This window comes from Rattus norvegicus, chromosome 6 (genome assembly GCF_036323735.1).
Source record: "Rattus norvegicus strain BN/NHsdMcwi chromosome 6, GRCr8, whole genome shotgun sequence".
Classification (NCBI taxonomy): domain Eukaryota; kingdom Metazoa; phylum Chordata; class Mammalia; order Rodentia; family Muridae; genus Rattus; species Rattus norvegicus.
Genome location: NC_086024.1, coordinates 37,072,325 through 37,143,196, shown reverse-complemented (window position 1 = coordinate 37,143,196; position 70,872 = coordinate 37,072,325). Strand labels below are relative to the sequence as shown.

The window sequence follows — 70,872 nt, the reverse complement described above, 5'->3', positions numbered from 1 at the left end:
GATTTTTAATAGACTCAAATATTCCAGGCTTGGCTTCAAACTCACTGTGACCTTGAATTTCTGATCCTTCTGTGTCTACCTCCCAAGTGTTGGCACTATGAGTGCTGGCCATTGGCAGTTTATACTATGCTAGAGATGTAACCTTGTGCATACTGGGCAGACACTGTACCAACTTCGCAACAGCCCCACTTGGTGTCCAGGACATTCCTGAAAGGGGTTCACTGTTATGCAGAGTCTCAAAAGCCCAACTCCTTACCATGAGCTGCTCCACGCCATTTCACCGGGGCACGTGCGGGCCAGGTAATTTCTGAAAAGGCACCTTGTGACCAGAGGTCACAGTAGAGGTGTCTGGGTCCTGGGGATCATTTCTGAAGGCACACTCGGGGCTGGAGGAGCTGAATTTTCCCACTCGAGTGGAACAGAAGTAGAAGACTCTGGTTGGGAGGTAGTGTGCGGGGAAACTCCTAGAACAATGCTCCCGAATGCTCGGGGTCTAAATGGATGACATGACCATGTATGGATAAATGGAAAGGTTTTTACTGTAACTATGAGAAAGAACAAGTGAGGCATCTGGGAGAGTCCAGACAGAGAAAGAAGCGGACTTATCATGGCCAGCAGACTGGACCTAGCCTTGAGAGAAGCAGGAGTTAGGCAGACAGACAGAGGCAGACAGAGAGACAGAGAACCGTCCAGTAGAGAGAAGGAGGGGCACAGAGAGAGGGAGGGAGACTGAGAGGAAAAGAGAGAAAATCATGTCGGGATTATAAGGCGAATGAGCAGCTGGGAGGAAGGGAGCCCTTGAGCTGGATGGTTTAGGGTGGAGCGAAGGGGAAAGGGGAGTGGGCCGGGAGGAGGGAGAGCTGGGAGGCCAGCATGGACTCTGAAATGTGTATCAGGTACTTGAGATACTGAAGGAGCCTGGAGACCAGCCTATTGCTAACAAGCACTAAAGAGAGCCGTTAGCTCTTCTGCCTTTTGGAATCTGAGGAAATGGGGTTTCCTTTGGACCTGACACCTAGTTGTAGGCCTCAGCAGCAGCCTCTCCCTGTCCCCACTATAGCTACCCAAAACAGCCTCACTCACAGCTGTGGTCCACTCAGGGGCAGATTGTCCTGTTCGGGCTAAGGGGGCTGAGGAGGGGTCCAAGGGCTTCAACAGCATCCTGGAGATTTTTTCCCCCAGAGCCCCTGATTGGGATGACGTTAATCGTGCCTTACAGAATGTGCATGGTGGCTGCCCAGAATGTCAGTGTGCTGCCAGAGGGAGGGCAGTGCTGTGTCCGTGGGATAGTTAGCTCAGGCTAGGTGGATGTGGCTGAAGTCTGTGTGTCTGGCCTAAGGAACAGTGAAGGCAAGCATTGCTTCACAGAAGGAAAACTACTAAGGCCCACCTGAGCAGGTCCAGGCTGAAAACCTGCCAGTCATTGTGTGGCAAGTAAAGGGGGCTATGTGATCTCCAGAGTCCAGCTGGACAAGGGTCACCGTTGAGTTGAGAGAACAGTATCCTCCGTCCTCTCCCTGAGGCTTGTCATCCCCGAACTACTACACAGTCATCCAAGGCCCAGTTATCTGGATATAGTTTTGGGAAGGATCTTGGAGGAACATTTCAGGGCCCTCACTTAGCTGTGTAGGGCGGCTGCTGACTATAACACCCCTCAGAGAGGCTGGTGTTATGGTCAAGTCTCTGACACACTTCCCCCTGCTGTGCTTTGAGCTTCAGATCACTGCAGTTAAAGCAGATGTCGCGTCAGGTCATCTTTGGGGCTCTGCCAGCACTGTGCGTGCCCAGCCTGGGATACATTCGTGATTCCTCTGTTTGGGTTAATGTTTAGCTGTTGTACTGTAGATAAAAAGAATGCATTTTAAAATAGTGTCTCGTGTATCCCCTGCATTGCAATTTGGGGCACTGGGTGTCTATCACTTCCTGGTAGAAGTCAAGGTCAGTTGCTAGGGTTCTCTAGAAAAGTCATTGCTGGGCTTGGCTCTGCCCTTGCACTGGTTGAACTGGGTGGCCGCTGGCTGAAACTAGGAGCAGAGCAGGAAGACTTGCTTACCGCAAGAGCACCGTAGAGCATCCCTGGGGCTTTGGGCTAATAGGGAGAGCCAGGAAAAGAACGAACTTCCTGCTGCTCTACTTAGGGAAAGTGAGGCAGAGCTTGCTTTGAGGCAAACACAATGCGGCAAACGTCGCATTTGGACAGGAGGCTTTGCTGAGCTTTGTTTTGGGGAGGTAGAATCTCATGTATACCAGGTTGGCCTTGAACCGCTGGGTAGCTGAGGATGACCTTGAACTTTTAACCCTCCTGCTTACTTCCACCTTCTTGTGCTACTTCCCCTGGGTTTTAAGTGATGTTGATGCTGGTGGGGTCAAGTCCAAGGCTTTGTGCAAAGATAGGCAAGCATCCTAGTAACATCCCCAGCTTGCACATAGCCTTGCAAAATCCCATTGCTCATCCTTAAAACATTTCAAGAGTTATTTTATCTTTATAAATATTTTATGTGCACTGGTGTTTTCCCTGCATGTATGACTGCGTGAGGGTGTCAGATACCCCTGGAACTGGAGTTACAGTCAATTATGAGCTGCCAGGTGGGTACTGGGAATTGAACTCAGGTCCTCTGGAAGAGCAGCCAGTGCTCTTAACTGCAGAGCCATCTCTCCAACCCCTCAAAAATTACTTTCAATTCTTTATTCATGTATGGAGGGGGGAGGGGCTTGCTTGTACCACAGTGTTAATGTGGAAATCACTTTATTTGTGTATGTGGGGTGCGGGGGAGGGGGAAGCTTGCTTGTACCACAGTGTTAATGTGGAAGTCAGAGGATACCATGGGAGAGCCATGTGTGTCCTGGAGATTGGACTCAGGTCTTCAACCTTAAAATGCAGGTATCTTAACTGTCAAGCTATTTTAACGGCCTGGTATGTTTTCTTTTTTTTTTTTTTTTTGATGGTCCATCCTTTTTATTTTTATTTTTATTTTTTTTTTATTTTTATTTTTTTTTTATTAACTTGAGTATTTCTTATATACATTTCAAGTGTTATTCCCTTTCCCGGTTTCCGGGCAAAATCCCCCTCCCCCCTCCCCTTCCTTATGGGTGTTCCCCTCCCAACCCTCCCCCCATTGCCGCCCTCCCCCCATAGTCTAGTTCACTGGGGGTTCAGTCTTAGCAGGACCCAGGGCTTCCCCTTCCACTGGTGCTCTTACTAGGATATTCATTGCTACCTATGGGGTCAGAGTCCAGGGTCAGTCCATATATAGTCTTTAGGTAGTGGCTTAGTCCCTGGAAGCTCTGGTTGCTTGACATTGTTGTACTTTTGGGGTCTCGAGCCCCTTCAAGCTCTTCCAGTTCTTTCTCTGATTCCTTCAACGGGGGACCTATTCTCAGCTCAGTGGTTTGCTGCTGGCATTCGCCTCTGTAATGTTTTCTTTTTTACTGTTTGTTTAGATTTATGGATTTCATGTGTATGAATGTCTGCTTACATTCATGTGTGTGTGCCACATGGGTGCTTGGTGCCCTTGAAGGTTAGAAGAGGGTGTTGGACTGGAACTGAAGCTACAGAGAGCTTGTGAGCCATCATGTGGGTGCTAAGAATTGTCTCTGGGTCCTTTAATAATGAGGGCTCTTAACCTCTAAGTCATCTATTTAGACCACCATCCATCTTTTTAATTAAAAATTTGAAGTAATATATATATATATATATATATATATATATATAACATAATAACTGTTTTAATGTAAGTTCAGGGGTTTTGCTTGTTTGTTTATTTTTTGTTTGTTTGTTTGTTTTTAGTTTGAGTAACATTTCCAGGAACTGAACCCAGATTCACACATTCTGGGCAAAGACTTTACCCTAATTTACTATTGAGCCGCAGCCCCAGATCGACTCCAGTGTACTTTTAGAAATTACATCCGTAATGTTGTACAGTCATAGCAGTAGCCAACGCTAGAAGATTCTGATCACTCTCTCCCAAAGGAAATTCATTAATCCATGTTGTTTTACTGGGCTCATCTGTCCCAGACACCTATGCTTTATAAACATAGCCATAACACGATGAAACCATTTGAGTCTTACTTTCTGCTTGTTCGAAGTTTGGTTGGTTGGTTTGTTTGTTTTTTAAACAGAATCTCATGCAGTCCAGGCTGGCTTCAAACTGTGTGGCTAAGTGTCATGGTTTGTATACGCTTGGCCCAGGGGGTAGCAGTATTTGGAGGTGTGGCCTTGTTGGAGTAGGTGTGTCCCTGTGGCGTGGGTTTAAGAACCTCACCCTAGCTGCCTGGAAGACAGTATTCTGCTAGCAGCCTTCAGATGAAGCTGTAGAACTCTCAGCAACTCCTGCACCGTGCTGGCCTCCTAAGCACTGGTATTAATGGTGTGGTTCACTAAGCCTAGATTTAAGTTTTTTCTTCACCTAGAACTTGCTCGGTTCTAGGCTGGTCTTGAACTCAGAGATCTGCTTGTCTTTACCTCCTGGGATTAAAGGTTTGTACTAAGTTGCCTGGAGCTGACTTACCTGGGTGGGATCTTGCCCCAAGGTCATTACTTTTTTTTTTCTTTTTTTCAGAGCTGGGGACTGAACCCAGGGCCTTGCGCTTGCTAGGCAAGCGCTCTACCACTGAGCCAAATCTCCAACCCTAAGGTCATTACTCTTAAGTCAATTAATCTCCTTCAACACAGGATGCAGCTCCATTTCACTTCCTGGTGTCCCTTTAATATGTGAACCATATAGGCTGTGTTTTTCCTTTCTGAGCTTGCTCCTTTTCATTAAAATGCTCTTCATAAGAGTGAACTTTAGTAAACACATGACAGAATTTACACCAGGCTGTTTTGAGTCTTCCTTTTTCAAAGCAATTAATGTAAATCTTTTCACCTTACCCTCAGGCACACTCTTTGGAAAATGGCAAAAAGCAGCCACCACCCCCCACCCCCAATACCACAAAAACAGTCTCTAGGCTACATACTGAAATTCCTCCTCACTGAACCATCTTGGTCCAGGTCTACACAGTTCAGATCACTCACAACAAACTCTTCCACATTCCTGCTAGGATAGCCCATTAAGCCCCACTTAGAGCATTCCACTGCTTTCCAAATCCCAAGTCCAAAATTGACATTCTTCCAAACAAAAGCATGATCAGGTCTATAGCAGCAACACCCCAGTCCCTGGTACCAACTTCTGTCTTAGTTAGGGCTTTACTGCTGTGAACAGACACCAGGACCAAGGCAAGTCTTATAAAGAACAACATGTAATTGGGGCTGGCTTACAGGTTCAGAGGTTCAGTCCAGTATCATCAAGGTGGGAACATGGCAGCATCCAGGCAGGCATGGCACAAGCAGAACTGAGAGTTCTGCATCTTCACCTGAAGGTTTCTAGCAGGAGACTGACTTCCAAAAAGCTAGAGTATAGGGTGTAGCCCACGCCCACAGTGACAAACCTATTCCAACAAGGCCACACCTCCAAATAGTGCCACTCCCTGGGCCAACCGTATTCAAACCATAACACCAAGGATGCCCTTAAACTCCCAACTTCACAAGTGCTGGGATTACAGGTATGTACCATCCTGCCTGGCTTTATATGGTACTGGGGGAAAAACTCCAAGATTTACACTTGCTAGACAATGACTGTCAACTGGGTGGTATCCTCAGCCCATGTGTCTGACTTCTTTTTTTTTTTTTTAAGATTTATTTATTTTATGTATGTGAGTACACTGTAGCTGTCTTCAGACACACCAGAAGAGGGCATCAGATCTCACTTCAGATGGTTGTGAGCTACCATGTGGTTGCTGGGAATTGAACTCAGGACCTCAGGAAGAGCAGTCAGTGCTCTTAACCGCTGAGCCATCTCTCCAGCCCATCTGGCCTCTTTCGTTTAGGATAATGTCTTCAAAGTTTGTTCATGGAGTTGCCTGTATCCTTAAGTCTTTCTTTATATGCATTAGTTACATCCCGCTTTACAGATATACTATAGTTCATTCATCCATTTATTACTTTATATAAATATGAGCTGCTTCCACAGAATAGTGCTGTTATGCCAGGCCTAATAGTACAGACCTGCCATCAGATAGTCAAGGCAGGGGGAGTGTGAATCTGAGGCTAGCCTGGGCTACATATAATGAGAGCTTATCTCAAACAAAACTAATTGTGTGACGTTTGGAATTCTGGGGACTTGTCAGAGGGTATACAAGTGCTAGGGCCTGAGATGAAGAGTGGGCTGTGGGTTGGTTGAAGTTTGTTAAGTAGCCATGTGCAAAAGAAGAAACAACAATAAGAAGAGATTAGATATCCTGACAGCAAAGATCAAACTTGCCCCCGTAAGCCAGCCACAAATTAAATGTTGTTCTTACAAGATTTGCCTTGGTCATGGTACAACTCGACGCCCCTACTCATCAGGAAGCAGTCTGACAATAAGGTCACCCCTTTCTGACCCCTGACTTTGTACTGTCATTGCTCACAGCTTGGGGCTTACAATGGCTAAAGTCTTGATGATGTCAACTTGAATACATTTGGAATTAACCAAAACCCAGGTGACTGGACCCACCCTAAATCTGGATTCTTTGAGGTGGGAGGAACCACCTTAAATCTGGCCACACCTTCTGCTGGCCGCCTATATAAAGGACATAGAAGGATGCTCTTGTTCTTCGTCTGCTTGCTTTTGCTCTCCATGGGAAATCCATCACTTCACTGGCATTAGAGCTTAGGTCTTCAAGATGTTGGTACATACCAAAGACCAACTGAGACATCCAGTCTCATGAACCGAACAACTACTGACTGTTAGACTTTCCACTGGTAGATAGCCATTATTGGATTAACTACTCTAAAAAAAGTACTATATCTAGGAGGTTATCCTTGCAACAGACATGAAAGGTAGGAGGAACACTAAAGAGCCATGATAGTAAAGGTCCTTGAGATGGTTTGTATATGCTTGACCCAGGGAGTGGCACTATTAGGAGGTGTGGCCTTGTTGGAGTAGGTGTGGCCTTGTGGGCGTGGGCTTTAATACCCTTGTCCAAGCTGCCTGGAAATCAGTCTTCTAGCAGCCTTCAGATGAAGATATAAAACTCTCGGCTCCTCCTGCACCATGCCTGCCTGGATGCTGCCATGCTCCCACCTTGATGATAATGGACTGAACCTCTGAACCTATAAGCCAGCCCCAGTTAAATGTTGTCCTTATAAAATTTACCTTGGTTATGGTGTCTGTTCACAGCAGTAAAACCCTAACTAAGATAATCCTGGTATTGACACATTCCGGAGATCCAAGTTGTCCGTGGGACTAGCTTGAGCTAAAAGAGCCTGATAGAAAACTATAAGTACCTTTATGTCTACTTTAAGAGTCAACATCTTTACCTAAAATCCCAGTAAGTTCTTATTACCTTTCTGTAACAATATTAGCAAAGGTCCTCTTACTGTATTTTGCAAAATGGTGTGCAAAAGAGTGATCAACTAAAAAGCCACACGCAATATCCTGAGATAAGTATTTTTTATAGATCAAAGACATTTAGACATGATAAATATAATTTAATATTAATTACATATACATATATATAAACATATACAATACACATAATTTAATATTAATTACATATACTATATATACAAACACAAAAATACACACACATATATATGTATATATACACACACACATATATATATGTATATATATATATATATATATATACACACACATATCCTTTGAATCTTTTATGTTCCTGATATTAATACCAATCCCTCTTTCCACCAGTGGAACTGATGAAAGTTGTCCAGAGAGTAAGGGATGTGGCCAGATTGCTGAAATGCTTCATACCTATCCAAACTAGTTCAGAGTATTTGTTAATTCTTCAAGTATCTCTACAAGATAGACATCATTGATTGATGGGTGAGTAAGATGAAGTTCAATCTCACATACAACTTTGAGGTTGAAGATCTGGGGTTTGAAATTAGTGATCTCATCCTAAAAATAAGTGTTCTGTCGACTTATGCTACGGTTAGCTTACATGGAGACAGGGTACTTACCACTTGGGGGGAGTCTGAAACGTCTTTAGGAAGTCTACCAGGAAGCAAGGATTCCAACACTGTCTTAGGGTCAATTGTATAAACCCTCGCCCAAAGAAGAACCAGGAGGATTGGTGATGAAGATACAGGACGGAGCTTGCTCCTTGGCAAGAAGGAAGGAAGTGGCTAAGAGCACAGGCTAGATCTATCTGTGATGTGAAGGGAGAAGGGAGATGCAGAAGTGGGGAGAAGATATTCGAAGAAAGAGGGATGCTTGGCTGTCCTCATGCAGATAGAGAGCTTTCATCCAGTTGTCATTCCACAATGTTTCTGTGGAACCGGGGGACAGAAATTCCTTCTTTCCCTCTTTTCCTGTCTTGCCCTTTCCCCCTTCCTTTCTCCCCTCCGTCTGATCTGCAGTGCTGGGGATGGAACCGTGCTCAAGCAGCCCACATGAGCCACGCCCCACACGTCAGTAGAGATTCCGACCCCTTCTCTCCCGGACCTTTCCTGAGTTCTACTGTCCCGTGGCTCCGATAGACTGTCTGTACTGAGGCTTGAGATGGACTGCTGCTCGCTTGTTCAGCTCCATATAGACCACACCCTGGGTCTTTGCCCTTTGTCTTGGACTCCCTCCAGCCCTTTAATGATTAACGCCTTCAGAAAACCCACGGACAGTAGGTACCACAGCCTGTACCTGTCACCAGCCAGAGGCAGTATCTGCTGAAGTCTCGGGATGGAGAGAAAGGAGGAGAAAGATGGCAGCGACAAGCCCGAGGGGCAAGAACAGGGCAGTGGGGCAGCGGGGCTGACGATGAAGAGGGAGATTGGTCTGTGGAGCGCAGTGTCCATGACGGCTGGCTGTATGATTGGTTCTGGCATCTTCATGTCACCACAGGGGGTCTTGGTTTACATAGGCAGTCCTGGAGCCAGTCTCATCATCTGGGCAACCTGTGGCCTCCTGGCCCTGTTGGGTGCCCTGTGCTATGCTGAACTGGGCAGCCTGGTTCCTGAGTCTGGGGGAGAGTATGCCTACATTTTGCGAGCCTTCGGCTCTCTGCCTGCCTTCCTGGTCATCTACATAATTGTTCTGGTAGGCAGACCAGCTGCCATCACTGCTGTCTCTCTGAGTTTCGCTGAGTATGCCCTGGCTCCCTTTTATCCGGGCTGCTCCTCAGTCCCTCAGGTCATAGTCAAGATTGTGGCTTGTTCTTGCATCCTTGTGCTGCTTCTGATCAACTTCTGGAGCTCACGGATGTCCACTGTGCTGATGAACGTGTGCACGGCTGCCAAACTGTTCTCGCTACTAGTCATTGTAGTGGGTGGGGCTGTGGGGCTGGCGCAGGGCCGGATTCCCACAGAATCCCTGCTGTTTGCCTTCCACAACACAACGCAACAGGCAGGGCGCATTGGCATGGCTTTCTACCAGGGGCTGTGGTCCTTTGACGGCTGGAGTAATATCAACACGGTGATAGAGGAGATCAAGAACCCAAAGGTGAGTTGAGTGTGCTTTTCTGTGGGTGAACCTCTGAGCATCTGAGCTCCAGGAGTTGGCATTCCAGCTACTCGAACGATTGGGATCGTGAGCTATCTGACTAGAATCAAGGCTCTCTTGCTGTGCTCATAGGACTTGCCTGGTAGCCCATCTGCCTTGAGTTTATGGAATTTTAACTACTGCTTCTTAATAAAGCAGAGTACTTCATAGCGTCATACTCCACGGTCTCTCATCTAGCCCCTTAGGTTAACTATCAACACCCCACTTTTTTTTTTTTTTTTGGGCAGGGGAATATTGAAGTCTGCAAGAGGGGAATTATTTTGAATTCTAACTGCCACCATTCTCATTGATTCTGTTGGCCACCTCTTGGATTGTCCCCTCCAGGACATTGCAGTAGATACTTCATAGTTTTTGAAGCCCGTGAACCACTTTGCCATGGGGAACAAACCAGTCACTCCTCCTCACCCTACCTGTGAGCCTGGCTTGGATAACCAGTGTGCTAGCCGGTCTTCGGGGCTACCTGGGACTCAGATGTGGCATTTGAATCTTCAGTGTTTAATGTGCTGACTCTTTGGCACACATATATTTTCTTCTTCCCTTGCAGGAATGCCAAATTCTTACAGAATGGGAACTGCAGATCTTCTGCTGTCCCCGCTGGGCTGGCTTAGGGGTACTCTGGCTTCCAGAGGCTTGGCAAAGGCTCACTGGAGTGGTCACTTGAGAAGAGAATGATAGCTTGGAGAGAGAAGAAGCACAAGAGCAGGGGGTGGGGGTTGAGACAGAGAAAGAGACACAGGAAAGACAGAGACAGAGGAGAGAGAAACAGAAAAATGAGAGATAGAAGTAAACAAGAGATAGAAACAGGGGAGAGACAGAGGCAGAGGGGAGACACAGATGGGGAAAAAGAAACAGAGACAGAGGAAATAAACACAGAGAGAGAGAGAAAGAGAGAGAGAGGAGAGAGAGAGAGAGAGAGAGAGAGAGAGAGAGAGAGAGAGAGAGAGAGAGAGAATATGAATGCATGGTGCTAGGAGTCCTAGGGGATCCATCCTTAGTTTTTTTATTATTATTCTTTCTTTGAGACAGGAGTCTCATTGTAGGGCTGGTGGGCCTTGAATGTGTTCTGTGGCTAAGAATGCCCTTGAACTCCTGATTCTCCTGTCTTTACCTTCTGAATGGTGAGATTACAGGAATATCACCATGCCTGGCAATTTTAATTTCTCGCACATAATCTTCTTCTTCTAATCCTTTGTGTGTGAAAAGGGACTATTTTAATAACTGCCCCGGCTTATTCCTAGGTTTCTGAGATCTCAGTGGTTCACTCTTGGCAGACAGCTTGGGAAATTCTCAAGTCCATGGGTAGCATGTGCATACAGTTGTCTCACAGCAGTAAAGCACTGTTTTCTCCAGCTAGACCATGGACTTTCTCACTAGGTCAAGGAAAGAGGAGGGTCCTTCAAGTTGAAGATAATCTCCCATGGTTGCAGAGGTCATCAGCAAAGTTTTTCTAGAAAGGATCCAAGAGTTAGGACTCCAAGCCCTGTCTTCATTAGTCCCTGTCACATCTACTCAGTTCTGTTGTGGAAAACTGCTGTAGGTAATAAAGGTTATTATTAATATTGGGCCACATGCTCCATGGTTTGATGATCTCTGCTAGGGCTGGGACTTTCTTGATATGGATTTCCAAGCAAAACCTAAGCCAGTTGTCAAAAATGCCAGTATTTAAAATTCTGCCTTAACTTGCTCTGAAGGGGTATATTTATTTCTCATTCTCCTCACCTGCACCAAAGAAAGTACAGAAAGTTTCCCAAGCCAGGGTCACCCTCATAGGCAGACTCCTTAGGGTTTGAATGAAGAGTTCAGGGCCCTCGGAATGAAAACAGAAAATCTCACTCTTCTTGTGCTATAGTGGCCAGAAACATGGAAAGAGGTTAAATTTAAAAGTGTTTTTGCTCTGACCACCCGTGAGGTTGGGTCATGCATGCTAGGTGCTCACTGTACCGAGGATCTCCCAATGAAGCCCATGAGAATGAGAACACCTTGGCTACAGGTAGACTTGTGTGAGCCTGGGCAGAGCCACATTCCACCCCCTGGGTAGTAAAGCAGCCGCTGCTTTACCCATTCTGTGATCAGGGCCACTTTCCTTTGAACTCGGAGTCCCAGATTTAAGGTTGGAGGGGGCCTGGGAGGACTCCCATACAAGAGTCTGCTGCTGTCTTGTTTGCTTGTCCCTAGTTCGCAGTATAGTCCTCTTGGGAGGGCAGACCAATAAAGCATAACAGTTAAACTAGGCCTCCTGGGAGAGGAGACCAGAGTCTAGGCACAGCTCTGCAGAAGCAATTTGAACTTGAACTTGGAGGCCAGAAAGGACAGAGCCTGCCCGTGTACCAGGGTACACAGGGAGTGGGGACAACATCCATGCTGAGGCTGGTTGCCAAGAGCTGAGCTAGGTCGAGATGGCCACCTTCTTCTCAGTGTCCCTCTCCTTCCCTTCCCTCTCCACTTCCAAGAATTTCCATGAGCAGAGCTCAGTCCTGGCAGAAAGCCCTGGAAACTGTCCTTTCTTTAAGGCTGATGTTCCCAGGAGGGGCAAATCCCTTCCATGGCAAAGCGCACCAGTGAGATCTTTAGCGTTCTTTCTCTTCTGTTCTCCTCTGTAAGAAATTCTCCTTCACATCTTCCTGAGTCATTTCCACGCATCAGAGAGACCCCAGTGATGGTGCTCTTCATCCTGGAAGCTTTGGTGGCGCCTCCACCTCTCCCTCTGTATCGCTCCTGCTGTCTGCCTAGCACCTCTTGTCGGTTCCCACACACCTGTCTGTGTGCCCATGACACTGGGATCATGACCTCGTGGAAGAGGAACCCAGTGCTTCCAACCCTCATAGGGCCTGGAGAGATGGCTCAGTGGTTAAGAGCACTGTCTGCTCTTCCAGAGGTTCTGAGTTCAATTCCCAGCAACCACATGGTGGCTCACAACCATCTGTAATGGGATCCGATGCCCTCTTCTAGTGTGTCTGAAGACAGTGACGGTGTACTCACACATATATAAAATAAACAAATCTTTTTAAAAAATTCTTTTTAAAAAGAAAGAGAGATCTCATTGACTAACCTTTACCATCTTCTCCCTGACCTTACAGCAGAACCTGGTGTGGGCAGTGGTGATTGCCATTCCCCTGGTCACCATCCTGTATGTCCTGGTCAATATCAGTTACCTGCTGGTTATGTCACCCTCAGAGATCCTCACTTCTGATGCCATAGCCGTGACCTGGGGGTGAGTCACGTGGTGTGTCTCCTGGGCCCCAGACAGATATTAGGGATAGGAGGGCCCTCTATGTGGATTTGAACTTGCCCTTAAATGCATTGTTCTCTCTGTTTCCGAGGAGGCCTCCTGGTCCCTCTCCAAGTTACTTCGAGAGTTCTTGACATTGATGTCTCTGTTGTCCTAGGAACCAAGTTCTGGGGTCCTGGGCCTGGCTGGTGCCCTTGGCTGTTGCACTTTCAACATTTGGCGCTGTCAATGGGGGGTTCTTCAGCGGCAGTCGCGTGTGCTATGCAGCAGCCAGAGAAGGCCACATGGTAAGAAGTGGGAACTGGGGTCACAGAAGGTGGCGAGGGCTGCAAGAGGGCCTGAGACACCTTTCACCTATACCTTCTCCTACCTGAGCTTTTAGCCCAAACCTGGACTTTCCCAATCAGATGTGACCCTCTTTTCTTCCGAGAATGGGGGACACGGCATTTCCGATGTATTGGCAATCTCTTCCAGGTTTTAGGCAGGCATGCTCCTAGATTGTGTGGGTTGGAAGATATGAGTGGTAAAGACTCTGTGTACAGCAAGAGTACAGAGGCCACGGGAAGGAGGCCCAAAGCACACATAGTGGCCTTTTCCCTCAGAGACTCTTTTGCCTCTGCGTTCACTTTTACTGTAATAATATTGAATAACAAACAACCCCCAATCGCAGTGGCTTGAGGCACTATTCAATTGTTGATCCTTGCGTTATCTGTAGCTCTGTTCATTTTGGTCATTCTTAGTTTGGAATGACTCTGTTCCTATTTCAAGGACCCAGGCCAAGTCAAATGGCTCCTGGAGAGCAGTTCTTGATTAATTCAGGAATCGGGTGTTCAGGTTATCAGATAAAACACATGAACACATTTAAAGCCCCTGCCTGTCACTTTGTACACGTGTTTTATTGGATGAATCAAGCGACACAATCTAGTGCACTTCAGTGGTTGAGAACTATGTTCCCAACACAAGGCGCAAAGAAAGGGAGACATTCCTTTGGGGGATAGTAATTCATTTACCATAGTAACCCAAGGAAGCCTATCCTCCTGGACGCCATGATACTAATGACCATCAGATTGGGCACACTGGTGTTCAGAGCATGACAGGGGACGGACTACTTGCTATGGCTTTTTTACAGCTTCTCTCACATTGCCTGTGTTTTCCAGCCCCAGCTTATGTCCATGATTCATGTGCATCGACTTACCCCAGCGCCAGCCCTGATCTTCACCACGGCTGTGGCTTTGCTGCTGGTCATCCCAGGAAACTTCAGCACCTTTGTGAACCTCTTGAGGTAAGTGAGAGTCCACAGGCTGCTATCTATGTCCTAGACATGTATCTATATACCCTTATATGTACAAACTTGCACATATTAATGAGTATGTTGTCTTCTGGAGTGCCTATGTGCAAGTGTACACACACACACACACACACACACACACACACACACTCACACACACACAAGTTTTCTCATCATAGCAATCAAATACCAGACAAGAAACCACTTAAAAGAGAAAGGAATCGTTTCGGCACATGTAAAGTACAGGCCAATGTGGCGGAGAGGCATGGGAATGGGAATGCCTGGAGGCTGCGATGAGAGGTCTGTGTAGCTCCTTGCTCATATCTCAGTGGACCAGGAACCAGAGAGAGGACAGGAAGCTGGGTGTTATAAATCTCAAGGCCTGCCCCTCACCAGAGAACCATATTTTCATTGAGCCTCCATCCTTCTACCTCTCACTAATCCCCTAAAACAGCAACTCCAGACGTCTCAAACACATGAGCTTGTGGGGCAATATTTTACAGTCAAATAATGTAAAATATTATCCGCCTGCCTGCCTATCTATCTATCTATCTATCTACCTACCATCTATCTACACACACACACACACGCGCGCACACACACACACACACACACACACACACACACACACACACACGGATGCTAAGGCTGGACTGCTGCTCTCATTTTTCCCTTAGTCCTTCTTTCTGCTCCTAAGACGAGGTTAAAGGGCACGCAGGCATTGTGCTGCTGGAGAGCCCTGGGATATGGTATGATTTTTTTTTTCCCTTGAGGACCCGGGCTAGTGCTCTGGACTCTGTCCCATTTAATTCTTCAGAACTCATTGTAGGTTCGCAGCAACTTGCTCAGGCACAGTGACTGCTCTGGCCTCGGGAAGGGAATGCTCTGACATCCCCTTTTAATGCTTTCCTCCAGAAGGAATCACAGGCTGTCGTGATGCCCATTTGTAATTTTCTAAGCTCCTCTGAAGCAGGGCTGATCCTTCAACGACCAGATGAGCAAAGTACCTGGGTGCGGAGGGTGTTTCAGTCATTTCTCAGGCATCACACGTTCCATTGCTCTGCTATTTCATCCAGAACAGGATGTTCAGTGCTTGGTGTGACTGTTGGGAACAGCAAGTCGCAAATGATGTTTTGTTTTCATTTTTCCCCCCATGAGAAAGATGGAAATCATTATATGGATAACAAAATCTAATCTGCTGTAGATTTGGGGGTTGGGACTGTTGGGTAGAGACTGGAAAATGTGACCAAAATGTCTCAGTACAGAGCAAGAATCCTGAGGTGATCTATTCAGCTAGGACCGAACACTTTACAGCCTTGATCCCTTCAAGGGATAGCTTGTTCTGGACCAAGATAGATAGAATTTGTGTATGTATCCATGTATATGTGTGTGCACATGTCTGTGTGTGTGTGCGTGTGCGTGTGTGTGTGCATGTGTGTGTGCGTGTGTGTGTATATGTGTGTGTATGTGTGTGTGCATGTGTGTATATGTGTGTGTGTGCATGTGTGTATATGTGTGTATGTGTGTGTGCGTGTGTGTGCATGTGTGTATGTGTGTGTGTATATGTGTGTGTATGTGTGTGTGTGCATGTGTGTATATGTGTGTGTATGTGTGTGTGTGCATGTGTGTATATGTGTGTGTGTGCGTGTGTGCTCATGCATATGTGCATGTGGAGGGCAGGGGACCAAATCTGGATGTCATTTCTTACAGGCCACTTACATCTTTAAAACAGTCAATGTCCGAGAGTGAGGGCTTCTATTGCTGAAATGAAACGCCATAACCAAAAGCAAGGTTGGAGAAGAAAGAATATTATTTGGGTCACATGTCCACATTGTAGTCCATTACTGAAGAAAGTCAGGACAGGAACTCAAACAGGGCAGGAACCTGGAGGGATGCAGAGGCTGTGGAGGGTGCTGCCTACTGGCTTGCTCATCGTGCTCAGCCTGCTTTTTTTTTTTTTTTTTTTCTGGAGCTGAGGACTGAACCCAGGGCCTTGTGCTTGCTAGGCAAGTGCTCTACCACTGAGCTAAATCCCCAACCCCTCAGCCTGCTTTCTTTTTTTTTTTTGGTTCTTTTTTTTCCGGAGCTGGGGACCGAACCCAGGGCCTTGCGCTTCCTAGGTAAGCGCTCTACCACTGAGCTAAATCCCCAGCCCCCAGCCTGCTTTCTTATAGAACCACGTAGAGGAATTTTAATCCAATGACATGGCTTCTCTGGCAAAGGATCTCATCCAAAGACCTTCAAGGTCCATAAGATCCGGCCAGAATGTAGACACAGCCTGGATTACAGATGATCTGGCTGGAATACAGATATGCCTTTAGTACACACTTTTAATCCCTAACAGTGAAGGTAAAGTTATTTTGTAGAAGGAAGCAGCCTAATTGAGGGTCAAAGTGACAAATCAAAGAAAGATTTGACGGAATGAGTCAGAGATAGGATACGTCCAACTCATAGGAGAAGAGCACAGGAAAGAGAGACTACTGAACAGCAGCAAGAGGGACAGAGCGGTTTGGTGTGTGGTGTGGTGTGACAGTTACAGAGACCAGTTGCAGAGAACAAGCTAGACACAGGTGAAGACAGAGCAAGCCAGAGAATGAGAAGGAGCCAGAAGATTAGAACCTATTTCCAAAGTTAGCATGAGGCCAAGCAGAGTGATTCAGGCAGAAGCAAAAAGAAGCCAGATTGAACCAGTCAGCTTGGAAGATTAGATTGTACGAAGCTTCCAGGCCTAGGTCCAGGAATAGTTAGAACAGAGAAAGAAATGCTCTGGGCTTAGCCCAGGCTGTGTATTTGCACAGCCTAGGTATAGCTCTCATTTCATTCCATCATCTAAGGAAATAAAAGCAATATTTACAGACCCTGGACCACCTGCCCAGGGACGGTACCACCCACAATGGCCCTCTCCATCAATCACTAATTAAGAAAATGCCCTACAGCCAGCTTTTATGGAGACATATTCTCAGTTGAGATTCCCTCCTTTCAGCTAACTCTAGCTTGCGTCAAATTGACATAAAACTAGCTAGCACATACAGCATCTTACTGTATGTGCTATGTAGCTCTGGCTGGTCTAGAACATGCTACACAGACCAAATTGGTCTAGAACTCATGGCGATATTTCTACCTTTGCCTCCCAGGTGTGAAACTAGCCCAGTGGGCTGGGCTGTCTAGCCATTGCGACCCCCCAGGTGTCCACTTATCTCTGCCTTACAGGGCTGGGATTCCAAACCCATAACATCACACCTGGCTCTCCCCACGTGGGTCCTGGGGAATGAACTCAGGTCTTTGTGCTTGTGCAGCAAGCTCCTTACTGACTGAGCCATTTCACCAGACCCTCAGATGGAATTTTATTGGAACGGTGGCAGCCACTCAAACTATAGACCTTGGAAAGGACAGAGCCAAGAGCTTATTGGGTGTTTAAGCAGCCTACATGTAATATCACCAACCATAAAGGAAGGGTGGGTTGGGAGAAGAGCTCTATTTCCAGTGAGATGTCCCTCCAATGAACACAGGCCTCCTTGAGATTCCACCATGCTCTCTTTTTCAAAATATTGTTTTTAAAAACTAGTATACTGTTTGACAGTTTCACACTTGATTTTAGCTGAAAGGTCAGGAAGCAGTTATTCTTTGACAAATTCATATATAATATATAATACATAATATACAATACATATTAGATATTATATGATGTATAGTATATGATATATATGCCACACACATATACTACATATGTGCATAATATGTATAGTAATGGTATATGGTATATGTGGTATATTGTACATAGTATATGGTATATATTCTGGCCACACTCATCCCTCTACCCTCTCTTATCCTTCCCCTTCCAGAAGCTACACTCCTTCCTTGACCAAGTTCCTATCCCAATTTCATGTCTTTTTGTTTTGTGACTCACTGGGTCATCTTTAGGCTCTTTTCAAAATTAAGATTTATTGATTTTATTTTAAGTGTGTTCTGTTTGCATGCATGTTTGTGTACCACATTCATGCCTGGTTCACCCTGAGATCAGCAGAAGGCATCAGATCTCATGAAACTGGAGTTAAGGATGCTTGTGAGCCACCATGTGGGTGTTGGGAATCAAACCCAAGTCCTCTGTGAGAGCAGCAAAGGCTCTTAAGCACTGAACCACCTTTATGGCAGCCCTCAGCTCTCTAGAGACAAGCAAATGCTCCTCCTTGTCTTTGAGTATTTGTCCTGATCCAGGCAAGTCCCGTGAAAGAGGCCTCATCTACACTTTCTACTTCTCGATGCAGCTTCCTGTCCTGGCTCACCTATGGAACCACCTTCGCCTGTCTCCTGTACTTGCGAATAAAGACAAGGAATCTTCACCACACTTACAAGGTAACTGGCAGGGTAGTCATCTTCTTCAAGGCCTAGACCAGTGATTCTCGGCCTTCTTGATGAGGCAACCCTTTCATACAGTTCCTTGTGTTGCAGCGACACCTCAACCATAAAATTGATTTCATTGCTACTTCATAACTGCAGTTTTATAGTTATGAATCATAATGTAAATACCTGATATGCAGCATATCTGATATGTGAGCCTCCCCAGGGGTCAAGACCCACAGGTTGAGAACCACCGGCCTCGACAAGACATAGCAATGGCTGTTATTGTCATTACATTTTGTAGAACAATGCACGTTTTTGGGGGTGGTGCTAAGGTGACCATTTCTCTTCTGGAGGTTCATGAAGGAGAAAGTGGAACGCAAACATGAGGCCATGTAGCCAGATAGACCAATGCTGGGCTCCAGACTCTGCTTCTAAAAGAACCCCCTCTAGCCCAGGGGGTGGCTCTCCTGGCCCAGCCTGGCATTCTAGCAGATGCTAGAGCAGGGGCACTCATGGTGGTTGGAAATAAGTGGGAGGTAGATAGGAAGGACAGAACTCAGTGACACCCTCGTCATTCCAGGTCCAGGGATCGAATACCTTCTCTGTGCCCTCTGCAGGTTCCCACCTTCATCCCTGTCATCATGCTCCTGGTGTCCCTCTACCTGGTGCTGGCACCCATCATTGACCACCCCCAGATGGAATTCCTGTACATCTTCCTGTTCGTGCTCACTGGCTTTCCGGTGTACTTCCTGCTTTTCCACTTCCAGTGTCAGTCCAAGTGTGTACAGACGGCCACTATGCATCTCCAGCTGCTCCTGGAAGTGGCTCCAACCATTAAAGATCACTGACTGGGTGGTCCTCCGATAGGTACTGCCCTCTTCACTGCAGACCCCACTCTTCCCACTGGTTGTCTGTAGACTGACTATACATAATTCTAGTGAGCACTTAGTCCTATAGGGCAGCTGCTTCAAAGTCTGGGAATACCTGCCAGGACACTAGCCCATTTCTCTAAAGCCTGTTCCTTTGGCACACGTACCACCTGGTTTCATAAAGGAGCCCGCTAATTACAGGTAGACGTTTAGTTGCTATTGTAGCCTAAGTGGATAGCACGGGGTGAGTTTCTTCTTTGGGTTTCTGTCATTGGGATCCTGTGGTCTTATTTGGCCTCCGAGCTTGCTTGAGCTGAAGATCTGCACACCTATGGGGGCCGCTTGTATCAAGTGGACAGGGAAGTAGAGAAAGCCAGCATGGCATGGAGAATGAAGGTGGTACAGGATGAGCCATGCTTTAACAAAACTGATGTGGTGCTGAAGAGTAGGGAGGCAGGATCTGAAAGAGTAGTTTTGATCTTTGTCCTATAGTCTGCTACTTGATAGTGTCCCTTGGGTTTTATATTCTTCTTCTCCTTCTCCTTCTTCTCCTTCTCCTTCTTCTCTTCCTCCTCCTGTTTCTTCCTCTTCCTCCTCCTCCTCCCCCTCCTCCTCCTCCTCTTCCTCCTCTTCTTCCTCCTCCTCCTCCTCCTTCTATTTTGCAAAGCTGAAGACTAATCCAAGGGCATCATGAATACTTAGGCAAACACCATGCTGTCGATTTTCTGGGACAACTGATTCCATAAAATAAATTTCTCATTTTGCCTCTGGTGAATCTGAATGGGCACCTACCTATGTCTGGCAATTAAATGAGATTCGTCTATGATGACTATTCTCGTTTGGTAAGACTTCCGTTATGGTTTGACGCTGCCCATTTGCTTGAACAGTGCCATGAACAGTAGATGTATTGCTAAGAAGGTGGGGTTATTGGCTTTGAGAAAGGGGAAAGACAGATACATTCCCAGGAGAAAGGACAGGGAGCTGGAATAGCTCCCGTGAAAGCTAATAATGATTATAAAACTAAAGTGAGATGAGAGGATAGAGAAACCTCAGTGTCCTGGGAAGAATTGGGGAGATGAAGACTGACAGGTGCCTAGAATGATGGTGAGCGTCTAGCTCCTGAGGGCATCTAGGGCATGGGTGATTCAAAAGAAATGGGGCAGAGAACATATTTTAGCTTCTCCTGAAAACTGGAGTTAGGCAGCTCATGTGTAGCTTTAGTGCACCTTGCATACAAGCCATTTATTACTTTTCTGATGGTGTGATGATACACCATGACCAAGGCAACTTATACAAACTGTTTATTTAGGCTCATGGCTTCATAGGGCTACGAGTCTGTCACAACCATGGCATGGAAGTGTGGCAGCAGGCAGACATGACAACTGCCACAGTGAGGAATTCATATTGTGAACTTCAAGCATGTGGGGGAGAGCATAGCTAGAATGGCATGATGCTTTTGATATATCTTGGGACATACCAGAAGAGGGCATCGGATCCCATTACGGATGGTTGTGAGCCACCATGTGGTTGCTGGCAATTAAACTCAGGATCTCTGCAAGAGCAGCCAGTGCTCTTAACCTCAAGCCATCTCTCCAGCCCTGGCATTTGATATCCCAAATCCTGTCCCCAGTGACATACTTCCTCCAGCAAGGCCACACCTCTCAAACCTACATGGATAGCTAGCTCCACCAAGGGCACCAAATGTTCAACAATCTGAGCCCATCATGGAATTCTCATTAAAAGCACTGCTTACCTCAGAAGTTTCATGGTAGAGATCAGTCAGAAAAGTTCAACAGTTCGATTCAGTTCTGACACAGCGTCTGAGTTTGGTCTAAGCTCCTTTTGTTTAAGGGTTCAGTTCCTCGTAACCACTATCACTTCAGACACCAGTGATTTAAGTACAGGATCCCCGCATTACCTATATATCTACCAGCATGTCGTAGAAATTGGACATCCCTGTAACTACCACCCTCAAGTACAGTAATTTACTAGGATGACTCACAGGACTCAGAAAACCACTTTATGATTACCAGCTGAATATAAAAGATTTAACTCAGAAACACTTAAAAAGAAGGGATGCACAGTGCAAGGCTTGGGGATGGGAGTGCAGTTTCTGTCCAATTCTGCTTCACTTTTGTTGCATAGCAGCTTCCTCTGATTAGAAATATTCCATCCTGGATGGAGGTTTGTTAATGCTCAGGAAGTTAACAAAACTTACAATGCTCAGGAATGTAAACAACTAACAATTCTCAGGAAGCTCCTGAAATTCATGAGATTCACAAGGCCCCTCCCTAAGGTGGTCAGGCCTGTACACAAGCTCCTCTGTTCAATGAGCCTGGGTAACTAGGTATTTGTATCTCCTCAGGAAAAGTCACCCAACTCCATCTCCAGCACCTATGTTTACCCAGAAGCTTTCTAAATCCTGCCATTCAGGACTTTTTATAGAGGTGTCATATGCATAATTGATTAAGTCATTGCACAGTTTCAATCTCCAATCTCTGTTCCTCCCCAGGGGAATGGATTGAATGCTCTAAACTTTTTTTTTCTTTTTTTTCAGAGCTGGGGACCGAACCCAGGGCCCTGTGCTTGCTAGGCAAGCGCTCTACCACTGAGCTAAATCCCCAACCCTGCTCTAAACTTCTAACCATGCCCCATTCCTTAAGCTACCAAGGTAGCATATAAAAAAATATTCAGCATTCAAGTCATTTCAAAGATTTTAGGGACTATAATCTCTTTCATGTACTAACAGTTGGGAACAAAACTTTATTTCTGATCTATCCCAGTCCTGAATCATGAACAGTTCATTAGTCCAGTTACTAGCATCCTATCTTTCCAAGGGGGATATGTTATTGCAGAGAATGAAACGTTTCAAAAGAGTTCATCCTCAGTTCATCCTCTAAGTAGATAGTGAGTTGCTGGAGAAACCAACCATGTGATTGGAGGATTGGAGTGTTTAGCATAACCTCTGGAGAGGAGGGGAGGACTAGAGATTAACTTCAGTCATCAAAGGCCAATACTTTAATCAAGCATGTGTGTATAATAGGGATTCTATACAAAATCTAAGTGAGGGAAGTGCAAGGCCCTGGGTTCGGTCCCCAGCTCCGAAAAAAAGAACCAAAAAAAAAAAAAATCTAAGTGAGGGGTTGAAGAGTATCCAGGCATGCTGGGACTCCATGCCCCTCCCACCTTACCTTATGTACCTCTGCACTACCCATTCATGTTTTGTTCGAGACAGGGTTTCATCTAATCCAGGCTGGCCTCGAACTTACTACACGGCCGAAGATGGGTTCGAACTCCTGATTCTTGTACACACATTCCCGAGTGTTGGAATTACAGAAGTATACTGCAACACCAATTCATACAGTGCTGGGGATCGAACCTTGGGGACGCTAGGCAAGCACAATACCAACTAAGCCACATTCTAGTCCCATTTGCATTCTTTACAGTAAACTGGTGCAATCAACTGTTTTCCTGGGCTCTGTAAACCATTATAACAATGGTTAATGGTACAATTATCAAACAGTAAGATAGGGATTGTGAGACTCTTTTTTTTTTTTTTTTTTGGTTCTTTTTTTTTTCCGGAGATGGGGACTGAACCCAGGGCCTTGCGCTTCCTAGGTAAGCGCTCTACCACTGAGCTAAATCCCCAGCCCCGGATTGTGAGACTCTTGATTGGTAGCCCATTTGGCGAAGTACCAGAGGGTCCTGTGGGTTGCCAATGACATGTGAAATGGGTACAGCTCTCATCCGTGACTGAGTCTCACAGGTACCTAGGGCTGTTGAGCAGCAAGTGGCTATCACCTGCAGAGTTGGTCACGAAGCCACACTGGCAGCTTCATCCTCTCTGTTCTCCTTCCTCACAATGTTGGGTAAAAGCAAAAGAAGATGATTCTAAGTATTATCATTTGGTTTTTGGACTTCGTTTAATCATCAGGTAAAACTAAATTCAAGGTCCCAGCTCCTGGGGACTTCCCAATAGCTTAGCAGCTATTTATTGTAAGGAAATAGTTGAGTCCAGACATCTCAAGGACAAATTCTCCATTTTGCTGGCAGGGTCAAACTAAGTTCATGCTCCCAGGCCCAGGAACCAACTCCTAACCTGATTGGTGGAAACTCCCTTGTTCAACCCCTTATGTCAAAATATGATTGGACAATGCTACAGCCCACCCTGTTCCCCCTTGCTTCATTTTTAAAATATGCTGAACAGCATTTCTTCAGGGTCATAGTTCAGCTCTCAAGTCTGTTCTGCAGCCCTGATCGATCAGTAGTGGCTTGGTTACAATAAACTTTTGTCTCTGCACTGACCTGGCCTTTGTTGGATTTAAGTGAACCCCACACTAGGATAGCTTTGATGCGTCAACCATCTCCTCCTGGGGGGGGGGCGGTGCCAGTGTGCAAGAGGGAGTGAGCCAGACACGCAGGTGACACAAGCAGGTTATGATTCTGGGGTGTAACGCTAAGCTCACACTAAATTGTACAGGCAGTGCCCACTTTGAAATATAGATATCCTATGGGCTTTCCTAAAAACTCCTTAAGGGGACTCGACTCGGGGTTGGGGATTTAGCTCAGTGGTAGAGCGCTTGCCTAGGAAGCGCAAGGCCCTGGGTTCGGTCCCCAGCTCCAAAAATAAGAACCAAAAAAAAAAAAGGGGACTCGACTCGAAGTGGACAGAGTACTTGTCTAACGTGTTTGAAGCCCTTGGTTTGATCTCCAGCTCCTCGTAGGCAAGACTTGGAACTTGGCGCTCAGAAGCTTGAAGCCATCCTTAGTTATACAGCGTATTGAAGGACAGCCTACGCTACATGAGACCCTGTCTCAAAAAACCCAAACCCAAACCAAACTGAAAGGAAGGACAAGGTTAGAAATTCTTCTCCCCTGGCAATGGGCAAAGAATCATTGTCAGTGGTGGTATTCTCCTATCACTCAGGGGTTCATCCTAGCTTGATGCCTGGCTTGGTGGCCAAAGCTGTTTTAAGCTCAGGATGCAAAGTCACTTCAGGGAGCACAGCAAGGGAGGAGGAAGATGGAGACCTGCATTCTGCCATGCCATGTGGTGTGGGTGGGGAAAGACACTCACAGACTCTGCCCTTCACTCCCCATGGCAAGGGTGGGCCTTAGACAAACAGAGCCCAATCTACCACCACACAGCACAGTACAGAGGAAGGAGGCAGAGACCTGTGGACCACCATGCCACCCACAAGCTCCGGCACTTGGCACAGATGGGCCATAGACATCTGCTTGTTGGAGGATGTCACCCATGGACCCACCAGCCACATGGCCAGCCTACGGTGGGAGTCACCACAGTGTGTGAGTCTGTGGTGGTCAGATGAGAGAGAGAGAGAGAGAGAGAGAGAGAGAGAGAGGTGGAGTAGCTTGAACATTATGATGAGAGATGGAACTGGAGACGGAGGGTGGAGAGGAGAAGCCTGCTGTGAGTGGACAGCCTTGCCACCTGAGGCCATGGTGAGATCTCAGCCTGAAATGCCACCGAAGGCCGTCTGGGTCCATGGCTACACAGTGGCAGGGGTCAGTGTTGATGTCCACGACTTATTTTACCACTAGAACATGTCACTGGCTGGGACAGCTGCCAGGAAGGTGTTCAGAGACTGTACAGAACTGGCCCTGCCCCTCACCGGCTTCTGGAGAGCTGGCCCCAGCTCTCACCAGCAGCAGCTCAAGAGAGCAGGTCCTGTGCCTTGCCCAAGCAGCATAGTAGAGCTGGCCCTGGTGGTTGGGATGTGGGTGAGCCAACCCCGAGAGCATGGATGTAGGAGAGCTGAACCCACCACTCATCTGCTGTAGGGTGGCATACTCAGGGGTGATGCCCACCCTGCCCCCTTGCCCATCACCACCTGTAGCAGTTAGAAGAGCTGACCCCTAGGGTCATGAGAGTGGGAGAGCTGGTCCTGCCCCCTCACCAGCTGTATCACTAGAAAGAATGGCCAGAACCTTGACTGGGTAGCACAGCAAAGCTGGCTCTGAAGGTGTGGGTGCAGATAAGCCAGTCTGAAGGGCAGGAGAGCAGAAGAGCTGACCCTGCCTCCAGCCAATGGGTGGTCTAGCTGTAGCAGTGCTGAAGAGCTTGCCATGGTGATGAGGATAAGGAACAGCTGGTTTGTTGGCCAGAGCTCAGTTTCCACCCAGGCCCAGATCTGGGGCTCTGAGTTGGCCCACTCCAACATCTATATCACGTTAGGAATGGTTGGGACACATGGACGGGCCAGTCCTGCTGATCCAAAGTTGCAGGATCTCCATGACACGGGGCCACAATAAGATAACCGAGAGGAGTCCCAATGAGGATCCAATATTAATGGCGTAACAGAAGCCAGAGGTCTCAAAGCCAACCAATGACTCATTGCAACGAACGTTCACAAGTGAAGATGTGTGGACAGCAGGCTGTACTGTGGGACACACTGTGACACTCTACAGCTTCCATGATGAGATGTTACCTGTGCTTTGTTCTTATTGTTTGGTTTTGTTCATTTGATCATGCGCTTTATTTTGAGAGGAGGTTGCAAGGGCAAAGGGGTAGATATGAGGGGATGGGGAGATGATCACATGGGATGCATGATGTGAAACGCACAAAGAATCATTTAAAAAGGCTAAAAAAATGTTCTTAGTGATTTATGATTCTAGGAGGTCTTTTTGTTTACTTTTGTACCAGCATGATTTCAGTAAGGGTTTTTTAGTGTGATCTGAGTGAGAATGGTCCTCATAGGATCATATATTTGAATGCTTGGTTATTACTTGGGGAAACTGTTTGGGAAGGAGTAGGAGGGTGGCCTTGTTGGAGGAGGTGTGTCACTGGGGGGTGGGTTTTGAGGTTTCAAAAGCCTACACCAGGCCCAGTCTCCTTCTCTCTGCCTTCAACTTTTAGATCAGGATGTAAAAGTTCTTAGTTATTGCTACAGCACCATGCCTGCCTGCCTGTCTGCCGCCACATTTCTTGCCACGAGGGTCATAGTCTCATCCTCTGAAACTAAACAAGCTCCAAATTAAATGCTTTATTTTATAAGTTGCCTTGATCATGGTATCTCTCCAAAGCAGTAGAGATGCTAACTAAGATAGTTCTCCAAAGAATCAGACCAGAGGGTCCACCTGTGATGGATGACAGAGGGTTTAACTGGACCAGTCCATACAATTATAACATCTTGGAAATCTCAGGACAGCTGGGGACTGTGGGACACTCACAGCACACATCAGTTCCAGTCTCAAGACCTCAGTGCAAGGGAAGCTGAGGGCATACTCTCCATTTTGAGGTCAAAGGCTAGAGACCCAAGGAGGAAGCCATTGGTAAGAGTCCTGGAGTCCAATGTCTACTGCAAGAGCTGGCTGTGCCCTGGCCTTTGAAGGGAGACATCAATCTCCTTGTGGTTATGCTTTGGTTGGATGGTGCCCGCCCACACTGAGGGCAAGTCCAGCCTGGTGCACATGCTGTAATTCTCTAGAAACAACCTCACAGACACACCCACAAAGCTATCAAAAAAAAAAATCTCTATTTCTTAATCCAGACAATCTGGACACTTACAATTAACCGTCACATGCACTTAAGTAATTTTTACGGACTGCTTAATACTATTGATCTGCTCTTCATGCCTATTTGAGCACTTCCATTTTATAATTTGAATTATAAAAATTCAAATTATAAAAGCAGCACTTGAGAGACTATCTTGATGTGTAGACCAGGGTGGTCCGACCATAGACTTGATCTCTTGATCCAGATCTGCTACTTGTTCTAAGCACTGGTCTTCCCTAAGATTAGTACTTGCCATCTATATAAATAAAATACACAAGCAGCTCTAATCCTCATGGAGGCTGAGACAGGAGGATTACCATGAGTTTGCCGGCAGCTTATAATATGTAGTATGTTTTAGACTGGGCTACAGAGTAAGACAGTGCCTGTGTGTGTGTGTGTGTGTGTGTGTGTGTGTGTGTGTATGTGTGTGTATGTTGTGTGTAGTGTGTGTATGTGTGTGTGTAGGGTGTGTGTATAATATGTGTATGTGTAGGTGTGTATCTGTGCATGTGTTGGGGGTGGGGGTGGATCTGTGTGTGGTGTATGGGGTGTGTATATATATGTGTAGGTGTGAGTGAGTATGTGTGTGGGAGAGTGGGGGGTGTGTGTTTATTCCATAGTGTTGGAGATTGAATCCAGGGCCTTGTGCATGTGAAGCAAGCATTTTATGCCGAGCCTCAGCCCCTCCATACACATTTTGAACATAATAAAAGGCACCTAAGACATGAAATTATTGTGACATGGATCATGGGCTTTGTTAACTTTTGACTAGCTTTTAATTTGCAACTTTGTTCTTTCTTTATATAAAAACTCTGGATGGAGGCAGGGGGATCTCTGTGAGTTTGAGGCCAACCTGGTCTACAACCAGAATTTCAGGACAATCAGGGCTGTTACACAGAAAGTCCTGTCTCCAAAAAGTAAAATAAATAAATAAATAAATAAAAATAAAAATAAAAGCCTTTCATTGACCTCAACATCTAATAAACAATTCAGGCTCTTAAGGAATAGGCCTCAAGTGGAGAGGGGTGTGTCTCAGACCAGTACTGTGCCATGCCCACCACTCTTGTTTGGTGAATACCTGCCCATCTTGCAGGCTTCATTTCTTCCAGTCAGCTTTCTGTGGACCAAGCAGATCTGCTCAGGCATGTGCCTTTGCTTCCGTAATGGTTCGTCTCAGCTGTCAACTTGATTGGATCTGGAATCAATGAATAGACACACCTCTGGGCAGGTCTTTGAGAGTAGCTCCTGGAACGACTAACTGATGACAGACAACCCTCCTTTAGAGTGAGCAGTACCTCCTGGCAGTGGCCTGGATTTGAAGAGGTTGGAGGAAAAAGCAGTGCTATTCTTTGCCTGCTCACCTTTGCTCCCTGCTGGTGAGTGTGTCTACTCTGCAGCTGCTGCTGTCTTTGCTGACACCAGAACCCAGCTTCCTCAGCCTTCAAATGTGGGCTATCCAGGCATCCTGCAGGCTTTCAGTGCCAGATTGGGACTGCTGGGACATGCAGCTTCACGGAGAAGCTGCTGGGTTTTCAGACTTTCCAGAATGCAGACAGCCATTGCTGGACCTCCTAGCCTGTGCTATGCAAACCAATCTAGCGACTCTCTCTTTAATATGTACTCATTCTTTTGATTCTATTCCTCTAAAGATCATTAATGGATACAGCTTTTGTACAGTGCAATCCAAATACTGGTAAGATGATGTCTTTGGTTAACTGCGTCCTTGCCTGGCAGTGAGCTTCTCAGGAAGAGAACTGTCCACTTCTGTAATGCTACAGGCTTCCACAGAACTCAGCCTATTGTTGCTACTAAATCCCCGAAGGCACAACTTCTCAGAGGAAATTGGAGTGAGGGTAAATGGAGAACAGTGTTCTGTTTTGTTTTGTGTTCTAGGCATTTCTTTCTATCTTTTTTTTTTCTTTTCTATTTTTTGGAGCTGGGGACCGAACCCAGGGCATTGTGCTTGCTAGGCAAGCGCTCTACCACTGAGCTAAATCCCCAACCCCTAGGCATTTCTTAATACTAGGGTTCCCAGGCAATATTCCCCAGGTCGTGCTGACGGGTATGCCCAGGTATTAAAAGTAAGTAAGACCACACCAGGCATGATTCTTTGTGCCTTTCATGTATTGAATCATTTAATTGTCACAGACTTAGGTCCTGAGAGGTTAAAGCAACCCACACAATGTCACACAGTAGAGAGTGCTAGAAGCACAATTTGAATCAGACCATCTGGGTCCAAAAACCTGTGTCCCCAGATACCGGAACATTTATCCCAAGGGCAACCAGAATTGGGAAAAGGTGTCAGATGTCTTCTGATGCTAATTACATCGACGGCAATGCTTTTGACAAAAACTACCAGGCCACAGTGGCACCTTACCAGCACACTTATTCTCCTAGGAAAGATACCTGTTTATTTGGGGACAGACCTGTTTCCCAGCTCCCTAGTTATGTACCTCTAGAACGAGCTTCTCAACAGACTGCCCCCCCAGTCCCTACATGGACATATGGCCCAAGCAGACCCTCCTGGGACTGTGCAGGTCAGTTCTACGAGTCAAGAGAAGGTCTCGTGGGAGGCGAAGCTGGCTCCAGGTTCAAGCAAGAAGCAGACTGTCAGAGTAAGACACTTACTCACATAGAAACACCAGAATGAGAGATGAACAAGTATGTCTCTCCCTTTGCAGGGAGCAAGTAAGGCCTTTTACCCATCCCATCCTAAGCAATGTCTGATTCCTCACCTCTTAACCAGAATAGCCTTAACTAAGCCTCAACTTACAGTCCTAAAATCCTTTCATCGGCCACTGTGTTGTGGACTAGCTAGGGTAGCGGGCAGGGTGAGGCTCCATCATGAAGAAGTGAAAACAGCTTTCCAAGCAGCAAGTAGCGTGTCTTAGTCAGGTTTCTATTCCTGCACAAACATCATGACCAAGAAGCAAGTTGGGGAAGAGTTTATTTCGCTTACACGTCCATATTGCTGTTCATCACCAAAGGAAGTCAGGACTGAAACTCACACAGGTCAGGAAGCAGGAGCTGATGCAGAGGCCATGGAGGAATGTTACTTACTGGCTTGCTTCCCCTGGCTTGCTCAGCTTGCTTTCTTATAGAACCCAGGATTACCAGCCCTGGGATGACACCACCCACAAGGGGCCCTCCCCACTTGATCACTAATTGAGAAAATGCCTTATAGCTGGGTCTCCTGGAGGCATTTCCTCAACGGAGGCTCCTTTCTCTGTGATAATCCAGCTTGTGTCAAGTTGACAGGAAACCAGCCAGTATATAGTGACAGAAAGTGACATCAGAGCCCAAAGAAACAAATGGCTACCAGAGGTGCCTATCAACACATCAAAGGCTGACACAGTCCACCAGGCTCTCTCAGTCTCACAAGAACCTGTGACAAAGTCCTTGCTCCTCTGGCACTTTTCACCCTTGCCCCCTACCCTAAAACCCCTCCTGCCTGAGCTTCTGCTTCCTTTCTCCCAGTTTCTCTTTCTTATGTAACCCAGCTAAGTTCTCTTGTCCTCTTGGTTGCCCCTCCCTCTTCTCTTCCTCTGTTGCTCTGCTCCTCTCTCTTCCCAGCCCTGGCCTACTCTCTTCTGCTGGCCATGTTTAGTCAGGACTTTCCCAGACTCCTCTGATAAACAATTAAAAAAAAAAAAAAAAAAAAAAAAAAACTTCTCCCCAGCTGTCCCTAAGAGCATCCTACTCTCATTTTCCTTCAAGTAGTTTCTCCTTTAGGCGAAGGCTGTAGCTTTCCTTCTATAGTGCGACCTTGTGAGGGTCTACAGGAGGGGATCCAACACCCCTCCCCCACTTCCCTTGAGGCTCTAATCTGGCCTTGACTTGGAGCATGCATGAAGGGAGGTGGGGGCGGAGTCAGAGGGCGGAGAAGACAGTCCCGTGTACCCCAGTCTTCCCATTGCCAGAGTGCTTAGGGCCATGGGAAACAGAGAGGTCCCTGAAGACAGCGAGGTGACAGTCACTGCAAGAGTGGAAGAAGCAACCAAGAGAAGATGAGAGACCGGGATTGAAGGAACTAGTGTTCTCGCTGAAGGCCCCACCCGTCTGCACCCCTCCCACTCCTGCTAAAAAGCACCTCTTCCCGCCAATCAGATTTGAGATTCTCTCTCTGGCCTGGCCTGGGCCCTAGCTGGGGGACAGAAGTGGTTGTAACCGAAACTTCTTGCCTAGGGCTGCAAAACCTGAGACCGGACAAGGTAGGGAGCGGGTGATCTATCTTGAGGTTGCCGAACACCGAGTGTTCTTTCGAATCCTCCTCGAAGATCTTCAAATTCTGGCTAGAAGAGCAGGAAGTAGCGGCTGGAGGGAATTTCCTGTTTACTGATGGTGTCAGCGCAGGTCTGAGAGAGCCGCTCTGCGGTAGCTAATGTGAGCTGTGCCATCTTCCACCCTCCCCTGAGGCTGATTCATGAGTCTGCCCAGGATTAGAAGAAAGCGATCCAGTTCCCTCTGGTCCAGCCAGGTGCTTATCTCAGCGGCTCTCCTTTGCTGGCCTGGGCTGCAGGTAGCATTTCTGAAACCACTCAGAAAGCAGCAGCCTGCCCTGTTGGCACAGGCTGCCTGGTCCTGTGACTTTGATGTCACAGAGAAGGAAGAGAGGAGTGCTAAGGCTAGCAAAAACTATAATAAGTAGATAAAAATGAGGATGCTCAACTAAAGTCACATTTTAGAAAATGACAGGGCGGGTTGGGGATTTAGCTCAGTGGTAGAGCGCTTCCCTAACAAGCGCAAAGCCCTGGGTTCAGTCCCCAGCTCAGAAAAAAAAAGAGATATCTATCAGATATCTTAGGGCACTGCGGTGTTGGATCTACTGGAGGAAAAAAAAAAACAGCCTTTTGGGGCTGGGGATTTAGCTCAGTGGTAGAGCGTTTGCCTAGCAAGCACAAGGCCCTGGGTTTGGTCCCCAGCTCAGAAAAAAAGAAAAGAAAAGAAAAGAAAATGACAGAAAAAATATATATATATGGAGAAATGTCTTATTTTAGCTTACGGTTTGGCTGTACAGCTTAGGGGTATGGTCCATCATGGACAGAGAAGTTAAGGTGTCAGGAACTTAGATGCTGGTCACATTGCATCCACGGTGAGGAAGCAGAAAGAGATGAGTGCATTTAGCCCACTTTCTCATCTTAAAAAGCAATGCAGACAAGTCCCTCTGGGCCCAATTAGTGCCATAGGAATGTCCAGGGTGTGGGACCCCTCACTGGACTATCAGTAACTTACCAGTGGCCATGCTTGCAAAGAAAAATGGCTTCCTTCCCCAGCAGCCTTCCAACTGCCAATAGCTTTTGAGCCAAGGGAAAGAGGGCCTTGTGAGCTGTTGATCAGGTTTTTAGTGCTAGAGTATCCTGGGTTTTATCTTGTGAGTCCTAAAGGTATAGAAGGCCAGAGGATGTGGAGAGGCCCACATTGTGGCCCTATGATAGTCAGCCCAAGATTGTAGCTATGAAGATTGCGGACTCAGCGTGCCAGCCTGGTCACATGACCACTGTGCTCTTATCTAGGTTAGTGAGGGTGTGGTGACAGAGGGGATAAGAGTTCAACTCAACACAGAAGGAAGCAGAGTCTCCAAAGCCGTGATTGACAAGCCTGGTAACACTCAGCGGCAGCGGCACCTACGGTGGCTAATTTTGTGTCAATTTGATTAAGTCATGGAATACCTAGGTCAGGATATATCCATGAGGGTGTTTAGAATCTGTAGGCAGTGTGTGTGTGTGTGTGTGTGTGTGTGTGTGTGTGTGTGTGTGTGTGTAAGAGAGAGGGAGGCAGAAACAAACAGTGACACATACAGAGACAGAGACACAGACAGAAACAGACAGAGAGACACAAACAGAGTGACCCAGAGAGAGATAGACACACATGTAAAGACACAGACACAGAGACAGACAGAGAAGTCAGGCTAGACTTGAGTGTAAGCTACTTGATCAGCTGTCTGTCTGAAGCAAGTTGCTCTAGACTCACATGTCGACCATGTCACCTCTAGCTGGTAGCATTGTTCTGGGGTGTTATGGAGCCTTTTTTTTTTTTTTTTTTTTTTGTTTTTTTTTTTTTGTTTTTTTTTTTTTTTATTAACTTGAGTATTTCTTATATACATTTCGAGTGTTATTCCCTTTCCCGGTTTCCGGGCAAACATCCCCCTCCCCCCTCCCCTTCCTTATGGGTGTTCCCCTCCCAACCCTCCCACCATTGCCGCCCTCCCCCCATAGACTAGTTCACTGGGGGTTCAGTCTTAGCAGGACCCAGGGCTTCCCCTTCCACTGGTGCTCTTACTAGGATATTCATTGCTACCTATGGGGTCAGAGTCCAGGGTCAGTCCATGTATAGTCTTTAGGTAGTGGCTTAGTCCCTGGAAGCTCTGGTTGCTTGGCATTGTTGTACTTTTGGGGTCTCGAGCCCCTTCAAGCTCTTCCAGTTCTTTCTCTGATTCCTTCAATAGGGGACCTATTCTCAGTTCAGTGGTTTGCTGCTGGCATTCGCCTCTGTGTTTGCTGTATTCTGGCTGTGTCTCTCAGGAGTGATCTACATCCGGCTCCTGTCGGTCTGCACTTCTTTGCTTCATCCATCTAGTCCAATTGGGTGGCTGTATATGTATGGGCCAAATGTAGGACAGGCTCTGAATGGGTGTTCCTTCAGTCTCTGTTTTAATCTTTGCCTCTCCCTTCCCTGCCAAGGGTATTCTTTTTCCTCATTTAAAGAAGGAGTGAAGCATTCACATTTTGATCATCCGTCTTGAGTTTCGTTTGTTCTAGGGATCTAGGGTAATTCAAGCATTTGGGCTAATAGCCACTTATCAATGAGTGCATACCATGTATGTCTTTCTGTGATTGGGTTAGTTCACTCAGGATGATATTTTCCAGTTCCAACCATTTGCCTACGAATTTCATAAACTCGTTGCTTTTGATAGCTGAGTAGTATTCCATTGTGTAGATGTACCACATTTTCTGTATCCATTCCTCTGTTGAAGGGCATCTGGGTTCTTTCCATTTTCTGGCTATTATAAATAAGGCTGCGATGAACATAGTGGAGCACGTGTCTCTTTTATATGTTGAGGCATCTTTTGGGTATATGCCCAAGAGAGGTATAGCTGGATCCTCAGGCAGTTCAATGTCCAATTTTCTGAGGAACCTCCAGACTGATTTCCAGAATGGTTTTACCAGTCTGCAATCCCACCAACAATGGAGGAGTGTTCCTCTTTCTCCACAACCTCGCCAGCATCTGCTGTCACCTGAGTTTTTGATCTTAGCCAATCGCACTGGTGTGAGGTGAAATCTCAGGGTTGTTTTGATTTGCATTTCCCTTATGACTAAAGATGTTGAACATTTCTTTAGGTGTTTCTCAGCCATTCGGCATTCCTCAGCTGTGAATTCTTTGTTTAGCTCTGAACCCCATTTTTTAATAGGGTTATTTGTTTCCCTGCGGTCTAACTTCTTGAGTTCTTTGTATATTTTGGATATAAGGCCTCTATCTGTTGTAGGGTTGGTAAAGATCTTTTCCCAATCTGTTGGTTGCCGTTTTGTCCTAACCACAGTGTCCTTTGCCTTACAGAAGCTTTGCAGTTTTATGAGATCCCATTTGTCAATTCTTGATCTTAGAGCATAAGCCATTGGTGTTTTGTTCAGGAAATTTTTTCCAGTGCCCATGTGTTCCAGATGCTTCCCTAGTTTTTCTTCTATTAGTTTGAGTGTGTCTGGTTTGATGTGGAGGTCCTTGATCCACTTCGACTTAAGCTTTGTACAGGGTGATAAGCATGGATCGATCTGCATTCTTCTACATGTTGCCCTCCAGTTGAACCAGCACCATTTGCTGAAAATGCTATCTTTTTTCCATTGGATGGTTTTGGCTCCTTTGTCAAAAATCAAGTGACCATAGGTGTGTGGGTTCATTTCTGGGTCTTCAATTCTATTCCATTGGTCTATCTGTCTGTCTCTGTACCAATACCATGCAGTTTTTGTCACTATTGCTCTGTAATACTGCTTGAGTTCAGGGATAGTGATTCCCCCTGAAGTCCTTTTATTGTTGAGGATAGCTTTAGCTATCCTGGGTTTTTTGTTATTCCAGATGAATTTGCAAATTGTTCTGTCTAACTCTTTGAAGAATTGGATTGGTATTTTGATGGGGATTGCATTGAATCTGTAGATTGCTTTTGGTAAAATGGCCATTTTTACTATATTAATCCTGCCAATCCATGAGCATGGGAGATCTTTCCATCTTCTGAGGTCTTCTTCAATTTCTTTCTTCAGTGTCTTGAAGTTCTTATTGTACAGATCTTTTACTTGCTTGGTTAAAGTCACACCGAGGTACTTTATATTATTTGGGTCTATTATGAAGGGTGTCGTTTCCCTAATTTCTTTCTCGGCTTGTTTCTCTTTTGTATAGAGGAAGGCAACTGATTTATTTGAGTTAATTTTATACCCAGCCACTTTGCTGAAGTTGTTTATCAGCTTTAGTAGTTCTCTGGTGGAACTTTTGGGATCACTTAAATATACTATCATATCATCTGCAAATAGTGATATTTTGACCTCTTCTTTTCCGATCTGTATCCCTTTGATCTCCTTTTGTTGTCTGATTGCTCTGGCTAGAACTTCAAGAACTATATTGAATAAGTAGGGAGAGAGTGGGCAGCCTTGTCTAGTCCCTGATTTTAGTGGGATTGCTTCAAGTTTCTCTCCATTTAGTTTAATGTTAGCAACTGGTTTGCTGTATATGGCTTTTACTATGTTTAGGTATGGGCCTTGAATTCCTATTCTTTCCAGGACTTTTATCATGAAGGGGTGTTGAATTTTGTCAAATGCTTTCTCAGCATCTAATGAAATGATCATGTGGTTCTGTTCTTTCAGTTTGTTTATATAATGGATCACGTTGATGGTTTTCCGTATATTAAACCATCCCTGCATGCCTGGGATGAAGCCTACTTGATCATGGTGGATGATTGTTTTGATGTGCTCTTGAATTCGGTTTGCCAGAATTTTATTGAGTATTTTTGCGTCGATATTCATAAGGGAAATTGGTCTGAAGTTCTCTTTCTTTGTTGTGTCTTTGTGTGGTTTAGGTATAAGAGTAATTGTAGATTCGTAGAAGGAATTCGGTAGGGCTCCATCTGTTTCAATTTTGTGGAATAGTTTGGATAATATTGGTATGAGGTCTTCTATGAAGGTTTGATAGAATTCTGCACTAAACCCATCTGGACCTGGGCTCTTTTTGGTTGGGAGACCTTTAATGACTGCTTCTATTTCCTTAGGAGTTATGGGGTTGTTTAACTGGTTTATCTGTTCCTGATTTAACTTTGATACCTGGTATCTGTCTAGGAGATAGTCCATTTCCTGAAGATTTTCAAATTTTGTTGAATATAGGTTTTTATAGTAAGATCTGATGATTTTTTGAATTTCCTCTGAATCTGTAGTTATGTCTCCCTTTTCATTTCTGATTTTGTTAATTTGGACGCACTCTCTGTGTCCTCTCGTTAGTCTGGCTAAGGGTTTATCTATCTTGTTGATTTTCTCAAAGAACCAACTTTTGGTCCTGTTGATTCTTTCTATGGTCCTTTTTGTTTCTACTTGGTTGATTTCAGCTCTGAGTTTGATTATTTCCTGCCTTCTACTCCTCCTGGGTGTATTTGCTTCTTTTTGTTCTAGAGCTTTTAGGTGTGCTGTCAAGCTGCTGACATATGCTCTTTCCTGTTTCTTTCTGCAGGCACTCAGCGCTATGAGTTTTCCTCTTAGCACAGCTTTCATTGTGTCCCATAAGTTTGAGTATGTTGTATCTTCATTTTCATTAAATTCTAAAAAGTTTTTAATTTCTTTCTTTATTTCTTCCTTGACCAGGTTATCATTGAGTAGAGCATTGTTCAATTTCCACGTATATGTGGGCATTCTTCCCTTATTGTTATTGAAGACCAGTTTTAGGCCGTGGTGGTCCGATAGCACGCATGGGATTATTTCTATCTTTCTGTACCTGTTGAGGCCCGTTTTTTGACCAATTATATGGTCAATTTTGGAGAAAGTACCATGAGGAGCTGAGAAGAAGGTATATCCTTTTGCTTTAGGATAGAATGTTCTATAAATATCCGTTAAGTCCATTTGGCTCATGACTTCTCTTAGTCTGTCGACATCACTGTTTAATTTCTGTTTCCATGATCTGTCCATTGATGAGAGTGGGGTGTTGAAATCTCCCACTATTATTGTGTGAGGTGCAATGTGTGTTTTGAGCTTTAGTAAGGTTTTTTTTACGTATGTAGGTGCCCTTGTATTTGGGGCATAGATATTTAGGATTGAGAGTTCATCTTGGTGGATTTTTCCTTTGATGAATATGAAGTGTCCTTCCTTATCTTTTTTGATGACTTTTAGTTGGAAATTGATTTTATTTGATATTAGAATGGCTACTCCAGCTTGCTTCTTCTGACCATTTGCTTGGAAAGTTGTTTTCCAGCCTTTCACTCTGAGGTAGTGTCTGTCTTTGTCTCTGAGGTGTGTTTCCTGTAGGCAGCAGAATGCAGGGTCCTCGTTGCATATCCAGTTTGTTAATCTATGTCTTTTTATTGGGGAGTTGAGGCCATTGATATTGAGAGATATTAAGGAATAGTGATTATTGTTACCCTTTATATTCATATTTGGATGTGAGGTTATGTTTGTGTGCTTTCATTCTCTTTGTTTTGTTGCCAAGACGATTAGTTTCTTGCTTCTTCTAGGGTATAGCTTGCCTCCTTATGTTGGGCTTTACCATTTATTATCCTTTGTAGTGCTGGATTTGTAGAAAGATATTGTGTAAATTTGGTTTTGTCATGGAATATCTTGGTTTCTCCATCAATGTTAATTGAGAGTTTTGCTGGATACAGTAACCTGGGCTGGCATTTGTGTTCTCTTAGGGTCTGTATGACATCAGTCCAGGATCTTCTGGCCTTCATAGTTTCTGGCGAGAAGTCTGGTGTGATTCTGATAGGTCTCCCTTTATATGTTACTTGACCTTTTTCCCTTACTGCTTTTAATATTCTTTCTTTATTTTGTGCGTTTGGTGTTTTGACAATTATGTGACGGGAGGTGTTTCTTTTCTGGTCCAATCTATTTGGAGTTCTGTAGGCTTCTTGTATGCCTATGGGTATCTCTTTTTTTAGGTTAGGGAAGTTTTCTTCTATGATTTTGTTGAAGATATTTACTGGTCCTTTGAGCTGGGAGTCTTCACTCTCTTCTATACCTATTATCCTTAGGTTTGATCTTCTCATTGAGTCCTGGATTTCCTGTATGTTTTGGACCAGTAGCTTTTTCCGCTTTACATTATCTTTGACAGTTGAGTCAATGATTTCTATGGAATCTTCTGCTCCTGAGATTCTCTCTTCCATCTCTTGTATTCTGTTGGTGAAGCTTGTATCTACAGCTCCTTGTCTCTTCTTTTGGTTTTCTATATCCAGGGTTGTTTCCATGTGTTCTTTCTTGATTGCTTCTATTTCCATTTTTAATTCCTTCATCTGTTTGATTGTGTTTTCCTGGAATTCTTTCAGGGATTTTTGCCATTCCTCTCTGTAGGCCTCTACTTGTTTATTAATGATTTCCTGTGTTTCCCTAAGTGTGTTCACGTCTTTCTTGAAGTCCTCCAGCATCATGATCAAATATGATTTTGAAACTAGATCTTGCTTTTCTGGTGTGTTTGGATATTCCATGTTTGTTTTGGCGGGAGAATTGGGCTCCGATGATGGCATGCAGTCTTGGTTTCTGTTGCTTGGGTTCCTGCGCTTGCCTCTCGCCATCAGATTATCTCTAGTGTTACTTTGTTCTGCTATTTCTGACAGTGGCTAGACTGACCTATAAGCCTGTGTGTCAGGAGTGCTGTAGACCTGTTTTCCTCTCTTTCAGTCAGTTATGGGGACAGTGTGTTCTGCTTTCCGGCGTGTAGTTTTTCCTCTCTACAGGTCTTCAGCTGTTCTTGTGGGCCTGTGTCTTGAGTTCACCAGGCAGCTTTCTTGCAGCAGAAAATTTGGTCTTACCTGTGGTCCTGAGGCTCAGGTTCGCTCGTGGGGTGCTGCCCAGGGGCTCTCTGCAGCGGCAGCAACCAGGAAGACCTGTGCCGCCCCTTCCGGGAGCTTCAGTGCACCAGGGTTCCAGATGGTCTTTGGCTTTTTCCTCTGGCGTCCGAGATGTGTGTGCAGGGAGCATTCTCTTCTGGTTTCCCAGGCTTGTCTGCCTCTCTGAAGGTTTAGCTCTCCCTCCCACGGGATTTGGGTGCAGAGAACTGTTTATCTGGTCTGTTTCTTTCAGGTTCCGGCGGTGTCTCAGGCGCAGAAGTCCTGCCGCTCCTGGGCCCTCCCCCACGGGAGCCCAGAGGCCTTATACAGTTTCCTCTTGGGCCAGGGATGTGGGCAGGGGTGAGCAGTGTTGGTGGTCTCTTCCGCTCTGCAGCCTCAGGAGTGCCCACCTGACCAGGCGGTTGGGTCTCTCCATGGAGCCTTTTTAGAGATGGAACCAAGCTGGCTGACACAGGGCTGTTGGGGGAGAAGCTGGAAGGGTCTCTCCCAGTCTCATTCCAGCCTCGTCTTTTCTGTTTCCTGATCAGCCATCTAGTAAGCTGCTTCACCCTCTTTGAACAGCAACTACTCCTACCACAGTGAAGATTGCCATGCTCCCCAACCCTGGGGTCAACACCCCCCCACTGCAGTGTTGGTTCTGTTTGGGGGGGGGCGTACTCCCCCGTGGCCAACCCCTCCCCCATCTGGTTCTGCTTGCCAGTGCTCACCCTGCCTTGCTAACCCCACTGTGAAACTGACCTAAAGGGACTTCTTCCTCACCTTAGTGGTCCCTGTAAGGTAGTCCATCCAGCAATGAGAAAAGAAATGAATAGGAGACATGTCTGGCCTTACAGAGAAATCGTAAGGATGGAATTAGACCATGTCGATTACGCCTCTCACGCCTCAGCACATGGGGCGGGGAATTAAAAGTGCATGCTCTCCTTCTGGTGGCTGCTGACATCAGGAGTCACGTGGTAGCAGAAGGGCAAGACCAGATGACAGGGCTATGCTGGGCCCATGTGCTAGGCACGCAAAGGCTCCACAGCAGGACGTGGCTGCAGCCTGAGGTGTTTCTGCCACTTGAATCCCATGACCTAGGAGATCCTACTGTGGTGGGAAAGGATAGAAAGTGGAATTTGACCAGTCAACTGGGGTTAATTCTTCTATAAACCCTAGGCCATGCATGGCCTCTGTTGTAGAGACTGGAAATCCTTTGGCACATATCTGGGCCCTACAATAAGCAGAGCATTTGAGCTGGGAGACAAAGCCGAAACTGCCTGTTGCAGACGGAGCCCCACCAGTACCATCAAAGGCTGAAGCCACACAGCCCCAGCAGCCAGGTCTGATAGGAGAGAAGAGGTATATCTGGGACTGAGTCAGAGCAGCACAGAGGGGCCAAGGTAGCCCAGAAAGCCCACTGTCCCTTTCTCTCAAGTCATGCCCACGGCTGTATGGAGGATCTGAAGCACAAATGAAGGAGGCCAAGCCCTGGCTACTTTCCACGTATGTTCACTTGGCACGAGTGTGAGACCAAGATGGATAACGGCTGAAGGACAGCCTCTAACGGGATTGTAGAGGACACGGCTTTTCACCCACTTGGTTTTCATCCACTTCCTCCTTCCTTCAGGAGGCACCCGTGGCTTGTCTCTGACACCCCCTCTCCTACCCCCTGTCTTCTCTAATAGAACCTGACATTTGTACTCGGGTCTGTTCCCTGACTCTTTCATCGGCCCGTGAAACACTCAGATGCCATTCATCTTCTATGAAAACTAAACTCTACTGTCTTTTTTTTTTTCCCTAGCCAAGTCTTAAGTGCATCAAGGGGAACTATCCATTTCTCCCTCCCCTGGTCCTTCTCATCTGTCAGGCCTCTGTGCCTGCCTTTTTCTCCATGGCTCTGCCTCTTAAGAGATGCTTGCCCCACCTCTCAGCATCCCTCATGGCTGTCAGCTAACTGCAAACCATACTTGCTGTCTGTAAAATCAATCAATCTCTTCCCCCCCCTCTCTCCCTGTCTTTTTTAAAGAATTATTTACTCATTTTACATATGTGAGTACACTATCACTGTCTTCAGATGCACCAGAAGAGGGCATTGGCTCCCATTACAGATGGTAGTGAGCCACCATGTGGTTGCTGGGAATTGAACTCAAGACCTCTGGAAGAGCAGTTCTCTTAAACCACTGAGCCAGGGTTGGGGATTTAGCTCAGTGGTAGAGCGCTTGCCTAGCAACCGCAAGGCCCTGGGTTTGGTCCCCAGCTCCGAAAAAAAGAAAAAGAAAAAAAAAGAAAAAAAAAAACAAAAAACAAAAAACAAAAAACAAAAAACAAAAAACCACTGAGCCATCTCTCCAGCCCATAAAATCTCTTACAGCCTTTTCACTTGTGTCACAGTATTCCTTGGGCCTACTCCGCATGAGGCAAAGAATAGCTTATTAGGAGCATACATCTCAGCATGTCACATGCTGTATTAGTCTCCCAATGCAACTGGGCCTAAGCACACAAACCAAACAGCTTAAACAACAGAAATTAATTGTTGGAGGCTGACGGTTCAAAAGCAAGGTGCTGTTGGGATTGGTTTCTGTCTTGTAGTCCTTGTCTCTGCACCCACTCATGGCCTTTCCTCTGGACCTTCATGTAGCCTTCCTCTCGATATAACCTTTTCAGTTCTCTCTCTCTCTCTCTCTCTCTCTCTCTCTCTCTCTCTCTCTCTCTCTCTGATTTATTCATTTTTATTTTTTTGGCATTGGTGTTTTGCCTGCATATACATCTCTACGAGGGTCCCAGATCCCTGGAATTGGAGTTACAAACACTTGTGAGCTGCCATGTGGGTGCTGGAATTTAAACCTGAGTCCTCTGGAAGATTAGCTAATACTTTTAACCCTTGCATCATCTTTCCAGTCTCCCTGTTATCTCTTCTTAATAGCGCCAGTCCTTTGGGTCCAGGAATAGGACCTCACTTGAGTTCCCTTGTAAGGGCCCTGTCTTGTGTCAACTTGACACAAGCTAGAATTCTTTGAAAGGAGGGTACTTCAATTGAGAAGATGTCTCCATAAGACCAGTTTCTTAGTTAGTGATTGATGGGGGACAGTTCAGCCCATTGTAGGTGGTGCCATCCCTGTGCTGGTGGCTCTGGGTTCTAAGCAGACTTAGTAAACCATGAGGAGCAAGCCAGTAAGCAGCATCCCTCCATAGCCTCTGCATCTGCTCCTGCCTTCAGGAACTCTCCTGCCCTGCTTAAGTTCCTTCCCTTGCTGCTTCTGATGATGAACTGATACATGGAATTGTGAGTGAAATAATCCCTTTCCTCCCCAAGTTGCCTTTGGTCATGGTGTTTCATCACAGCAATAATAACCATAAGATAGGCCCCCTCTCATTTAGTTACTTTGGGGATTATGGCTACAATGTAAACATTTTGCAGAGACATTGTTAAGCTATAGTGCATGCCTGCACATTTGTGTTGCTCTCAGAGAAGGACAGACTCCTTTGCAGGACTCTGCCGAACTGTTTTTTTAATTTGCCAATTCTCTAAGCTCATCTAGTAGTCATTTTTCCCTTTCTGTCCCTTATGTCTCAACCCCAAAACATGCAGGCTTCTTAATTTTCTCAGCATACAGTGTTTCTTCTCCCTTAAGTTTTCTTCTTTCCCATCTCCTCCTATTCCTTCATAATGTGTACTTGTTACTCAAAATTCAGCCCACATCTCTCCTTAGTAAGTTTTGCATACCTCATCTCCAAGTCAGAGCCCTGTCTTGGGTTTTTCTTTTCTTTTCTTTTTTCTTTTTTTCGGAGCTGGGGACCGAACCCAGGGCCTTGCGCTTGCTAGGCAAGCGCTCTACCTCTGAGCTAAATCCCCAACCCCCTGTCTTGGGTTTTTCTACTCGTGTCTCCCTTCTCCCGCAGTACTTAACACCTTGCAATGGAATCTTGTTTTGTTTAATGCTTCTTTTTTTCTACTAGTTGGTACTATGGAATAAAAGTACCAACAGAGTAGACATCATATCTGTTTGTCCACTTGCTGCTGCCTCCCTGACACCCAACACAAAGCATCAAATACACACAGTGCTTAAATATAATCATTGAAATAATGTTTATAGGTTGAAGGTAGATTTAAAAAAAAACTATAACATTTTCAGATTAAAGGAAGAAATAGTAGTCATGGTCAATAATTTAAAAGTCCAACCCATGGTAAAAGTGGGTAAGATAATAATTTTATAACCTGATCAATTTTGGAAATTGTGGTGGTTTGATAGGTATGGCCCCCATGTGCTGGAATGCTTGGCCCATAGGTATGGCACTATTAGGAGGTGTGGCCTTGTTGGAGGAAGTGCGTCACTGTGTAGGTGGGCTTTGAGGACTTGTATATCCTCAAGCTACATCCAGTATGGTACATAATCTCCTTCTGCTGCCTTTGGATCAAGATGTAGAAAGCTCTTGGCTCCTCCAGCACCATTACAAGATGTCTTTCTGCATGGTGCCATGCTTCCTGCCATGATGATAATAGACTAAACCTCAAAACTTGTAAGCCAGCCCCAAATTAAATGTTTTCTTTTATAAGAGTTGCCATGGCCATGGTAACTTCACAGCAATGAAACTCTAACTAAGACAGTTATGGCACAAAAAATCCTAGCTAGAGTCTATAATGGTGATTGGTAAAGTTCTATCTCTGCTCACACCATTCAAAAGTAAAAACTTTTTTTCTTTTTTTCTTTTTTTGGGAGCTGGGGACCGAACCCAGGACCTTGTGTTTGCTAGGCAAGCGCTCTACCACTGAGCTAATTCCCCAACCCCAAAACTTTTTTTTAAAGATGGCTGAATGCACTGTGAAAATCAATATGGAGGTTTCTCAAAAACTGAAAATGGGGCTGGAGAGATGGCTCAGTGTTTAAGAGCACCGACTGCTCTTCCAGATGTCCTGAGTTCAAATCCCACCAACCATCTATACTGTGATCTGCCTCCAGAATGCTAGGATTTGAGGGTGAGCCACTGTCACCAGGCCTCGGGAATCCTTCTATGTCTTCATGCTTACTGCTGTGATACTCATAATAGCCAGGAAATGGAGCCAACTAGTTGTTCACCAACAACAGACACATGGATAAAACAAGCATGGTACATTCATTCATACAATGGAAGGTTTGCAGCCATCAAGAAAAATGAAATCATGACATTTGCAGGTAGATGAATACGACTGGAAATCTGTTTGCTTATGTAAAGCAAAGCAAGTCACAAACGTTTTCTCCCACATGGGGAAACTGGATTCATAATTATCTATATTTGTGTGTATATATACACATAGACATATATGTATACACACAATGTAGATTGTGTGTGTGTGTGTGTGTGTGTGTGTGTGTGTGTGTGGGGAGAGAGAGAGAGACAGAGAGAGAGAGACAGAGAGAGAGAGAGAACTGGGGCTTGTGTGAGCTTTTGAAACCACAAAGCCCACTCCCAGTGACACACCTCCAACAAGCCACACCTCCTAATCCTTCCTAAACAGTTCACCAACCTGGAACCAAGCATTCAATACCTGAGCCCATGTGGACCATTCTCATTCAAACCATGACAGGGTTCATGTTAAGGGAAAAGATCCTAAGGTGGGGGGAACTAGAGTAATAATTGAGTATGAGTAGTTGGGAAGCATAAGCTGGGAGGATTGGGAGAAGAAAGTGAGCCAACTAGAGCACAGCGGCATTGAGGAGGGGAGTAGGGAGGGGAATGAATGAGAACAAAGTACAGTGATGCCAGGGCAAAATCTTACTTTTCATGATAACCTAAATTTAAAAGGGCTGAAAAGTTTCAATCCATGCTTCTTTGCAATCAATTCTTTGCTGTTCCTTCTACACAATAAGGAGGAGTGCCCGATTATCTTGTTCCAGATGGCTCTTGTGCCCATTCTTAGCCAACAGAATCCACAGAAGTAATGTTATAGGAAACCTGTGTCCCACAGCCTCTTGTGTTCTTATGGCGTCTCTTCATCCCCTTGGACTCTTGCCTTAAGACCACCGAGTAGAGACGCTGGGTTAGCAGCCCAGAGAGTGAAAGGCCACACTAAGCACGATCAAGATGACTCAAAACAATCGCCTCCAACTTACAGACATGAGAATGAGACTCCTCGAGGCCTCTGTCTCTGTCAGCATTCCAGCCAAAACCAGTCATTAAGGGAGCCAAGAGATACCATCAAGGAAGCTGGCAGAGTTTGGGAGAATAAAGGTCTGCTAGACAGATTGTTACCAGAAGACTCGATGGGTTGCTAGTCCTAATTAACCTGAGACAAATTGACTTCCCTCTTCTCTGCCACCTCACTGTCTCCCTGTCACACGAGTATCAGTCACCAAACTTCCAAACAATCGCTGTTCCCAGTCATAGAGCCAAAGAAGAAGGTGGACAGACAGAACAGAGGATCTTCAACTATGTCTCTGTGTAACTCTGACTGAGTCAGGATGTAAGGACAGCCTCAGAGGCCACTTTCTTGTAGAAGCTGGCAGCACTGCGCCCCTGCGACATGAAAGCCCCCAAGTGAGAAGCCAGAGGCATCTCATACTCCCCGGGGTTGCCTGCAGCTTCTATACCTGCAATGCAACCCCGGGTTTCTGTTCAGAGGAAAAGCTCCTTCCAATGATGGAACACATCTGCAAATGTTAGAAGTCCTCCTACATGTCCTTACACAGACCCGTCCAAAGGCAGAATCAGCCATGGCAGCACAGTTTGTGGTCCAATAAAATAAAATAAAATAAAACAACAACAACAACAAAACCCAAAAAACAAAACAAAACCCAAACACCAAAAACCCCGGGCTGGAGAGATGGCTTAGTAGTTAAGAGCTCCGACTGCTCTTCTAGAGGTCCTCAGTTCAATTCCCAGCAACCACATGGTGGCTCACAAACATCTGTAATGAGGTCTGGTGTGTCTGAAGACAGCTACAGTGTACTCGTACATATTAAATACATAAATAAATAAACAAACAAACAAATAAATATTTAAAAAAACCAAAAAAACCCAAATGTTTCAACACAAGACAGATAAGTATTTACCAAATGGGACACTTGAATACATAAATGTGGTTAAACTTCAAAATGATTATCACTGAGTAGAATCAGGATGTTGAAGCCACAAAAAGTATACTATGAAAGTTCAAACCAGGTGTGGTGACAAACACCTTTAATCCCAGGACTCGGGAGGCAGAGATCTTTGTGAATTCCGGGCCAGCCTGGTCTACAGAATGAGTTTCAGGACATCCAGGGGGGATTACACAGAGAAATCCTGTCTCAAGATAAACAAACGAAAACAAGAAAAGGAAGGAAGGAAGGAGAGAGAGAAAGAAAGAAGGAAAGAAAGAAAGAAAGAAAGAAGGAAAGAAAGAAAAGAACAGAAAAGAAATGGGGAGTTCAAAATCAAGTATTTAGGACGCACTTGAGTTTTTAGCTGTTTATACACAGAGGTATAAAATAACACCTCTGAGGGAGAGGGCTTCCGGGGGACAGGACTGAGTAGGGGTACACCAGAGCTTTGAATACGTGTCCATGATTTAAGAAAACTGCAGAAAAGTCAGCAACTGCAAAACTAGATAGATGGCAGATATTACTGTCTACATTTTATGTTTTAGAATCATAAGATAAAAAAGTATATTAAGTCCCCTTCTCGGGTTGGGGATTTAGCTCAGTGGTAGAGCGCTTGCCTAGGAAGCGCAAGGCCCTGGGTTCAGTCCCCAGCTCCGGAAAAAAAAAAAAAAAAGAACCAAAATAAAAAAAAAAAGTCCCCTTCTCTCCTGACCAAATATCTTTTCTTTAGTTCAGTGTCTCCCGTGTAATGACATAGAGTGTCTTTATGTATAGAGTATCTGGCTGATTTGGAACTTGCTATGTAGATCAGGCTGGACTTGATTTTGTGGTAACCTTGACTTTGCCTTCCAAATACTGGGATTATAGCTGTGTGCTACCACACAACCAACAGACAATGAAGGTTTAAACTAGGGAGCAAGACAGTGCTTCTACAACTCTGACATTCGGATTTCTTGGAGATCTTGTTAAAATCTGTATTGCAAATTTGTAGATCCAGGGATAAGTTAGAACCTGAGAGTCTGCATTCCCAAAGCTTCTAGAACATGCAAAATAAGCTTGCCCTCAGACCACACTTTGCCTAGGGTCCTGCTGAGTCCCTTCCAGTTATATGAATCTAGGTGTGTTCTAGAGTCCCACTGACATCCTGAAATGTTCAAGCCTGTATAGGTAGGTGGTATTAGGATGGATGGAAGTGGGAGAAAGGCCTGGGTCTGTGGAAACATCAGGGTTCCAGACAGTGGCTCAACCTTCTACACTGATATAAATCTAGCTCTCTTATGCTTTTGGCCCCTCACATGTAACTCAGGGCCCTGGAATCCAAACACACACACACACACACACACACACACACACACACACACACACACACACACACACACACACGGAGAAGGGGAACGGGGAATGGCAAGGGAGGGGGATAGAGGGAGGGATATTGGTAACATTTAAGTGGCCAGCAAGGTCAAAAGCTGCAGGTTAGAGGGCTGGTAATTCAGTGTAACAGGCTGAACACTGAGGCATGCATTCTATGTTACAGTCTTGGGTTAGACTCTTTTTTTTTTTTTTTTTAGGGGAACAGATGAAGAGATGAAGGCCTTCAACTAATTGGATGAGGCCCACCTAAAACATTGAATGTAATCTACTTTACTCCAAGACACGGCTTTTGGTGTTAACCTGTCTTTTAAGAAAACGCTCTCGGGGGTTGGGGATTTAGCTCAGTGGTAGAGCGCTTGCCTAGGAAGCGCAAGGCCCTGGGTTCGGTCCCCAGCTCCGGGGGGGGGGGGGGGGGGAGGAAAAAAAGAAAAAAAAAAGAAGAAGAAAACGCTCTCGAGTTTAAGTGGGTGTTGTCTGATGGGACATCTGAGCAATGTAGTCTGGCCAAGTGAAACATACATCCATCACAGTCCCTAGTAGGAGCCCTAGGGTGCTGAGCGCAATGAGCCCGATTAGCAGTGTTTCGCTGGCCTTGCAGCTACTCAACTGCTGCGGGAGCCGGGGCTGGGAGCCGGGGCTGGGAGAGGGTTATTCATGCATGAAGTGTCTCCAGGAAAGCGCTTTCCTTGTCTCCGATGATCACCCCAGACTTTACCTCAGATGCCTTTCCTCTCTGCTGATTCTGCTCTGTGTTGTGCCCTGTCATAAATCACATCTGATACGGATCTTTCCAGTCCTATCACTGGATTATTGATCAAGGGCAATCTTGGAGACGCCTATTCTGCTTTGATCTGGACTTGGCCCGCCTCCAGCTCCAGTGAGCAGCGCCTCTCCCTGACCCTATACTCCGCAGCTCCCCATTCAGCCACCTATACCGTATCCAAATCGGCTGAGCCATCTCGTGCCTCGCATGTGCTAACTTCCACGATACCAAGTCTCAGCATGTTTCGTTAACTGGTGCTGCAGAGCACGCCACCTCCAGACCCTGTGGCTTAAGACAACAATAGCTCATCGCTTCTCCTATCTCCGTGGGTTGATGAGTCAGGCGGTTCTTCTGCTTCCCAGGGGTTGACCGGGAATCTAGGGTGGAAATCTCTACTGGCTCCACCCACTCAGATGGCAGCACCGGCTGTTAGTTCAACTGAGGCTAATGCCCAAGGTCACAGTTCTCTTCCATTTGAGGCTTCTGTGTGAGACTGGTTGATTTTCTTCAGAGCACGGTGGGTCGGTTCCAGGAAAAAAAAATATATTCATAAAGAGCAAGAACATAGCAAGCTGCAGCTTGCATCAATCATGCTGATAAACCATTGAGGTAAGCCAGTGCCCAGACCAAGCTCAGCACCGTCACGGGAGGGAGCTACACAAAGAGACTAGTGCTTGAGTTCACTGGAGATCGCCAAACTCAGTATGTCATTTATTCAAGTCTTCTTGGACCTTTTTATGGCCCTCCTGTGTATTTAACTTATAGCACTTACCCCATCAGCTTGAAGCAGTATGTTTGGTTGCAAGAATTTTCTTGAACTGGAGCTCCTTTGAGAGCAAACACCATCTCTCCGTCCTCCCACTATCCCAGTCCTAACTACGCTGCGCTAGAAGGATTCATGGTGAATTGGGGGAAGACATGATTACCATCTATTTCCTACTTGCCAAACTCAGGCCCTATCGTAGTCACCTCAGTTAGACTCTGGAAGTCGAATAGACACTGTCCTCACTCAGAGTGTGCAGCCAGGTCCTGGAAATAGATTCCTGGCAGATCGGAAGCATCTAATAACCCTTGGTGGAAAGAATAAACACATGACTGAGCGAACTTCCTAGTTAATCATTGAGATTTTCAAGTCACCCGATTCTTTCTCTTTGTGACAGGCTCTCCCTCTGGTGCCCTGGCTGGCTCGGAAGGTACTATGTAGGTGGAACTGCCCTAAACCTCTTAAGGAACCACCTGCCTCCACCCCCTGGGGTGCTAGGGTTATTGATGGGTTCCACGGTATCTTGTTTTTCAGTTTATATATATGTTTTTAGACATGCTCTGTGGTCAGGTTGAGAAAGAACACAGATGAAGCAGGTCCATCAGAGATGTCTTTAGGAAGCTTCTCTGGTCTCTCTTTGGGACTATTCCGTAGGAACACAGTTTCACTTGCTAAATCATGTTGTACAGCTTTGTGTCTCTGGGTTAGGAAAGGACAAGGCACACCCCACAGATGTGTTCTCTGCTTCCCAGACTCTGGGGTTCAGAGCTCCTAATGCAGGCTCCATCTGGCTCTATAAATAGTCACAGACACATCTTCAGCGGCAACACACTAGAGTGTGGCAATCCATTGTGAACTCAGCTCCTCCCTATTGCAAAATTCTGACTTCATCAGAGAACAGCAGGGGTGAATCATTCCCTGTACAGAGGTTCCAATGACATCATTTACTTTTTAAGAACCAGAGGGAGAGGGAGATGGGAGAGAGAGAAGTTGGTGTTCTGTTCTGTGTTCCTCTTTGGGGACAAGGTACTTTACTCCGCTGTAGGCACCCCGGGAACTACTCCTTACCTAAGACCTCTTCCAGCTTCTGTCTTTTGAATGTCATGTTTAAAACTCAAATAAAAGGTTTGACCTAGTGGTTTGGTTATTCAATATGGTCAATCCTGAAACATATATACAAGTAACAAGTAACCTGAGTAGGTTATATTTAGGAGTGGTGTATGTGTGTGTGTGTGTGTGTGTGTGTGTGTGTGTGTGCAAAATAACAATAAAAAAGGGGGCCATGAATTTTAAAGAGGGACATATAGGAGGATTTGGAGGGAGCAAAGAGAAAGGAGAAATGATATAATTATAATATCTAAGATATAATATATATGTATAAGTACACGGGGGGGGGGGGGGCGCTAGAGAGATGACTCAGCGGTTAAGAGCACTGACTGCTCTTCCAGAGGTCCTGAATTCGATTCCCAGCAACCACAGGATGGCTCACAACCATCTGTAATGGGATCTGATGCCCTCTTCTGGTGTGTCTGAAGACAGCTACAGTGTGCTTATACATAATAAATAAATCTTAAAAAAAAAAAAAAAAGCTGGGCAGTGGTGGTGCACTCCTTTGATGCCAATGCTCGGGAGACAGAGGCAGGTGGATCTCTGAGTTTGAGGCCAGCCTGGTCTACAGAATGAGTTCCAGGACACCAGGGCTACACAGAGAGACCCTGTCTTGAAAAACCAAAAATAAATAAATAAATAAATAAAATAAAAATAAATAATAATAATAAAGAATTTTAGGAAGGAAGGGAAGAGGAAGGGAGGGGAGGAAGGAAAATAAAAAGATCGTCTTTCTGTTTCTATAAAAAGATTATATTTTTTTATTATTTTTAAGCTTTTATTATTATTGAAAGGATCGGTAAGGGTTCAGGATCCCCAAGAGCAAGTTCTTAGAACAAAGGAGATTTGTTTGCCCCGGAGGAACAAAGGGCAGGGAATAAGAGACAAAGACTGGAGAGATAGGGGATGAGGAAGAAGGGGAAGGGAACAAGGGAGAGGGAGAGGGGGGAGGGGTGTTTGTCCAGGAACTCACAAAGGACTGCCTCTGGATGAGAGGAGACAGATGGGGCCCACAGGCAAAGGGCGGTTTATAAAGGTAAAATGGGGAATGCTGAGTTAGGATGAGGTGCTTAACTTTAACTGGGCACATTAATCAGGTGATTGAACCAATGGGGGCTTTGGAGTGCTGGACTTCTATGCTGTGATAGCTGGACCTTGGAAGTCAGCCTCAGGAGGAAATAGCCAAATAAGGGAAGGGAGCGGGGGGGGGGGGGGGGGGGCTAGCTGTAGGAATGCAACCGAACAGTTTTTAGCAAAGCAGAGAGAATGGAGAAGGGCAAAGCCAGCCAGAGCCATGTTTGTCGTGCTCAGGCAGCGAGAGTTCCTACAGTTATTAGGGTTCCTTCAATTAATCTTCACACACTGTTGTGACTATTGCCAGCAGACAGTTGTATGGAGGTCAGTTCTCCTCTCCTTCCTTCCTGGGCTTCCATGACTGGTTGAACCAGCCCCATGTCTGTGTAGTAAGCATCTTTATCTGCTTAGCCACCACACCAGCTCTGGTTTTTGTTTCAGCAAAAGGGCTGACAGTATTTATTGCCAGCTCCCCCTGTATCCACGTAAATGGAGTTCGTCCACCTCAGGATCCAAACTGTTGGAGTTAGCCTGACCCATCTGTGCTTTTATTGAGCAGCACCTGCTTTATTCTTCAATTCTGGGTTTCTAGCCAGGGTGCGGTGGTACCCGCCTTTCATCCCAGCACTGGAGAGGCAGGGGCAGGCGGATCTCTTAGGTTAGAAGAGAGCCTGGACTACAGAGTGAGTTCGAGAACAGCCAGGGCTACACAGAGAAACCCTGACTTGGAAAAACAAGTAACAAACCAAAGATTTAAAAATTAAGTAAATAATTAAACAGACAGACTGTACAGCGTAGCTATACCACACTTCCTTAGCACCCCATTGTTGCCACGTATCTACTGTCTCACTGACAGTTATGCTCTGGCAGAAAGCCTGTGGAGATGTGATATGTTTATATCTTCATTTTTCTGTTTTTTAAATTTTTTACAAGTGCTGAAACTTACAAAGACCTACAAGGAATGACCTGTTTGGGGTTCAGACTTAGGAAGGGCTAAAAAGTGGCTCTGGGCTTTTGACACGAGGTTCCTCCTTTTCCGATTCGCATTGACGAATCCATGTAGTTCCGGATGAATTACTAAATGTGTGTGCATTTGCAGCTAATACCCCCAACCTACAGTGTCTGCAGAATGGATTTCGTAACGATGCCCTTGTGCAAAAGCAAGTCCCCTGGCCTTCTTTCCTCTCTGTCCTGGGAGGCAAAGCTCAGACTCCTCTCAGCAGGCAAACCTCACCCTTGGAAAGAGGAACCTGTTTTCCTCTTCTGCCTAGGGCTGTCTCTCCCTTCCTCACCATCAGACAGCTTTGGTTGGACACTTTATACAAAATCTGCACAGCAAATGTCTCAGATGTTCCATTTGCCGCCCCGACCCCCAACCCGGGAAAGGCAATCTCTCCTTATCCCAGGCCTGGTTCAAGTGTTTTATTTACTGTCTGTTCTTTATTTACATATCTGTGTGATATCACCCAGGACTGTGTGTTTACATTTTCTAATGATTCCGTCGATTGTTTTACCTTCATGTCCCAACCCCCACCCTGTCGATCTATGCTTATGAAATCAAAATGGGTAAGGCAGAGGTTCGCAGAGGACTTCCTGAGAATACTCTACATCCAAAGTTCACGTTGTGTTTGTCTTTTTCTGAAATTGAGCTTGGACAAAGATATTGGACTTTGCTATTCTCTTTCTCATTCTCCCTCTGTCCCTCTCTTCTCTCCCACCCCCCCACCCGTGTGTGTGTGTGTGTGTGTGTGTGTGTGTGTGTGTGTGTGTGCACGCACTCCGTAGCTCAATAAGAAATAAGCATACGGATTTATTTCCCGTGTGTGGGTACTGGAGGGCGACTAAGTACCCAGGACCCCAGGAAAGATTCAGAGGTCCATAAACCTTCACAAGCAGGAAAAGTAGATAGTTTGGGGGAGACAGGAAGGACAAGAAAACCTGATCTGCTGACTCTGAAACAGAAAATTAGTCAAAATGCAAAATATAGCTAACAACCTCAACTGAAGGGAGGGGAGCCTTTAAAGGATGGGGGAGGGGGCATGGTGGAACCGCAGCTACTTGGAATGCTGAGAGAGGAAGCTTTGGAATTGGAGACCAGACTGGGTAACATAAAAAGACCCTGTCTCAGGTTGAGGATACATCCCAGTTGGTACAATGCTTGCCTAGCCCGCACGCACCCTGGGTCTGATTCCCAGCACTCTATAAAACTAGGTATAGCACATTTAGGTCCAGCCTAGGCTACAGGGAACCCTCTCTGAAGAAAAAGAAAGCAGATCTTGTTTTACTTTTTAAAAAATATACACTGGGGACTAGAGAGATGGCTCAGCAAATTAAGAGCACTTGTTCAGAAAACAAGTTTGATTCTCAGCACCATGTTGCAATTCATAACCCTGTGTAACTCCACTTCCAGGGGATTTGATGCCCTCGTCTGACCTTCATGGGCATGCGACATATAGACATACATGTAGGCAAAACACTCACATACATAAAATAAATCTAAAGCACAGTATGCATTTTTATATACACAGACCACAACCACCACCATCACCACCAGGTAATCAGTAACTGAAGGGGAAGGGGACTCTTATCTTCCAGACTGCAGCGTCCCTGTGGGTGTCTGAATCTGATAATGAATTTGGGCCAAATTGAAGCAGATCCTACAGGAAAGAGCAGGACGATTCCAGTTAAGCTGTGACTGCTTGAGTTGGTTTAGAAGTCAGGACACCACGGAACCGTCAGGCATTTCTGAGCAGTGCTGTAGGAATACAATGCCAGCCACACACACGCAGACTTACATTTCACTCCGTCCAGAGCATTGCCACTTTGACGTGTAGTTTATGTGGCAGAGGATAATGAGTTCTGACGCCACGGGGTACTTTATAAAGTCACACACAGCACGTCTTTATTTGGTTATTAAACTTTTGGTGAAAATAAAATCTGCTTTTAGACTTCATAAAATTTCCAGTAGAAAAATAGATTCACCTCTCCGGTGTTTTACAAACAAACCTAATCTAAATATTAGGACTTTTTTTTTATCTTCCTTTTTTTTTTTCAACTAACTTTGACTTTCTTTAAAAACAAACAGCAAACCAGAAAAGAAAAACAAAAACCAGAGCCAACGAGCTTTATTTTCATTTCATTCTTTAGGTGTTTTACCTGCATGTATGTCTGCGTGAAAATGTTGGATCCCCTCCCCTGAAATTGGTGGTGACTGACTGTTGTGAGGTGTTATGTGGGTGCTGGGAGTTGAGCCCTGGTGTTTTGGAAGAACAGTTAGTGTTCTTAACCACAGAGCTGTCTCTCCTGCCCTTAAAAAAAAGGCATTATTTATCTACACTGTGTGCGTGCGTGTGTGTGTGTGTGTGTGTGTGTGTGTGTGTGTGTGTGTGTGCATAAGCACCACTGGCTGACAGAAGGGCACTTTAGGGAGCTATCTCTCCCTTTCCATCGTGTGGGTCTCAGGAATTAAACTATGGCTCTCATCCTTGGCCACTGAGCCATCTCACGTCCAACTGCTAAGCCTTTACAGAAAGAGTCCCATGTCCCGGGCCATGAAGTTGCTCCGTGGCCAAGAATTTCCTTGAAATCCTAATCTGCCTGCCCTCACTCCCCTCCCACCATGACAGTTTATTTGGTTCTGGGGCTCAAACTCAAGGCTCTGGCAGGCTAGGCAAGCACTCTACCAACAGTATACACACATCTCAGCCCTTCTAACGTCAGTCTTGACTATTTCAGTTAAAGTTTGACACTAGAGTTAATTCCTTCATGGTGTGAGGGACACCTCAAGTACTTGTACCCACCCGTGGTTGATGGCAGTAGCACAGCTTTGGAGCAGCAACGCCAGTGCACTTTATATCTTTCCCCGGATTCCGGGTTAGAAAGAGAGGTCAGACCGAAAGGTCATTGTCCAAGTTCCCAGGTTTAATAGTCACACTATGTTGGTTCTCTGAGGAATTCGCTATTCTGTTTTGAAACCCCAAGTCAAATTAGGTCTCAAGTTAAGGGACAGAGGAGCTGGAGAGCAACACACACACACACACACACACACACACACACACGAATGTGTAAAAAAATAAAAAAAATTCACAAAGAATCTTCATTTTCTTGTGAAATTTTTTAGAGTTTTATATCTTGTAAAGGATTTTAAAATAAAAATATTCACAAATGCTAATTTCAAGTGCTTTCTCTCTCTCTCTCTCTCTCTCTCTCTCTTTTTTTTTTTTTTAAAGAAAAACGTTAGGGAGAGTGCCACAAGGTGGCACTAAAATCTAGTGAAAATTCCAGTCTCTGGATTGATCTGGTCTGATCTAGTAGGGTGTGATTTACAGCTGCCCCTGGGGGTTGGGGAAACAGCAACAGCAACAAAACCCACAAAACAAACAAAGGGCAGATAAAATAGGTTGCAGACCAGAAATAGATTAGCCCCTTAATGTTGGAAAGATAATTTCTGCCCTCACACTGGTATGAGCATGTTACCCATCATATACTGAATCTATATATTCATAACTCCTGGGGAAGAATTAAATGTAGCCATTGCCTTGCAATGAAAGTGCATTTTGAAGGATGTGGGGCTGGACAAGGGGGTACTATAAATCCCATGCCACCAAGCTTGGAAAAGTTAATCCTATGAACAGTGAGGTCTGTGAAGCCCTTTGACAGTCCTTGAGAAGGCCAAGTGTTTTGAGTGTGAAAAAATGCCAGGAAGAAGCCACAGGAGAATGAGATTTTTCTCCCTCTTTACTTTGGCATACTTTGCCCACTTTGTATTTTTAGCAATTATTTCAATATAGAGATTTGAGCTTGGAACACCCCGTATAATACGTCTGGAAATCAGGAAGTGAGTGGACCTAATCCTGTTTCCTGATTCTTTGTTTTTAAGTTGTTTTTTTTTTTTAAGAACCACATGGTACAAAGCTCTGTTTTATATTTTCTTAATATTTAAAGCTGAAAGACATGGCCAACATTCCCAAGCTATATTAAGACCACAGGAAACAATGCTAACAAAGCAGCAATCAAACGTATTAACTAAGAGGAGAAGAATATGTGTAGATAATATTTTTTCCCGTAACAGGCATATGTGTATATGTGGGGTGTGTGTGTGTGTGTGTGTGTGTGTGTGTGTGTGTGTGTGTGTGCGTAGACTGACTTCCTAAACCAATAACAAACAAAACCATGTGACAGTTCCTTAGGTCTGAAAAACTAGAGCGGGGAAAAACAAAGACTGGGCCCCGAGATGGAGATAATCCAGAGAGAGTATGGGGGAAGACACAGCTCTTCTGGCACTATGGAACAGTATGACCTCATCATATCTGTACAGATACATAGAAACTGTAACATGGGAATCCTATGTGAAAACAGTGGCTACTGACTATATGGGTTTGGTCAGATTATAGCAGAACCTGGTGTTAAGAACTAAAAAAGCTCCACTTTTGAGAAATCGGGTTAGCTCCCAAAGTCATCTGCCCCTCCCCTTATCCCTCTCTCTTATTTTGTTGCCCAGACTGATCTCCAACCCCTTAGACTCAAAACCTCAATCCCTGAGCCTCCTGTGTGTCTGGGTCTACAGGTGGACAGGCCTACCACCACACCAACCATTTACTGATTCTTGAAAAGGACCAGGCATAGTGCTAGGTCTTCAAGATGCTCAGATGACACGAAATCCTGGCCCTCAGACAACTCACAGTCCAGGGAAGGAGACAAAGAAATGGGCACTATCCTCATGGTGGGTCATTTCCTCTACTCTAGATATAGCTTTTTCTTAGCTGGTACCCTTAGCCTAGTCCTCCATGAGGGACCCCAAGCAGCTATATTAAGCCATTTTCTTTCCTCTTTTTTCCCTTTGTTCAGTTTCTCTTTTCGGGGGAAGACCCTCCGTAACTCCCTTTGCTGCTTTCTGCCTTTTCCATTTCTTACAATGGACTGACTTAAATCCTTTAAGATAGGAGGAGGTGTCATCTCCTGCAGGATGGGCTAATTCACCAATTAAGACCTGGTGTATGCCAAGAAACTTTATTCTCTACGTAGTAACCATGTGCCCGCCTGCAAGTCCCCTGTGAGGCTGACTGCATGCCTATTTCCCCAGCTTTAAGCCTTTCTCCTCGATGAGAGTTGTTGGAGTGGATGGGTTTTCTTGCACAGTGTACTTCAAGCAGTTCTCTGGCTTTAGGACTGGAATCAGATGTAATGTCGTAGAACTGGGTGAAGGTTGCCTAAAATGGATGGTTTCTTTTTCAGCGGAATGCCCTCTGTACCTCTCTTTCCTTTGTCCTACAGCTGTGCCTTTTCTAGATTCTCATCTTCTTCACCCGGAGACCTAAGTGCGGGCCTTGAAGAGAAAAGCCTAGAGAGGACTCACCCAGGCCCACACAATTTACTGTGGGCTTCTCTCTGTGCAAAGGCTGCCTCTGAGAAAGTACCAGAGTTCGGCCCAGAGCAGAAGAGGGTTTAGTCACCTAAAGAAAGTAAGAAAGAATGAAACCCTTGGGGTAGGTAACCAAAAAAAAAAACAAAAAACAAAAAACCGAGCATGGGTGTCTGTTTAAGTGAAAACATGATCTCCTTAAAGGCGCTGCCCCTCCCCCCATGTTTGATCGGGAGTTCGATCCGAAGCTAGATAAATATGAAGCTGTGGGAGCAGCCAACGCCCCACAAAAGTGTAGCTCGTCTCGGAACTGCCCGCCCAGACCCGGAGGGCTCCAGGCTGCCTGATCCACAGTGTCGCGCTCAGAGAGGCTGCTACGAAGGCGGAGACCCGGCTGCTACACAACCCTACCCGGCGGTCGCTGCGCAGACTCCACAGTAACCGCCTCTCCCAGCCCGGCGGACAGGGCTGTCAATCAAGCTGACGGGAACCCGCCTTCGGACTGCAGCCGTCGGCCAATCGGAGCTAAGCTCCGCAGCGATGAGCTCAGCCCTGTGGCTTCCCATTGGGTGGCTATATTAAGAAAGTGGCCGGACTCTTTAAATAGCGGGCGCTAGGGCCGCAGCCCGCATCTGCCACCGCAGTCCGCTTGTCGTCGTCTGCGCCCCTGTACCCTAGGTCTGGAGAAGAACCCGCCCCGGGAAAGAAGCTAGGCCGGGTCCGCAAAATCAGCCATCGACTCGCACAAAGCAGCGCGACTCCGGGACAGCCGAGAACACTACCCGGCAGCAGCGCGGCGACACTCCGTGCATCGTATGCCCCTGCGCCCCTGCCGCGGCAGCCGGAGCGCCCCGAGAGAACGCTCCACCGCGGGGTCCAGGTGCAGTTAGCGTGCCTAGCCCGCATCGCGCGGTCGCGGGAGAGCGGGAAGCGGCAAGCAGGGAGCGGGACGGCGGCGAGGCGCTCGCGGGCCCCTCCTGCTGCCCGCGCCCGGCGAGCTCATGGCGGCCATCCGCAAGAAGCTGGTGGTGGTGGGCGACGGCGCGTGCGGCAAGACGTGCCTGCTGATCGTGTTCAGTAAGGACGAGTTCCCCGAAGTGTACGTGCCCACCGTGTTCGAGAACTATGTGGCGGACATCGAGGTGGACGGCAAGCAGGTGGAGCTGGCGCTGTGGGACACGGCGGGCCAGGAGGACTACGATCGTTTACGGCCGCTCTCCTACCCGGACACCGACGTCATCCTTATGTGCTTCTCGGTAGACAGCCCGGACTCTCTCGAGAACATCCCCGAGAAGTGGGTGCCCGAGGTAAAGCACTTCTGCCCCAATGTGCCCATCATCTTGGTGGCCAACAAAAAAGACCTGCGCAGCGATGAGCATGTCCGCACGGAGCTGGCCCGCATGAAGCAGGAGCCAGTGCGCACGGATGACGGCCGCGCCATGGCGGTGCGCATCCAAGCCTATGACTACCTCGAGTGCTCGGCCAAGACCAAGGAGGGCGTGCGCGAGGTTTTCGAGACGGCCACGCGCGCCGCGCTGCAGAAGCGCTACGGATCCCAGAATGGCTGCATCAACTGCTGCAAGGTGCTATGAAGGCCGCGCCCTGCCTCACGCCCTTGCCAGCGTGGCTCCCCCTCCTTGGCCCGGTCGCCCACTAACCGGGAGAAAGGGAGACCCGTGCCCCCGAGGACACCACCAGACTGCCTGACATCTGCTGGTGGCTCTGGCTGGTCACGCTGAATATTAGCGTGGGCACCGAGCTCCCCCCTTCCCAGTGTCTGTGTGTGTCCAGCTGTGTGGCACAGGCCTGGGCGCCCTGCTGAGTGCCAAGGGGTTCCTGAGCGTCCTTTTCTAAAGAGCCAGGCCTCGAAGTGTGGTTGTGTGTGTGTACGACTCCCTACACCCCTACCCCACTCCTGCCCCACCCCCGCCTCTGGTTTCCCCAGGGGCATGCAGAGTGGTTGAGCCCCAGCAGATGTTCGCTTGTAACCAGCAAGCCACTACTGTTGCTCCATGTCTGTAACATAGACCCCCTGGAATCACGGGAGGGGAGGGCTGGGGAGGATGGGGATGTTACATAAATACAGATTTTATTTTCGGAGGCAGAATGGTATTGTTTAGTGGTGAGTGGTGTGACCAGGGCCCATGAGCAACTCTTCCCAGGCTGGGTCAGGAGCCCACCCATCCAAGCATGAACTGGACTCGGCCATCTTTCCACACCCTGGGAAGACATTTGCAACTGACTTGAGGTTGAGAGGAAGCAGCTCCCAGACACAGTGTCTCCTGGGCCAAGCCCCAGCGAACCTCCTTTCCAGCCACCTGCAGAGGATCCAGGGTGTGCTGTGGGGTCACTTTTGCCATAAGCGAACTTTGTGCCTGTCCTACAAGTGAACATTGTTCAGTCGAGAGACTATTGTTGCTGAATTTATTTAAAGGCTGAAGCTTTTTTTGTTGTTGATGAAAGAATTCTTTGCACAATTGTCCCATTGTTTGACACCCAGTGCACTTGTCATTTGCATAAGGCAGCATTTTGACCACACTTGTATGCTGTAACCTCATCTACTTCTGATGTTTTTTTTTTAAAACAAACTATGATGACTTTAAGGAGATTACAAAAAAGATTCTAATTTTTGCTTTGTTTTCTTGAAAAAAATGTCAACCATGTGACTTTTTAAAAATTTGTGTAGCATACACACAGTTTTGGTAAAGGAAGGCAACACGTATTGGGGTCTATTTAAACCTCCCTCCCTCTCCCCACAAGACAAGTCTCTTCATCTATGTGAAATTTTCTGTACATTCTCTGTGCAGAGCAAAGCTTCCTCTTCCTTATTCCCTCCTTTCCCAGCCCAGTGGTACTTCTACTAAATTGTCTTGTTTTGTTTTTGTTTTATTTTTTTTTAAATAAACTGACAGATGACAAAGTGGTGAGCTTATGATGTTTACATAAAAGTTCTATAAGCTGTGTATACAGTTTTTTATGTAAAATATTAAAAGACTATGATGATGACATTTATAAACGGCTCCTGTGGCTTAATAGTGTCATAGAAAACGTCTGAAGTGGGGGGTAAGGGAAGAGACCCTTTCTGGAAGTAACTGCTTCTATATGGTAAATATGGTCAATGAACCTAGCACCTTTTAGGGGTTGGGTGACCCCAAGAGGCCAGGTTATTCCTGTCCGATTCCCTGAGGCGGATAAGCTTGTCAACCAGACACCCAGAGTGTACTGATTATTGTGCATTTAGTCCTATTACATGAGGCCAAAGATCTTGGTTTGACTTCATCTGTAGGTCTTTTAAAAAGTATCTGAGGTTTATTCTGGGGTGCTGCTTGTCTCACTTTGACAACAAGAACATTAAACCTAGATGACTTTTTTTTAAAATGTTTTTAGGGGTGGTTAATCGCATGCAGGACCAGGCTAGGAATTAAGTGGTGGGGTATAGCCCGGTAGTGGTGGGGTAGTGGTGGTGGATGCCTTCGATCCAGCAGAGGTGGGCGAATCTCAGAGTTCAAGGGTCTATGGAGTGTGTTCCGGGACTACAGAGAAACCCTGTCTCAAAAACAAACAAAAATACTCCCAGAAACTAAGCTGGTATCTCTGGGGAAGGGATGTGTGTGGCGTTCTTGAGTGGAAGCTTTGGGAGGGAGTTGAAATAAGGAGCTGGCTCTTTAATTACAGAACTTTTGCCTGAATGTTTACAAAGAAACCCATGATGCCTTCCTCTAAGGACCAGAAAGGGCCCTGGGTGACTAGAGCAGACTTTGAGACTTGAATTTGAGATTCAGTATTGAGGCCCCCTAATTTCAGACAGGCTTCCTTCTGCAGTGTACTCTGGCTAGACAGGCTGGTTTGGTCTTAGGAGACCACATTAAAACCCTGCTGTAGACGGGAGGGCTCAAACCTGCCAGCTCCAAGAAGCTTCCAGGGAAGGGTGCCAACCTCTCCGGTCTACTTCAGGGCTGTGTTTTTGCTTTTGGCAGCATTGCTTTCTGGGTTCTTCGAGCTGGGTTGCCACCCTCTCCGCGCCTCACCCCCACCCTCCACCCCCTGGGTCCAAGCTGGGGAGGCCTCCTTTGAAGTCGTATGCTTCAAAGAAGAGGCTTCTGTTTTCCTGTCTTCCCTCAGACACTGAAGCACTTTTTGTGAGCTCAGAAAAACCTGTCTGTGGTGACCTTTCACCCATTTAAGCATTTAGGAGCCAGCCTCTAGCTCCGCAGCGCCAGGGCCCATAGGCCAACAGTAGGGGTTTGTTTGGGCTCTGCCAGGAGTGCAGAGGCTGGGTCCACCCTGGGTGGCTACTTCTTTGGGCAAAACTTGCTCCTTCCCCGTCCAACACCATTCCTCTTTATCCCACAGTTCATTTCTTTTCATTTTAGAGAGAAGTCTTCCCAATGAAAAACCGTGTTTACTTGCACATCTCAGAGTCAGAGTCCTCCCGTACCAGGGAGTGCAGGAACTCTCTGTTGGGGAAGAACTCAGGCTTGGGCCAAATGCCCAGAACTGAGCTCTGCAGCCTGCTGTCTGAGAGCCTGGAGACCCCGTCTCCTGAAAAGGCCCATTCTGGACTTCCTGCCAGTGCAGAGCTGCCTGGTACCCAAGGCTGTTTGTCCGTGTTTGGGGGAAGACCAACACACAGATATTGCACGGCAGCCCAAATCACACTTGTTTTAAGATTCAGGGCACTTACTACAGTATTCCCGCCAGAATGCACTCTTTCCTTACACCAGGACCCGACTGGAAAATATAAAGATGGATTGCTGTAGGCTGGAAAATCAATTAGGAAAGAAAGGTAAAACATCTGGTGTTATTCTTAGGATATGAAAATTCATTTTGCACATTTAAAATAAACGCGTCGAGTTCATTTAACAGCCAGTTGAACTGTTTTTCGGAAAAATAGTGGGGTGGGGGGCGTTTTCATTGATCCTGGACATTTTACAGTAAGGGGCGTTGTCTAGAATTCTTTAATCTTAATTTTAATTCAGTCTGCATTGGAAGGTCTTTTCCACATGTATCTTAGTAGACTCAAAATGGGGATTTTAGAATTTGTGTGACAGGAATCATGTGGTGATCTGGTTAAAACGCAGATCGCCGCTAATGGTCGCCTCAGAGTTTCTGATCCAGTCGGTCTTAGTGGGGGTGTGAGAAACGAGAGTTTCTGATGGAGCCCTAAATGACATTGGTGCTGTGAGGTCAGGGACCACGCTTGGAGGGTGTGTGTGGCTTGGGATAATGGAGAGTGGGCAAGCAACTTTCACATTAAAGTGGACCAACTTCTGCAGACTTCTGATATGTCCTGCATGACTTCCTTCCCTGGGGAGCACAGAGAGGAAACAGAACACTTTGTTCTGTATCAGCATCTATTCTGTTAGTCCGATGAGATGGGCATTACAAGAGCAATCCTTGCCCTTCAGGAACTAGGTCACAGCTTCTGGCTCAGGCAAGGGTAGCCATGCCCTCACCGGGAGCGAGCATCCTCGGTTAGGTGGGGACGCGCTCAGGGCAGCGGTTCCAACATTTATCTCGAACATTAGGGAAGATGTCATAGAGGAAGTCATTTGAGTGGGTGAAGTGTAAGTGGAAGGAATAGTGAGGGGGAGGGTGGGCAACTGGGCTATTAATGATTTGATGACATGTATGGATGGTTTCTTTGTTACTCGTTAGGCGTGGTCTCTTTGGGGTGGGAACTGTGTGTATAGCCCCTCTGGCAAATATTTCTTCATTCAATCCTGTGCTCTCCCCTCCCATCCACAGCTCAGAATGTGCCTGGCAGGCCAGGGAAGAAGGTGGTTACTGATTATTTCAATGCTTTCTCTGTGTCTTCCAAGAATGCAGTGCAGACCTGGGCTGGTTTTGTAAAAACTGTGCTCCTGGGTAACACATCTCGGATCAGTAAAGCAATGAATACTCAGATGTACCTTGTGCCTCAGTTTCTTGGATATTTACCACATCCCTTGGTTCACCTTCAGGCTAGAGAAAGAACCTGGGTAACCAGACTATGTCCCTAACCCTCAACGGCCCACATAAGAGTCTAGAGGACTCAATTCATTCTTCCCTATTCATTCTCCCTCTACCCTTTGAGACAGGGTCTCCTATAGCCCAGGCTAGCCTTGAAGTAGCTATATAGTGGAGGATCAGCTTGAACTTGTGATCTTCCTGCCTCTACCTTTTGAGTGCTGGGATTACAAATATGCATGTTCTACCATGCGCTGTTTATATGGTGTTTGGACCTTAGACGTTATGCATGCTAGGCAAGCACCCTACCAACTGAGCTATGTCAACAGTCCATCTTGTTTAACCTTGTAGTCAACAAAATACTAGCTGAGAGACCCTGGGTTAAGTACTTTGTGAAGAGTTTGGCATGCAGTAGATAAATAGACTTCATCTCCTCTCTCATTAAGACTATTCCATCTAGTATTATGTACGTCTAGGTAAGCAACAATAATAATATTAGCCAAGGTTGATTGACTATGCACCAAGTGTTATTCCAAGCCCTTTGTTTACGATTTTATTTAATTCTTATATTAATATCTGTGATTACATAGCAAATCATTGCAAAGCTCAGTGGCTTAGAAAACCATTCATTGCCTCAGAGTTTTCTATAAATCAGGAATTCAGGCACGGTCGAGCTGTGTTTTCTGGCGCAAGAGCTTTCTCACAAGGCAGAAATCAAGTGTGTTCGTGGTCACAAAAGTCCTAGAGACTGGAACCTAAGGCTGTCTGGCTTCAGGACAACAATCTGTGTCGGGATTATGATTTGAGAAAGGTAAAACTGACCGGAGTGTTGAGGACAGGTGTGTGTGTGTGTGTGTGTGTGAGATCTTGAGGAAAACTTTACCACGGTCCATTAGAAATGAGGAACTGGACATTGGAAGGTAAAGCAGATGGGAGGCAGGAAGGAGAAGCTGTGAGAATCTTAGTGGGAGTCACCATGGCAACCTCAGGACCTTGGCATAAGTAACTTTGAGAATGTCAATGCCATTATTTAAGCCACAAATAAGAACCAAATGAGCAGATCCAGGTAAAGGGGATAAGAAGGCAGTACTGAGTTTGGTTTCCTACATATCGTGAGCCGAATATCTTTGGCGATGACCGCTGCCCTTACTTCCTGTATCCGATTATTATTCCAGGTTCAGGTCATAGAGAGAGGCCTCGATTTTTGTGGATAAGAATAGAGTCTCTGAAGCAAGGACTTTCCCGGGTGTCCTAGTTAGGGCTTCTATTGCTGGGATTAAAGCTGTGTGCCGCCCCTGCCTGTCCATAGATTCTGAAGACTGAACTCAGGCCCTAATCATTGTACAGAAAGAACTTTGCCAATTGTCTGTCTCCCTAGTTCTATCACCAGCACCACCGCCACCAGCACCACCACCAGCACCACCACCAGCACCACCGCCACTGCCACCAGCATCACCAGTACAGCTGCCATATTGCTCTGCTGGAGACTGAGCCCAGGGCCTGATGCCTGCGTGCTAAGCACGTGCTCTACAATTGAGCTATATCTACAGCCTAAATCAGTTCTGTGTTCAGGCCGGGCTTTGCTCGCTGACAATACCATTGGAGAAAAGGCCTTCTTCTCTGAAACCTCCTCGCCCCCCCAGCAAAAGTGCATGATGCCATCAACCCAGCCAGGTCTCTGGGAGGAGGTGGCAAAGCTCCTGAACCAGACAGCAGCAACGCGTTTCCAGGGCTGAGAGCCACCTCCACAGGATCACCTGGGTGGCTGCGTGTACTCAGTCTGTCACACTGTGGGCTTAGCCTCAAGTTTCAGAGGAAGGTGAGCAAAGGTGTGAGTCCTTTGTTGGCAGTTTGGCAGAACGGAAGCCTGTCTCTCCATTTCAGAAGGGCCAGGGGAAGCAAGCCTCTGGCTTTCAGGACTCATCTCTGTTTACTGGTTTGCAAGTTGGGAGTTCGCTTCTCTCTTCAGTCCTGAAAAGGTAAGAATCAAGTGTTACAAGAAGTGAGTTTGATCCGTTCCATTTTGTTCCAGAGCTTGTTTGACCTTTGGATAAACAACTAAAACCTTCTAGAAGCACCTCAAAGGGATGCAAGAACGCACGTGCTATTTGAATAGCAGAAAGGTTTTACGTGGATCCCTGACAGTATACAAAGTATTATTTATATGAGCGCTTAAAAAAAAAAAAAAGCACTTGTAAAATATACACTCTTCAGCAATAGCCAAATATGGAAGGCGTGGATATGGGATCGCATACGCAGGCAGACTCTGGAAATGGGGAGAGCCATGCCTGTCCTTTCCTTTGCATCGTGCGTTCACATGACTACGAATTCCACCCAAGGATGTCTGGAGTTGGCCAAATGGAGACCCCCAAGGACGTAAAGAAGGTAACATGAACCTAATAGCTGGCCTGGATTCTCTCTGGGTTTAGTTGGGCCCCAGAGGAATTGTTCAGAGTTTTAACCGTTTGAGTGATGATAAAATCTGTGTGGTGTACAGATGGTTCCCGGCTGAATCCGACAGACTAACCCAAGGCAAAAATGCAGCAAATGCACAAGCAATTCAAAAGGGAAAAGGGCAAACCTGGCAGAGCGAGCCAGGCATTTTCTCCCAGGCTTTGCTGTGATCTGATGCCTCTGGGCGACATAGCAACCAAAAGTAAACACAGAGCATCCAGAAGGATCTGCAGGATCACGAGTGGGGTGCAGGGGGAGGCCTGTGATAGCAGTGGCTGAGGTCACAGGCACACGTCACCATCCCCTCCATTTCTATTATCCCTTTCGTCCTCGGCTGATGATGAAAGAGATCCATCAAGTGAGGGGCAGAAGAGTAGGGTAGGAGAGGGGGGGCACCTCCCTTCTGTATGCACAGGGAGCTCACTGTGTCCCTTCATCTTCCACAGCAGCATGGATAGTAGGGGGTATCTGGAAAGCCGAAGCTCACAGACAAAAGGCCTGCACCATCTCTGTCATGGACAGCCTGGGCATCTTGGGCTAATTGGTGAGTATGTGTGTGTGGGGGGCATGTGTGTGTGCATGTGTATGTGTGAGGTGTATGCAGGTGTGTGGGTGGGCCTCTGTGCATCAGAAAAGGATGCTGGGTATCAAATATCTTTATCTCCATTTTATTTGTTCGATGTGGGTTCTTTTACTGACCCTAGAGCTTTATTTGTTTGTTTATGTAAATTTTTTATTTAGCTAGTCTAGCAGCCAGCAGGCCTCAGAGATTCTATTTAGGCTCCCCTCAGTGCTGGGCTTTATGGTAACCGCACCTGACTTCTGGGGTCAGAACTCCAGTCCTCCAATCCAACCCTTAACTGCAGAGCCATCTGCCGACCCTCCAGGGTCAATTATATTTTATACATGATTGCCTCAGCCTTTTTATTTGTAAAATAATTTCAAAGATTAAACGTGAAATGTTGGCACGGTGCCTAGTTCATTCGAAGTCCTCAGACAGCCTTGCGTGCCAACCTATGAGTGGATTCCTCTCAGTACCTTAAGTGTGAAGTGGAAATGGGAGAAATTTAGCTGAGTCTGTGACTGTGTCACCGTGAAAACTCTTTATTTGGAAGATCTTTCTTTTTGCTTTTATTTTCCTTTTATTAAAAATAGATTTTTCCCCCTCACATAATATATACTGATTATGGTTTCTTCTCCCTTTACTCCTTCTAGGTCCTCCCACCCAACCCCCCATCCAGATAAACCCCCTTCCTGTCTCCAGTTAGGAAAATAAAAATAGGCATTTAAGGTATAATAACAATTAGCAAAATAAAATATAATAAGATAAAACAAAAATGATCCCGTCAGACTTGGATAGAAGAGCCTTTCAATCTTAAGGTCCGCAGAGGATTGTATGGCACCCATTATTTGGCATCGTCAGCATCTGGTGCAGGAGCCAGCACATCACAGCTGCGTAGTGACTACACAGTCACCGAATCCTTCCTGGGGCTCAGGGGGCCTTTGATAAACTGGAGACCCTGAGAACTGCACGGATGAACTTGGCAGCTTATGCAGGAAAGTAGTGCCTGCCGTGGAGGTCCCAGGACAAGTGGCAGCAGAAATGGAATCCTTCCGCTGTGCAGTAGAAGGGTCTGGGACCAACAGATTTTCTTCCTAAGAGCAACGTGCTCCTGAATGTTCAGCAGAGGCTGCTCTGGCATGGTGCCAGTCTGATGACTCATGGACTCATAACTCAAGGATCTCGGCTGGCCCGAGCACAAAGCTGCAGGGGCACTGGCCAGCCCCACCTGCATGACATACTCATAGACAGAAGGGGCACTGGTAACTTGCCAGGGTGGCGTGAGTCCCGGTAGAGATGTTGACCACCCGTAAGAAATCCAGACATATACACTACAAAGAATTGTCTGTTAATCTCCTGTGAGCAGGGTGCAAATGTACTAGGCTCCGAATATAAGGGTTTCATCTGTAAACTAAGAACGCAAGTTTCTGTCTCTTTGCAGCCCAGGCAAATCCTCAGACTCAACCATAAAGAGTGGAAAGGAAGAAGGGAGGTTGGCTTGGTCATTTGACGGCCAGACTGTGAGTGTCAGAGCCCAGAGTCTGCTGGGGAGTTCACTAACTCCAAGGCAACTGAGCTCGCTAATCCTTTTAAGTCAGGACAGACTTGTTTGTCTAGCAGGGAGGGAGGAGTGAAGCTTCATTAGACTGCAGAAGTGGACAGGCTGAAGAAAATCCCCTTAGACAGGTTGGTTGGCTTCACGGCCCTTGTTTTAACTTTCTTGTCAAGGCATATTGAAAAAAAATTTATATCACCAGGGCAAAGCACCAGCTGGAATTTCTTGCTCAAAGCAAATCTCTCCATGCCCACCTTGGCCACAACTTCAACCTTTTCAGAAAACTGCCCTTGAACTTTGACCTTTTGGTAATGCTTGACCTCGATGAGATCTGGACTGTGTTTTGGCAAGGGTAGTCACTAGCGAGCGGGGTACTTGACTGTTCCTGGTTCACATTAAAGGGTTTTGGGGTTTGGTTTGGTTTGGCTTGGCTTCTTTCTAAGTGACTTTGAGATAGAATGTCAGATCAATTCATCTGTGTCAGATTCTAAATTCGAAGAAATTTGGGGCAAATTTTGGAATATCATGAGGTGGGAAGGTTGCCCTACGGTAATTGGCTATAGAGGGCAGAGTTGGTTGTGTATAGTGTGACTTCAGGTTTTGGCTGGCAACAGGCTACCTCAGCCGGGTTCATTCTGACTCATCCTCTTCAAATCATGCTGTGATTGGTCAGGCCTCTCCTTCACTAGGTCAAGGGTCAAAATGCTATTTGAGTTTAAAGATGCAGAACCTGAGCTGGGTAGATAAAAAGTTTCTTTTTAAAAGTGGTGGGTGAGGGATTGGAGATTTAGCTCAGTGGTAGAGCGCTTGCCTAGCAAACGCAAGGCCCTGGGTTCAGTCCCTAGCTCCGAAAAAAAGAAAAGAAAAAATAAATAAGTAAATAGAATAATAACAATGTACACTAAGAATTGTGTATGATTTTTTTCCCTTAGAAAAAACATGAAATCTAGAGGATAAGATTCTTTCTGTAGGTAGTAGCTTTTTCTCTGGGCTTTTAGGGCCCGGGAGGGGCAAGTTTCTGTTGCTTCAGAACTTGAGACAACAACTATCATTCAATTTCTATGACAAACTTCCTTGACCTTTCAAGGCTGGAGTTAGTTGGTCTAGTTTCTGTGGTTAATTGGGCACTGTCAAAGCCTGGGTAAGTTATAAGACAAAAAGGCTTCTGGTTCTGGAGGTTAATAATATATGTGTATGTATGCATATCTTTTAGATTTTCTTTCTCATAAAGCCACCCGTAATTCAATCATTACTCTACTCTGATGACATCATTTAATCCTATTCACAATCCAGAAGCCCTTTATAGTTGGTATACAGTCCTACCTTCTTTTTTTTTTAATTTATTTATTTAATGTATGTGTGTACACTGTAGCTGTCTTCAGACACACCAGAAGAGGGCATCAGGTCTCATTACAGATGGTTGTGAGCCACCATGTGGTTGCTGGGATTTGAACTCAGGACCTCTGGAAGAGCGGTCAGTGCTCTTAACCACTGATCCATCTCTCCAGCCCACGGTCCTACCTTCTTAATACCTTGCAATGGCCGTTAAATTTCAAAACATTCATCGTTGGGAAGGATGGAGGGAAGATGCCCTAGTCACATGGCTACCATATAAATACCAGGAAGGTTACATCTAGTTACACACAGTGAAGCTTGAATATGGAGGGAAAGAACTTTAGTTGAGTCTTTGTCTGCCTTCTCCTCCTCTCTTCGCTTTCCCTACCCCCTTCTCCTTCACAGATCAGAAGGCATGTTTATGATTAACCTGTTCTCAGACAGTGAGGGCAAACTCCCCTGGGAATGACTTACCTGACCCCCCCAGACAGGGCTGACTTCCCCAGCATGTGATCCTCTGTTTAGGTGGTGTTGACTTCACATTTGCATTACTTTTTTGAACAAGGAGCGTTGTGTTTTCACATTGCAGAAAATCAGGAAACTGCTTCTCTGGTTTCATTTCTAAAAGTGGACATTATAATCTACAGCACTGGAGGAATCTTTTGTCTCACTTGGCAAACTTGTTGTGTGGGGCAGAGGGTGGTGCCCAAGGACCCCTGAGGGCCCATCTCTGGGATTCCTGCTATTGTCACCCTTCCTGCCTGATCCCAATCTGCTGCTACCATCCATCCGAACTGAAGTAACTCTGGGGAGTGGAGAAAGAAGACAGCAGTGGGTTCTCATGTCCTTGCTTTACTGTAGTTGCCAGCCCTGGAGGGCTCTTCCTACCAATTAGACACTTTTACTGTACACTTGGTAAATAGTGGCCTCACAAGTACAGTTCTCACAGGAGCCTTCTGCCTTGCCCCCCTTGAGGAATTTGGGGGATTGCCCTGGCTTGGCTGCAAAACATTGCTGATCCCCATGACTTCCCATCTCTTTAGAGCCAGCCTGAGTGCTCTTCAGAGTGAGTCTGCTGACCTCCAGGACCTCGTCAAGGTGGGGTTGGACTTTTCTGTTCTTTTGGTTTGAGGACCTTGGTCTTGATGGTCTGGGGACCTCCTTAAGTGTACAAAATCCTGAGTATCTTTCTTAGAGAGACAAGAGTTTACATGCCAGTGGGAATCCTGGTACTAGAGGGGAATAGCTTTCTGTATGTGTCCAACATGTGGCCTTCGGACCACCTGTGTCCTAAGAGAGCTGTGAATGTGGCCCAGCATATTTGTATCATATTGTGGTACCAAGAGGCTGGACACCTCCTAGAGAACACATTGGTTCTACGCCTGGAGCCATGGTAGAGTCACTCTCAAACCTGAGCCAAGCCACCCAACTGGGACCACAGAGCTTAGGGGTCAGGCTCAAGGAAAGGATCCTTATGAACCACATGCTCTGTCATGTCTTGATGGTCGTTGTTTCTGGCTACTCTACAGTAGGGTTCAGATGAGTTCTTTACATCAAGAATGATTTGAAAGGCCATGCCTGTGGGTTTCCTGGGATACTTCAGGAGGTCAGGAAATGGCCTCACAAAGGTGTTCCTATGTCATTCTTTTATGATATCTTTTCCATAATGTTTTTATTGATTGAAAATTTCACATTATAAACCAGGAGCACTCACTTCCCAGATCTTCCAGGTCTGCCCCGCCA

The 70,872-nt window shown here is 46.1% G+C and overlaps 2 protein-coding genes and 1 long non-coding RNA gene across 4 annotated transcripts; all 3 read left to right on the top strand.

Annotated features, from left to right (window-relative positions):
- The first annotated feature begins 7,595 nt into the window (after positions 1–7,595).
- Positions 7,596–20,178, top strand: Slc7a15 (solute carrier family 7 (cationic amino acid transporter, y+ system), member 15). 2 transcript variants are annotated; one of them, NM_001106714.1, is made up of 6 exons: positions 8,696–9,476; positions 12,614–12,747; positions 12,923–13,052; positions 13,923–14,047; positions 18,319–18,406; positions 19,012–20,178. In NM_001106714.1, exons 1-6 carry the CDS (start codon positions 8,718–8,720, stop codon positions 19,240–19,242), a joined length of 1,467 nt encoding a protein of 488 aa, NP_001100184.1. In that variant the 5' UTR covers positions 8,696–8,717; the 3' UTR covers positions 19,243–20,178. The 2 variants fall into 2 exon arrangements, with proteins under 2 accessions (XP_008762800.1, NP_001100184.1); XM_008764578.3 differs by lacking the exons at positions 12,614–12,747; positions 12,923–13,052; positions 13,923–14,047; positions 18,319–18,406; positions 19,012–20,178 and adding an exon at positions 9,764–11,201 and having other exon boundaries at positions 7,596–9,476.
- A 10,348-nt stretch (positions 20,179–30,526) lies between these two features.
- Positions 30,527–49,867, top strand: LOC108351200 (uncharacterized). The gene is made up of 2 exons (XR_001838327.3): positions 30,527–30,990; positions 47,404–49,867. It is a non-coding gene; the product is annotated as an uncharacterized LOC108351200 (long non-coding RNA).
- Positions 49,868–57,992: 8,125 nt separating this feature from the next.
- On the top strand, positions 57,993–60,167 carry Rhob (ras homolog family member B). The gene has a single exon (NM_022542.2). It carries the CDS (start codon positions 58,276–58,278, stop codon positions 58,864–58,866), a length of 591 nt encoding a protein of 196 aa, NP_071987.1. The 5' UTR covers positions 57,993–58,275; the 3' UTR covers positions 58,867–60,167.
- The last annotated feature ends 10,705 nt before the right edge of the window (positions 60,168–70,872 follow it).

What these genes read in the sequence shown, in the direction of transcription:
- Slc7a15 (NM_001106714.1), top strand. Translation starts at nt 8,718, where the DNA reads ATGGAGAGAAAGGAGGAGAAAGATGGCAGCGACAAGCCCGAGGGGCAA. An exon ending in CAGCCAGAGAAGGCCACATG is followed by an intron (nt 13,053 to 13,922) that starts GTAAGAAGTGGG and finishes TGTGTTTTCCAG; the next exon opens with CCCCAGCTTATGTCCATGAT. An exon ending in ATCTTCACCACACTTACAAG is followed by an intron (nt 18,407 to 19,011) that starts GTAACTGGCAGG and finishes TGCCCTCTGCAG; the next exon opens with GTTCCCACCTTCATCCCTGT.
- Rhob (NM_022542.2), top strand. Translation starts at nt 58,276, where the DNA reads ATGGCGGCCATCCGCAAGAAGCTGGTGGTGGTGGGCGACGGCGCGTGC.